Raw genomic sequence first — 72,089 nt, forward strand, 5'->3', positions numbered from 1 at the left:
TTTCTACGTCAGTTTCACACCACACTTCATAAACAAACCACCACCATTTTATAACTTGCTGACTATCGCTATAAATGATCAACCAAACTACAACTGTGCGTTCTATTTTTTCTGTTATAACAAGAAAGATAATGATAATGAGAAAATAACGACGTGATTATGTTTCTGTTTCGGTTCCGGATAAGATGAATGATACATGTATATGAGGTAACGAAATGATGATGATGTTGTATGGTGACTTCGATGATGATGATTATGAAGGTGAAAAACGAGATGTTTCCTGGAACAATTACCATTCGTTTACACTTGCTATTACTCGATTAAATTCTTGAAGAAGTTGACAGCAGATAACTACATGTTAAAAAACATTAAATGTCTGGATATATACAAGAATGTATGAGTGCTTCAATGGTTTGTTAGGCCTTGCTTAAACAATAGGTCCTGAGTTCGATTCAAGCTTACAGTAGTTTATTTTTTTATCTAACAACAAATCAAACTATTATTGGGCCATGGAATTCTAACGGACTCGTGAGCCGTTTGAAACCGTTTGTACAGTTGGGCCGACAAAGTATTAGGCCTATGATGAAGGGAAACCAAATGAAACGAGTTATATATCTGATGAATTCATAGAAATACAGAAAAGTAGAAGTGGAGGAAGGGTATAGAGTGTTAGCATGTGAGCGAGAGGTCTTGGGTTCAAGCCCGGCTGGTGGCGTATATTAATTTTAAAGCCTATTCTAGTGAGGTAGTAATTTTAATATTTTATTATTATTATTATTATTATTAATATTTCTAATACAAGTATTATGTGTCATTCCATAATTATTATTATTATTATTATTATTATTATTATTATTATTATTATTATTATTATTATTATTATTATTATTATTATTATTATTATTATCCTGATTTTTATCATAATTAATATTATTTTTATATAACAAATAGATATTATATACTTATATTAATATTATATAAAATTTAATATTTGACATATAAAATATTACATATAACAAAATATTGATTTTTGGTATAATACCAATTACAAATATATTTATATATCTATATGTATAAATATTAATTAGTTTACAAAAATAAATATAACATTTAACAGAAGACATAATATATAAATAAAGTATATATATATTAATGGGAATTTAGTTATATAACTACAATTCTTAATATATAGATATTATATAATTAATAGAAGGAATTATGTGAATATATGTTTTAATATATATATAATTGATATAGGTTCGTGAATCTGGGACCAACTCTACACTTATTCTATGACGTCATATGTATTTTTACTACAAAATATAGTATGGTGAGTTCATTTGATTCCCTTTTACTCTTTACATTTTTGGGACTGAGAATACATGCGCTACTTTTACAACTGCTTTATTAAATGATTTTGATATACATTTTGAACTGCGAATACATGAAATGCTTTTATAAATGTTTTACGAAATAGACACAAGTATGTGAAACTACATTCTATGGTTGAATTATCGAAATCGAATATGCCCTTTTTTATTTAATCTGGTAATCTAAGAATTAGGGAACAGACACCCTAATTGACGCGAATCCTAAAGATAGATCTATCGGGCCCAACAAGCCCCATCCAAAGTACCGGATGCTTTAGTACTTCGAAATTTATATCATGTCCGAAGGAGGATCCCGGAATGATGGGGATATTCTTATATGCATATTGTTAATGTCGATTACCAGGTGTTCAATCCATATGAATGATATTTTTGTCTCTATGCATGGGACGTATGTTTATGAGAAATGGAAATATGAAATCTTGTGGTCTATTAAAATTATGAAATGATTATTTATGATAAACTAATGAACTCACCAACCTTTTGGTTGACACTTGAAAGCATGTTTATTCTCAGGTACGAAAGAAATCTTCCGCTGTGCATTTTCTCATTGTAAAGACATTATTTGGAGTCGATCATCGCAATGGAACCAGATGTTGGTGACTTCGTCCAGACGGATTGGGACGGGGTATGACATGTGGTATCAGAGCGTTGGTCTTAGCGAACCAGGTCAACATTAGTGTGTCTAACAGGTAGTTGTTAGGATGCATTAGTGAAGTCTGGACTTCGACCTAGTAGTTGTTGGGTTACATTAATGAGTCTGGACTTGAACCTGGTCCGCATGTCAAAAGTTTTGCTTATCATTCTTGTCAAAAATTTTCTGCTTACCATCTTTAGTCTAGACACATCTTACTGCATTGATTGAATGAACAGTGTATAGATAAAATTCATATCTTAGCGTATCTGCTAATTCATATCTTAGCGTTTCTGCTAATCCATATCTTAGCGTATCTGTTACCATAAACTATGTCTGATATATTTCGTAAATTCCTCCGTAATCTACGAAATCTTTTGTTCTATATACATAGATATTCTATGTAATTAGAATATCATCCGATATCCGAAAATCATTTCATATAGAAAACTCCTTTATTCAATCGTACGTAATGGAACTCACCATTAGTTCAAGTCCCTCGGATTCCAATATGGAGTCCCACTCCAGCTCCAAAAGCAGCGTCACCAGAATGAATCAATCAACCAGCCATCCCCAATTCATCTAATGGGTTCGTAGTCGACTTAATCAATGGAGACGCGAAGACGGCAATCCTTTCCACCAACCAAATTGCCATCTGGGCGAAGAACCTGAAGCACTTATCGGCGAACCAATTAGAAACACATTTTCACTCTCATTTCCTGAATATCTCACCACGAACATATCATATCTCATATTCTAAACTTTATTCATTCGCTTGTTCCAACCGCCAATCATCCCGGCCTAATAGAAAAAGTCAACGAACTTCGCGCTCGAGTAATCAATTTGAAAAATATGGTGCAAAACTTACCAGCTACAGCAACATCCGCATCCCAAGCCTCAATTTCACAATCTGTTCCACGAACATCAACATAATAACGCACCATGGATACCAAGGAGTACCAACAGCAATTAACAATGAAGTATTGACCCATAACTTCATTAATATTCTGCGAAGAATATGTGGATCCTAATAGCTTTAGAGATTACTTATTCTAGCTCAAATCGAAAATAAAATGAGTCTAATATTATATTGACTCATTAAATCCATGATTACATCTGAAGAAAATATATATGTATATATATATTTTCATAAAGATTGTAATTAAAAATTCTTTCGTACAAACTGTTAATGATGAAAATATTTTAACGGGTAGGTAATACCCGAGGAATATTTAAGATTTCACATTAATAATTTACACTGTACATTCTTTGAATCTGATTCAACGGTCATTTACTATCCTACTTACATCCACCGATATACGAATCCATTCACCACATAACAATCGATCTCATCCACAATCGATTACATATTCTGATTTTAATAGATCAGAATTCAAGTCAAGAAATAACCGATACCAGCATATTTAAATTCCTACATCTTTCAAAGTTATACTTTGACTTCAAAACTGTGCTAGAACATCACTTCTATTCACAAAACTCAGAAAAGATATTCATGTCGATTACAATCTGCGTTCAAACCTTTCATGATTCTTGGCAACATCTCAATCGAAAGGATGAACCAACCGCACTTCATCTACGGAAGAAAAGATTGATGCATATAGTTATGCACCTAAAAACGCTCGGAACCTTAGTAAACGTTTAACACGTATATGTGTTAACTCCTTTGGCGTTGTTATTACAAAAAAATAACTTTGCAATTCCTTTCCAAATTAGCTAATTTTGTCACAGCTCCAGCAAATCAACATCGACCTTTCGTTCGAATAAACTCTATTATAACCTTGATATATAAGTTTGCCTTTCATCAACGTTACCGGAGAACCGTTTATATTCCACCACATTAGCATTAAACTTACCAGCAACTTCACTACTCATTGACTTAAGTCTCTCCGAAGAATCATTATATTTGCTCATTAAAAACCCTGTCATATACTTCCAGCATCTTATAACGAGAGTTGTCATATCAACTACCGAGAATTAGCAATCAGTATTTTGAATCTCGCAGCATTTCTACATCAACAGTTATATGTACACATATAACATTTATCTCTTAAAATTATGATATTACACTCTGAAATTTTGAAAAGCACCCAGTCTACAAATCAATACCACAAATTCTGAAAAAGCTGAATACAGCGGCAAAAAAAAAAAAAAAAAAACTGTACACGACCTTAACCGTCGAAAGTTTGATGATAAAGAATGGATTATTGGAAACATTCAATAGAAAATTTAGTACCGAAAAGCGGATTATGCGAAACTATAAAGGAAGCCGTGGACAAATCACAAAGAATAAGTTTGACTTCAAAGAATCCAAATAATTCAATGCCTGCTAAAATCTTTAACGAATATCTTGCTCCTTACTCTAAACCCTTGCAGATAATAGTTTCTATCATCCTCTGATCTTAGATATTCCGAGATATTATCGTATCTTTCATTATAAATATCCTCGATATTTCTGAATATATTGTCATAACTAATCTTATCTGAAATCATTTACCTCTTTGAGCTATCAGTGTTACATCATATGAGAAACTATTAGTTTCTATATTCTGTAAACTTTCGAGTTTAAAATACGAATGTTTTGAAGTAGTGTTGGGAACTGATGCATGAGTTAGTATAATATAATAACACTTGATCAACGTAATTATATTACAATAAATCATGCTGAGTTTCTAAATGGAACATGATGATTCACAGATTATAACGTCATCATGTGTCATGTTACATAACTCTTTCATTCTGATTAACTTCTGAATATATCAAGAAAAGATATTCTTGATAGTTCTATTCTCAGTGATTCTGGTAATTTGACAAATCAAATCGTGCTATTAAGTTCTTTCTCGTTTAGAACATTAAGTTCATTCGAAACTCCATACTTACGAATTCTGGACCATTACTCGCTTTACTAGAGGTCGGGAGGATAATAAAAAGGCAAAGAGCTCTAAAATATAAGAGAAAAAAATAAAGCCCAATGACGACACGGAGGTTACAAACTGTGGATATTAATACAAATAGCAATATAAAGACACGGTAGAATTAAGAATAGTATCACTCCAAGGTAATAGTAGAAGTAAATAAGTTTTTCTGGTGGGAGATTGAAAAGAAGGGTGACAGAAATGATAATTAGAAAAATATCAAGAATTAGAACATGATTAAGCATTTTCACAATCTTTTGGATGTATGAAAATAGAAAGAAAGTATAGTAAAGGTGAAAATAATGGAACGGAAGTATGTTAATTTATAGTGGGAATATCAGACAGAGCAATCAAGGCAGATCACTGCATTTAATTTAAGAGATCCTAATTTCCTTATTCACCGAAGAAACAAATCTTATAGATTTCGAAGATTTTCTTTTAAATCCTTTGAATTCCGGAATTCAACAAAGACAACGTCAAAAGTTAAGACGCACCTTATTTTCTGAATTCAACCATGATTAGTCAAAAGTTATGATGAAACTTGTCTTTCTCATTTCACTATTTGGTGATAGCTTCATTCGTACTCTTCGAGTAATCGAATTATCTTATTCATATTACTATATAGTAATAAAACTCTATTTATCGACTCATATTCGTCATGAAAACATTTTTATTGTTAGTCATGACGACCTCACTCAAATTTCGGGACGAAATTTCTTTAACGGGTAGGTACTGTGATGACCCGGAAATTTCTGACCAAATTTAAACTTAATCTTTAAATGGTTTCAACATGATAAGCAAAGTCTATTAATTTGAATCTTAAAAAAAAATTTGAACTGTTTCATATATTCAATTGACCTTCGACCAGTCTCGACGATTCACGAACCATTATTTATTAATAAATGTGTATACATATAAAAATAAAAATAAATATATGTATAGAGTATATTAAATATAATTATTTAATGATTGTAATACTCGTTGGACGTTTCAATTATTATTTAGAGAAGTTTAATTCAAACTTATATGATTTTAAAATAAACGGTGATCCGAAAATGAGTTCTATAAATTATAGACTTATTAAAAATGTATTTAGGAGCTGTTTATTAAATTTTAGAACTTTTTATATTTCACCCATAAACGAGAGGGACAGTTGATGTAATGTTTATTTAACAAATTAAGGATCGAATTTTATACCATAATGATTAAAATAAATAAATATAGATAATCTAAAAGTTTGGAATTTTTTCTGAGACCTTTTTATCCGCCACTATCTACCAACGGGTATGAAATAATATTCCTATTAAAACCGTCGGTAGAAAATCACGGATGCTACTGTGTCTTCCTGCACGATTATTAGGTTTAGATTATTATATTAATATTAATATTATTAATTTAATATTACTAAAATATATTTATATATATGTGTGTATGATACATAAAAGATTAATCATCACCCACCATCTCAGCCTATTTCTTTTGGAAGTATTCCCTCTTTTCTATTAAGAGTCACAAGAATTCATTGTCTCCCACTCACTGCTAATGATCGAATTGATATTACTGTTCTTGATTGATCAATGATTCCCACTATCTTATTTCTCTGCTTTTGTTTTTGACTTAATCACATATCAATCTAATATATATATGTATGTATATGTATGTATATAATATAATGATACTATCTTTCACCATCATTTTCTATAAATCCAAATATCACTACTATATCGTGCATACGTCCCTATCATCTTTTAATATTACTACTATAGTACTATATCATGATGATATGTATATTATTGCAACCACAACCGGTTCTCTGCAATGCATCTTGTATCATATTTTTTTTCAACCACAACCCACTTGTGATTGTCTTTTTATTTAAATCACCATCCACCAACACAAAAACCATATATCAAAACATCTATCTATTTTATTACGTTTCCAACTACAACCGAGAACCACCTTGACCTCCGCCGGCTACCCCATCCCATGCCACCACTTTACCAACCGTGCACCACCATGACCACCATGACCACCATCGAACACCACTTACTACCTCACTCTCTCTTCTCTCTCTCCTCCTTCTTTCTTATTCGTCGATCGAGCACCATCATGAACCATTCCCCCACCACTCTACAACGATCCCCATTAACAACTATCAACCACCTTCGTCATCTCCAATGATCATCGAAACAACCCATCTTGTTTACTACTCGACCGATTATTTTTCTTCACCTCTGTGCTCGTCGAACCTAAGATGTTACTATAATTTTTATTCATTTCGGTCAGACCACACAACGTTTACCGTGCCTCCTTCTTCTATTTATGAAAGTTACGACTGCTAGTTTCGCCGGTCACATGATGTTCTTTTATTCGACCATACTCCGAAAACATATCATGTTCACGTCTGCAGCTTCTAGTCGATTACTAGATACTTCTATTTTGATTAAACACAAACCAACCTGAACACCCAACGCCTTCGATAATTATTATTACTACTATATATAGTTTCTGTTTCTACGTCAGTTTCACACCACACTTCATAAACAAACCACCACCATTTTATAACTTGCTGACTATCGCTATAAATGATCAACCAAACTACAACTGTGCGTTCTATTTTTTCTGTTATAACAAGAAAGATAATGATAATGAGAAAATAACGACGTGATTATGTTTCTGTTTCGGTTCCGGATAAGATGAATGATACATGTATATGAGGTAACGAAATGATGATGATGTTGTATGGTGACTTCGATGATGATGATTATGAAGGTGAAAAACGAGATGTTTCCTGGAACAATTACCATTCGTTTACACTTGCTATTACTCGATTAAATTCTTGAAGAAGTTGACAGCAGATAACTACATGTTAAAAAACATTAAATGTCTGGATATATACAAGAATGTATGAGTGCTTCAATGGTTTGTTAGGCCTTGCTTAAACAATAGGTCCTGAGTTCGATTCAAGCTTACAGTAGTTTATTTTTTTATCTAACAACAAATCAAACTATTATTGGGCCATGGAATTCTAACGGACTCGCGAGCCATTTGAAACCGTTTGTACAGTTGGGCCGACAAAGTATTGGGCCTATGATGAAGGGAAACCAAATGAAACGAGTTATATATCTGATGAATTCATAGAAATACAGAAAAGTAGAAGTGGAGGAAGGGTATAGAGTGTTAGCATGTGAGCGAGAGGTCTTGGGTTCAAGCCCGGCTGGTGGCGTATATTAATTTTAAAGCCTATTCTAGTGAGGTAGTAATTTTAATATTTTATTATTATTATTATTATTATTATTATTATTTCTAATACAAGTATTATGTGTCATTCCATAATTATTATTATTATTATTATTATTATTATTATTATTATTATTATTATTATTATTATTATTATTATTATTATTATTATTATTATTATTATTATTATTATCCTGGTTTTTATCATAATTAATATTATTTTTATATAACAAATAGATATTATATACTTATATTAATATTATATAAAATTTAATATTTGACATATAAAATATTACATATAACAAAATATTGATTTTTGGTATAATACCAATTACAAATATATTTATATATCTATATGTATAAATATTAATTAGTTTACAAAAATAAATATAACATTTAACAGAAGACATAATATATAAATAAAGTATATATATATTAATGGGAATTTAGTTATATAACTACAATTCTTAATATATAGATATTATATAATTAATAGAAGGAATTATGTGAATATATGTTTTAATATATATATAATTGATATAGGTTCGTGAATCTGGGACCAACTCTACACTTATTCTATGACGTCATATGTATTTTTACTACAAAATATAGTATGGTGAGTTCATTTGATTCCCTTTTACTCTTTACATTTTTGGGACTGAGAATACATGCGCTACTTTTACAACTGCTTTATTAAATGATTTTGATATACATTTTGAACTGCGAATACATGAAATGCTTTTATAAATGTTTTACGAAATAGACACAAGTATGTGAAACTACATTCTATGGTTGAATTATCGAAATCGAATATGCCCTTTTTTATTTAATCTGGTAATCTAAGAATTAGGGAACAGACACCCTAATTGACGCGAATCCTAAAGATAGATCTATCGGGCCCAACAAGCCCCATCCAAAGTACCGGATGCTTTAGTACTTCGAAATTTATATCATGTTCGAAGGAGGATCCCGGAATGATGGGGATATTCTTATATGCATATTGTTAATGCCGATTACCAGGTGTTCAATCCATATGAATGATATTTTTGTCTCTATGCATGGGACGTATGTTTATGAGAAATGGAAATATGAAATCTTGTGGTCTATTAAAATTATAAAATGATTATTTATGATAAACTAATGAACTCACCAACCTTTTGGTTGACACTTGAAAGCATGTTTATTCTCAGGTACGAAAGAAATCTTCCGCTGTGCATTTGCTCATTGTAAAGACATTATTTGGAGTCGATCATCGCAATGGAACCAGATGTTGGTGACTTCATCCAGACGGATTGGGACGGGGTATGACATTTGACTTGGTCGTTTGCAAGATAAAGTATGGATTAGTGACCTTGCGTGTTTTATGTTAAGATGTCAGTCATTACTTATGCATATGTATGTGTCATCATCAAAACATATTCTTTGGTTAATCATACTTAAGTTTATCGTTTAGTGCATTAACCAACATTCAACCAACAAACTGAATTAAGTCATCGTACTCTTCAAGCAATTTCTTCTTCATCTTAATGCAACGTTTTCTTTCCTTCGGGTTCGTTATGTTTGCGATGTCCAAATCTGCCAAAGATTTTGTAGCTTCAAGTGCGGATTTCATACGTTCCAAGCGAGTTATTTTCCTCTTTGTACATTTTTTTTGTACAACTTCGTTCTTGTACGTGTTAATTTATTCAACTAACTCCTCAAATCGTGAAGTTTTTGTTCCACGAGAGCTTGCCCCCACATCGGAATATGCGGAACTCCTGGCCGCTTTCCTTGATCGATTCCTTCCCACGGGCATTGGAATCAGATAATCACCTAAAAGCGCATCAGCTCAATCATCCGTGATATTAATCGTACAGACCGCGTCTTCATCATCCTCATCGCCTAGACCTCTACCAATAACAGCAGATACACCAACAGGAGTAGGCACACATATTATGCTCATTCATACAATACGATTTTAAATCACCATCGTAAATGTCTAGATCGTTTCGTCCACTGCGTCTTAGATTGCATTTTGCTTCTGTAGTATCCATGAAAAGCCTTACATCCCTTGTCGACATAATGTCATTTAGCCGATAACTCATCTTCACCTCGAAACCATCCATAATTGTTGTCGTTGAACTTTTCTGCTACGGTAGCCCACAAAGAACTTCGTTTTTGAGAGTTTGCATATTGGATCCTCGGATGAATCTATTTAGCATTGTGACAACCAAACTTCATCTTGAGGTATCCACACTTTTTTGTTGTACGGGTTCGCGTGCTTTTTTTGCATTTTTGTTGGTGACTTCTTTTTTCTCCTCACATCCTCCCGACTTTTTGTTCGGTTTCTTGTTGGGTTTGTTGTTGCAATTCTTTTTGAATTTTTTGTTGGCTCATGTTGAACGTGTTTTGAGCGTGTTAAAAAGGTCGTTGTGGTGTTAACCCTAATGATTCTTGAATTTCTTTTAGCTGTTGTAGACGTTGGATCTGTTCTTGAATTTCTTGTTGACTCATACCGAACCTGCACTTTGCGTATAACCGATAAAACCAAGTGAATGTCACAATTAGGTTGAAGATGACGATTCGGGATTTGTCGGTTCGCCACCTAAAATGTTACTTTAAAACGGCCATTCGTTCGGGTTTGAGTTTGTCATTGTCGAGTGTTGGTTACAAAATAATTAAAGAATGTAAAATGGAAGAAAAGATGAATGAGATTGTATAAATAATGTGTTTCAGTGAATTGTATTTTATAGATGAAATTGTATAAATTTATTATTATTAATTATTACGTATTTATTAATTTATACTCGTAGAGAGTTGAGAGTGTTCGAATTTTTTGTTTGACTCAAACGGTCGAGTATACAAGCAATGGGAGTAAGCCACGTTGCCTAAAACCCCAACATGAAAAACCTTATCCCGTGCCTGAAGCCAGCATGCCAAACATAGCTAGAGGCGTGCTGTCGGCGTGCTGGTTCAATTATTCAAGTGAGCACGCTCGATAAAGAAGGTCTAAGGTGTGTTTTGTTGCATTCTTTTGTTTTTAGAAATTTTATGTCTTTGAAATCAAATAGAACTTTTATCATACGTCTCTACTTTCAAAATTACATATTTAATATCACATATTAAACTCACTTAAAAAGCATATGTAATATCATATATGTCCATTTTAAACAAATAAATCAATCACATATAATCATTCATTAAAATAACAATCTACTAAATTTATTTTTTCATAATCTTATTTAATTACAAATAGTTTGAAGACGGTACTAGGAAAGAAGTTCAACATTACAACCAAAATTTTCTTCATTCCACTTATGAGATAATTACTACGCTGAATGTTGTTATATGTTCAAAATAATATAACCAATCATCAAAATGTGCACGTGTCAACGTACTGTGACTTCCTATTGAAAGTATAGGGTGTTCTCATATGGTCAATATAATCAACCGGATTAATGATGAGATGTACTAAAAATTGGTACGTGATATTTCCACCAACTCTTTTACTCCATTCATTTTATGATAAAACACTTTTATTTATTTTATAATAAAACACTCTCATTATCATATGTACAATCTTTAATATAAATTATACAATATTTTACCAAACACCACATAAACATATGTATAACTTTAAATCATATTTTACAATCTTCATATAATAATTGTATTTTAATTTAAAATATTTCAAGAGACATCTGTTATTACTAATATTTATTATTAAAAAAATAAATATTCAATTCGTAAGCAAACTTTATTATTATTATTATTATTATTATTATTATTATTATTATTATTATTAAAACATAGATTTTTTTTACGGGATTAACTGTGTTACATATGTCTTAAAAGTACATATCTCAATAAAAGGTTGTAATGTTGCCTTTTATGACAAGAAACATAGTAATTGTGATGAAAATTGAAAGTGTATAGTGGATTATATAATAAACTCGTAATATTATGTTCAAACTTGAATTATTTAATAAAATCGTAATTTCACATGTCATTTAACCAAAAGGTATGAATATGAGGTAAAAGAAAAGAGACGAAGTGGTGAGGAGCGGAATAGACAAATCATAAATTTATTACACAATAGTATAGCTTTTAAGGGTCCCTTTGAAACTTTTCAAACATTTTACCACTAAGTCACCCCTTGCGATTTACATTTATATAATTTTAATTATATTAAATCAACATTTAGACGTTATTTAAATAAAAGCTTCTTCAAGTAACTTTTATTAAATGAGATTTAACTTGCATACAATTTTCACTTTATGTTAATTGTTACCCAACATTGCTAGAATTTATAAAAGCTATCATACATGCTATATATTAGATCAAACCCATATCAAACACCTTGAAATTAGTATTCACCATCTTCAACAACCACAACTGATCAATTCAACAATCACATACATTCACTTACAATGAAAACAGTATCATGTCCTTGTAACATATATCCACAATCTCTACTAATCCGCAACAAAACCGTTACGAAAACAAGAACAACAACTACTTTATCCGCAACGGCCATGTACAAATCATCCACAACGAAACCTTTGCTTGAATTCTCTTCTGATTCGTTGCAATACGAACAAGGTAAGGTAGGAGCAGTACCCGATGGCATTGTATCAAAATCTTCAGTTAGTGCAATGGAGTACTTAGTTAGAATATTAACGTCCAAGGTGTATGACGTGGCGGTTGAGTCGCCGTTGCAACGTGCAACCAAGATGTCGGAGAGGCTTGGGGTTGATATATGGTTGAAGAGGGAGGATACACAACCGGTGAGTACTTAAAATGTTTAAAAGTATGATTTAGATATAAAACATTCATTTGCATATTAAAAACCAAACGTAAATTGTAATGTTAATTAATATTGAGTTAGATAGAAAAATCACAAATATATTTAACACAAAAAGCTAGTCACAAATATATTTAACACACAATTATTCACCATCTCTTCCAATTTTAAATACGTCTAAACATTACCACAAAAATTTTCAATCATAACAACCAAATTTTTTTTTTCCCAACAATTTACTTAATAATCCTATTTCAAATATACTAATTATTTCTTTAGCCAAAAGATATACTAATTATTATTCATGGGTGAATTCATCTTCTGCACCTCAATCGAGAAATCATTTCTCATGAGAGTTTTTCACAATTCGGCAATTCGCACAATCACAATTCAACCAGTACCCGCAACGATAATACCTACAACAACAATAATTCGGCTAATAACCACCAACCATAAGATTCTCAATTACCTTATCAATGCAAACTTGCCTCCCGGCCAAAGAGTGAGCATTCAGGAGGAAGTGAATGCAACTATTTGAGTAAGGTGAGCAAAAACATGAATGAAAGAATGACGAAAACTAAACAATTATTTGAATTTTATTCTATGGTACTCAAATGATCTACTTAAGGTACATCATACTTAACCATTCGAAGATAGCTTAGTAGTTGGGTTTCTACAACTATACAAGTCAGGTTCAACCCTCACTAACATCATATCAGGTGGACCCTTGAGAAAAGGGTCGGAAACATTTAACAAATAATCAGGTTGGTCCATTTACATTTGAATGAAAATACTCTCCTTCCCTTGGTAAACTAAACAAGAAAAGCATTGTCCATGTATCCGTTTGTATGCACATCTAACGTACATCTTGATCATGATTCAGTCAAAGTAAAAGTAAATTTATAATAATCAAGAAAGATGGACTCAAAGTATATTAATTCGGATTGTAGGTTTTCTCATTCAAACTTCGCGGAGCTTATAACATGATGGCAAAGCTACCAACTCAACAACTCGCAAAAGGTGTCATATGCTCTTCAGCTGGGAATCACGGTCAAGGGGTTGCGTTAGCAGCAAATAAATTAGGATGCGAAGCAGTGATCGTTATGCCAGTTACCACCCCTTTGATCAAGGTTTAAAGTCTTTTTCTAGATGTCAACGCATTTCTTTTCTACGCTCGCTTCTTTTGGTTGTTAATTACATAATGGTCACTCTTTTTCGTTAGATGGAATCAGTTATGAGATTGGGTGCAACTGTCATTTTAGAGGGGAACTCGAATGATGAAGCACGAGCGTACGCCAAAAGAAGAGGTACAATTGAGAGTCGCACGTACATTCCTTCTTCTGATGACCCAGATGTAATCTCCGGTCAAGGAACAATTGGGATGGAGATTTTGCGCCAATTACACAGTCCAATTCATGCCATATTTGTGCCAGTGGGTGGAGGTGGTTTGATAGCTGGTATTGCTGCATATGTTAAGAGAGTTTCACCAGAAGTGAGTGTCTACTTTGCAATATTTTGCAATATTGGTTGTAACTTATTTTAAGTATTACCTACTATACTAACTGTACACCATGTTTAACGACTATAATGTCCCTGTGAACAGTAATTTTCACATGTTTATACACATAAGTTTTTTAGTAATTTCACATTCTGAAAAAAAATCATTTTGGTTTGCTTTTTGCCCCAATGAAGTGGGCCCACACAAATACTAGCCGTTTTCAAATAACCTAAATTTACCAACGAAGCATTGCTTCAACGGTACCCGGCCCTTGTGATCCCATCGGTCCCACATATGTAAGTGTTGGAACAATGACTTCACGCAGGCTCGAATCTGGGCGCTGGCATATTGTGGTGATTTATGGGTGAATGTGTTTCGCCAGGCTCCAGTGGGCTACGGGGGACCGCTGGATGGGTTGACAAAGTCAACACAGGGCTTGCATATCCCTACCGAAACATATGTTATTTGGAACAAAATAACCTAAATTTAATTAAAAGAGATTACAATTGTGTATATTGATGGACTTGGCAAAACTTCATGACTATATATAACCTAATACTAATAGGGAATACAACAATACTTTAACCAAAAGTCATTTGGTCTTTTTGATATATTTGTTAGAAACTGGAATTTTTACATATATCCTTCGTTTCTTTACTATTTTCCATTGGTTGTGTGTTGAAAATTATTGAAGCCATGTTTTCCAACAATATTATCTCTAGTAAATTTCCTTAAATAATGTACATACACAGGTAAAGATCATTGGAGTCGAACCTACGAATGCAAATGCGATGGCTTTATCCTTGCATCATGGTCAAAGAGTTATGCTAGATCAAGTGGGATCCTTTGTAGATTGTGTTGCCGTTAAGGAAGTTGGTGTCGAGCCTTTTCGCGTGTGCAGGGAATTAATAGATGGAGTTGTTCTTGTTGATCGCGACACTATTTGCACCTCCATAAAAGTAAGCCTATTCCCTAACTATACAACTTTTTAAAAAATGTGCTTATGTGAATTTGAACAATGTATTTTTGTTATCTTATACTCGTAATTAATAGTTATATAATCTGTTAAAATATAATTATAATTATAATTAATATAATAATAATAATGTTAATATTAATAATAATTATATTGTTGATAATAAATAATAAAAAGAATTTTAATATAATAATAATAATAATAATAATAATAATAATAATAATAATAATAATAATAATAATAATAATAATAATAATAATAATATTAATAATAAATAATATTGTTGGAATAAGATCTGATGAGTCAAAATGTTTTGCAGGAAGTTAGAGTCTGGAAGTTAGAGTCTGGAGATGTAAGTTGCAGAATCTGTTTGTGTGAACGGTTTAATTACTTGGTAAAGAAGCTATGGGAATTCTGGAGATCTGGATAAATATTTAGAAGATCACGTTTTGATTTGATATTATCTCTAGAAGATAAACACTGATTTGTTTAGAATATTAATAAGTTTTAGTTTATCTTTTCCTATCTTTTAGTCAAGTAGTTTTGGAAACCAAATCTTGGAGATTTGGTTTAACCTTGTATAAATAGGGGTACGATGTTCATTGTATTTTGTATCTCTCAAGCACGATTACTTTGTCTTTCATATTATATATCATTCGTGTTCTCTCAATTTTGTTCATATAATTTGTATCTATTGTTTATTGAGAGTTTAGTGTTCATAATCAAGTTATTGTGAACTAATAACTGGTATCAGAGCGGGTTTGGTGTAAATCCAATTCGGTAATCTTAAAACGATCCATATATTGTTCAAAGATGTCCTCCAGTACCATCCCAACTCCAGTTATGGCTGGTAAAGGAGTGCCAATTTTCGATGGCACAGACTTTGCAACCTGGAAACTAAAAGTTCTATGGTTTCTTGGTTCGATTCATGAAGATGCTGAACAAGTCCTTACAGTAGGACCTATTATACCTGGTACAATGGTTGAAGCTGTTCCTGCTACAAGTACTGCTTCTGCTCAACCTGCTTATCTTCGTGAAAAACCAAGAGATAAGTGGACAGAAGCAGAAGCCATAAAGTTCAAGCTTGATAGCAAGATAAGAAGTATTATAGGTAATGGTGTTACTGTTCCAATTCTCAGGAAGATCAGTCATGCTAAAACTGCAAAAGCTATGTGGGATCTCTTGCTTAATGACTATGAAGGTGTCACAGTTGTTAAGACTCAGAAGAAAAAGAATCTGATAAGGTGTTATGAAAATTTTGCTGCTCAGCCTAAAGAATCATTGAGTGATCTTCATTCAAGATTCCAGGTTCTGATTAATGATCTTGAAAGTGTTGGTGTAGAGAAAACACAACAAGTGTTGTGTCAAAAGTTCATTGAACTGTTACCTTCAAACTTTGAATCTGTGATTACATCAATGGTAATCAGTGAAAAGATAGACACTTATGAACTAAGTGAGTTGTTTGGCATATTGTCAAACTTTGAAGAATCACAGTTGAAGAACAAGATCAATGCTAAGAGAGTTGTTAAAGATCCAGAAGCTGCATTGATAGCTACTACTAAGAAGAACAAGCAATTGTTCTCTAGTTACTCTAGTAGGGTTGATTCTGAATGTGATGAGACCTCTGATGATAGTGATTCTGATGTAGATGAGGAGATTCAGGATCTGGAAAGTCAAGTGGCTCTTTTGACTCAAAGGATTGAGCAGAAGAAGTTTGGTTTTAATAAGGGTAAAGGCAAGAGTTCTTTTGATCCAAAGAAAGCTAAATGTTTCAAGTGTGGCAAGGTAGGTCATATAGCTGCTGATTGCTGGTCCAAGAGTGAAGGAGGTTCAAGTTTCAACAAACCTGTTGACAAAGCAAGAAAGTATAAACTCAAGTACAAGAAGATGAAAGGTGAAGCAGAAAAGTTGAAGAATAAAGAACAGGAGAAAGCATTGTACACAGAAGCATGGGAAGATGAAGATTCATCATCTGATGATGAAGAGGATAAGTGTCTGATGGCTATAATTGAAAAGGATAGTGAGTCTAGCAAGTTTGAGGAAGATTTGAAAGCTATTGAGAAGATGGATAAAGACTCTACTTGTAACAAAGGTTCTGCCTATAAGGTACAAAACTTTGTAAACTATCTTAATAATGAAAAAGTGAGAATGTTTCAGTATTTGTTGCTTGATTTCAATTGGTGCTTAGAAGATAGTGACAGGTTAAGAACACAGATCATTGAGCTTAAGAACACCATCAAAGATAAAGATGCTGAAATTAAAGTATTAAAAGAATGTGAGGTAGAACTTGACACATACAAAATGGCATATTCAGAAGAAACTAAACGGTTAAATACTGAATTAGGAAGATCAATTAAAAAGGCAAACCATTATGAAAATATTTGCAAATCTTGGTGTGTTTCTTCCAAAAAGAATTCTGATGCTATTGCTAAGCAAGTACCAAATGATGTCAAAGCTATACTTGGTGAAAACTACACATTAGATAATAATGTGGAAGTTGATCCTATTATATTTAAGCCTGACATTTTACCAAATACTTTTATAAAATTTGATGGTGAGAGAAAAATTTTAACTAATGCTTTTGTAAGATCAACTGAGTTTGTAAAATCATTAGAACCTGTTAAACCTTCAGAGACTATAATTTTAGACTGTAGAAATCCATCAGAGTCTGAACTATTGAAACCTTCAGACTCTAACAGTTTAGTCTCTAAAAGTGAAAGTGTATGTTCTGACCTAGAATCTGACACCCAAGAATCAAGTAGCATAAGTGATACTGAATCATCTTCTGATAGTGTCACTTGTCCAGATCCTAAATGGTCAACTAAAAGAAAGTCAAAGTCAAAACAGGCTAAGACTATTAAAAAACTGAAAAGGAGAATTTCAAAGCTTAGTGAAAGATTAAAGGGTCAAGAAAAATTCTCAAAATCATCTTGTTTTCCTGAAAATTTCAAAAAGGTATGGAAACCTAAAGTTTGTGAAAATAAAGGTGTTTTGAAAACAGTGATGGATAAGTTGATCTGGATTGGTAACAAAGCTTTTGTATGGAGAGTTAAATACACTCCATCTGAACCCACTGCAAAGTGGGTTCCCCCTAAGATTTAATCATTTTTCTTTTGCTTGTGCCTTGTGTAGCAGGGTAATAAGTGGTATTTAGACAGTGGTTGCTCAAGACACATGACTGGATGCAAAGAGCATCTTGTAGGGTTTGTAGAAGAAAAGGGTCCTTCTGTGAGATATGGTGATAATTCTGTTGCAAAAACTATTGGTTATGGTACTGTTATTGCTGGAAGTGTGTCATTCAAGAAAGTTGCTTTAGTTGAAGGGTTAAAGCATAATCTGCTAAGTGTGAGTCAAATTGCTGATGAAGATTGTGAGATCAGAATAAGAAAGAAAGCTGGAATTATTTATGATCCTAAAGGAAGACCAACTCTTGTTGCCTGGAGATTTCAAAATGTGTATATGCTGGATTTGGATTCTGTTGATTCTGAAATTGAAACATGCTTGTATTCTCAGTCTGTTCCAGAACTTAATTGGCTTTGGCATAAAAGGCTATCTCATCTGAATTTTAAAAATATTAATGAGCTTTCCAAAAAGAAGCTTGTTAGAGGTTTGCCTCAGCAACCTTTCAAGAAAGATAAACCTTGTTCTGCTTGCATTATGGGTAAACAAACCAAAACAAAGTTTCCCTCAAAATCCCTAGCTACTATTAGTGATCCACTTCATATGCTTCATATGGATCTTTTTGGTCCAATGAACACTAGTAGTCTAGGTGGGAAAAGATACACTTTGGTTGTTGTTGATGAGTATTCAAGGTTTACCTGGGTTATCTTTTTAGCTGCAAAGAGTGATGCTCCTGAAGAAATCATTAATTTAATCAAGAAAGAGCAGGTTCAAAAAGGTGTTCTTGTTAAACAATTGAGAAGTGACCATGGCACTGAGTTCAAGAATGTTACTTTAATTGAATTTTGTGAAGAATCTGGAATTGGTCAAAATTTCTCAGCTGTTAGAACTCCACAACAGAATGGAGTTGCTGAGAGAAGAAATAGAACACTTATTGAGGCAGCCAGAACCATGTTATGTCAATCAAATGTTGCACTCAGATTCTGGGCAGAAGCTGTCAATACAGCTTGTTATACTCAAAACAGGTCATTAATTGTGAAGAGACATGGCAAAACTCCCTATGAATTGTATCATAAAAAGGTGCCTACTATTCATTACTTTCATGTATTTGGATGTAAGTGCTATATTTTGAATCAAAGGGATCAGCTTGAAAAGATGAGGCCAAAATCTGATGAAGGTGTGTTTATTGGTTATTCTTCTGTGTCTAAAGCATATAGAGTGTATAATAAGAGGAGGATGAAGATTGAAGAATCCATTAATGTTTCCTTTGATGAAAGTCCCATTGAAATGGATCAATCCTCTAGTTCTGAGCATTCTGCACTTGGTGAATTGTCAAATTTAATTTCTGGTAACAATACTCAGACTCTAGATTCAGAGTCTGAGACAGATGAATTTAATTTGTCTGGACTGAAACATTCTGCAGATAATGCTCTCACTGAAGAAGTTCAACAAGAAGATGAGCCAATTGTTATTCATGAAGATGATCAACCTTCCAATACTACTGTGAATCCTGTTGTTCCTATTAGAAAATCTTCTAGAAATATTGTTATTCCAAAGCATCTTGAAGATTATGTTGTAGATCCTACTGGTTTACCTAAAACTGGTTCTTCATCTCAGACACCTGTGTCTGATTTTGCAATTGCTAATTATTGTTTCTTCTCAAATTTTCTTTCACTCATTGAACCCAAAGAAGTAGATGAAGCATTGTCAGATAATGATTGGGCTGAAGCTATGACTGAAGAATTGACAGAGTTTGAAAGAAATGATGTGTGGGAATTGGTTCCAAAACCTGAAGGTAAAACTGCAATTGGCACTAAGTGGGTTTATAGAAACAAGGTTGATAAAGATGGTATTGTGGTTAGAAACAAAGCAAGGTTGGTGGCTCAAGGGTATAGACAAGAAGAAGGTATAGATTATGATGAGACATTTGCTCCTGTTGCTAGAATTGAAGCAATCAGATTGTTTCTAGCTTATGCCTCAGATAAAGACTTTGTGGTGTTTCAAATGGATGTGAAGAGTGCTTTTCTGAATGGTATTTTGCAAGAAGAGGTGTATGTGAAACAACCTCCTGGTTTCAAAAATAAGAAGTTTCCAAAGCATGTTTACAGGTTGAAGAAAGCTTTGTATGGTCTGAAACAAGCTCCCAGAGCCTGGTATGATACTCTGTCAACATTTCTTCTAGAAAAGAAATTTTCTAGAGGAGCTATTGACAAGACTCTATTCATCAAAAAGGAGAAAGGTGATGTGTTACTGGTTCAAATTTATGTTGATGACATTATTTTTGGGTCTACTAATCCAACTTTGAGAAAATGGTTTTCAGATATAATGTCAAAAGAATATAGGATGAGTAATTTGTGTACTCTAAACTATTTTCTTGGGCTTCAAATTAAGCAAAGTCAAGAGGGTATTTTTATTAACCAAAGTAATTATGTTTCTGATATGCTTACTAAATTTGGTTTTAAAAATTGTTCCACTTTAAGAACCCCAATGAGTATTTCTGAAAAGCTTGATAAAGATGAATCTGGAAAACCAACTTGTCAATCAACCTATAGAGGTATGATTGGATCTTTGTTATACTTAACTGCTAGTAGACCTGATATAATGTTTGCTACATGTATGTGTGCACGTTATCAGTCAGATCCTAAAGAGTCTCATTATAAGGCTGTGAAAAGAATTTTTAGATACCTGAAAGGTACTCCTAACCTGGGTCTTTGGTATGCTAAAGACTCAGGGTTTGATCTAATTGGTTATACAGATGCAGACTATGCAGGTTGTAAGTTAGACAGAAAAAGCACATCTGGGGGTTGTCAATTGTTAGGTGGCAAATTGGTGAGCTGGTCAAGTAAAAAGCAGAATTCAGTTGCTACTTCAACAGCAGAAGCTGAATATGTAGCTGCAGGGAGTTTTTGTGCTCAATTGCTTTGGATGCAACATCAGTTATTGGATTTTGGATTATCATTAACCAAAACTCCAATCATGTGTGATAATGAAAGTGCTATTGCTATTACTGAAAATCCAGTGTTTCATTCCAGGACCGAGCACATAGAGATCAGACATCATTTTATAAGAGATTGTGTTGAGAAAGGCAAAGTGGTTTTAAAACATATTGGCACAAAAGATCAACTGGCAGATATTTTTACAAAGGCACTTCCTGAAGAGAGGCATTTCTATCTTCTAGAAAAACTTGGTATGATAAATCCATCAACAGAAATGTTGACATGTGAAGACACTCTCTAATCTTGTTGTTGTAGAAAAAAAAAAAAAAAAAAAAAAAAAAAAAAAAAAAAAAAAAAAAAAGAGTCTGATTTTCAGAGTCTGGATGACGTCATATTTATCCAGAGTCTGAGGTTATTTATTTCTTTTATTTTTTTATTATGTATTTTAGTATATTTTTATTTTTGTTTTTAAAAGGAAAAAGGGTTATTTTAAAAGGGGTAAACGATAAATAAGTTGGAGGGTTAAAAGTAACTTTTTGAAATCTTGTTAGATATAAATATCCCTCCATCTGTCACAATCGATTTCAATCTTTGAAACCCTAAATCCCCTTTTCGATCTTCAAGTTCAAAATTCCCTCAATTTTACTGCAATTCTCCTTCGATCGATTATAATGGCACGCACAAAGTACATTCCTTATGTTCTGGTACCCACTCCAAACATGATCCGAGCTGTAGAGATCAAAGCAAACAAAGATGTTATGGTTTCAGCAAACAATCGAGTTGCTTGTGATAGTATTCCAGAGAATTTTGCGAATGAAGGTTATGAAGAGGTGATCGAGTTCATGCATAATCATCCACTAAGGGATGCATTCTTCAAAACGACCATAATGTTTCCTGAGTTGTTAGCCGAATTTTGGTACACCTGTGTTGGTGATAGAGAAGCATGGACGCTTACAGGGACTTACAGAAACGGTAACAACACACTTGTCCTTACTGAAGATCATCTAAGGTTAGCTTTAAACTTTCCAATGAGAAACGATTATGTTAGAACGACTTCTAAATCAGCTGCTAGATTAAGCTTTAATATGGTAGGTCAACAAGTGACTGATTCAACTGTTAAAACAAGTATGTTTTCACCTCGATGGATGTTTGTTTTGTCGAATGTTGTAAGGAGTTTGAGTTTCAAAAGTGGTAGCTTGACTGAAATCAATGATTTTGAGGCTTACTTGTTTCATGCTATTGTTACTGGGAGGAATATCGATTTTGCAAGGTTGTATTTCAATGAGATGTTGTTGTTAGCTGAAAGAACACCCAGAGATCATAATGTTCCATTCATAAGGGTTTTAAGTTTGATGATAGAACAGGCTATTACTCCTAATTTGTATGATGGGTTGAGGGTGTTCAGGGTTTATGAGTTTACAGCTGTTCCTGAGTGTAGCACAAGGATGTTTCACAGTCACATCCACAACAATGAAATTGGACTCACTCCAGCTATGCTTCAGTGGATCAACAATGGTCAACCAGCTCAACCTGGTCAACCAGATCAACCTTTAGATCATGAGCAATCAGGGTCTGAAGGGGAATCACATGCAGGGTCTGATCAACCAGGGTCTGCAGGTGATCAAAACATTGATCAACCAATTATAGAATCTGATCATTCTGATTCTGCACCCCCAGTTACTCCACCACATAATGATCAACAAGCAGAGCAGGCAGAAGGCATGAATGAGGAACTCCAACTTGATTCAAACCCACCTTCTCCCACTGCTCAAGAGGTACACTCTCCATTAAACAACCTTATGAGCTTACCAACTCATATTGAGAATATTCACATGTCTGAAAACCTAGTTGTTTCAGCACCCATAGATGCACATCAAACATCTATTAGGCAAGGTGCTGCAAGTGCAACTCCATCACCTCTGCTAGAGGTTGGTGAGGGGAGTACTTTAACCCAGCCTAAACCATCTAGGATAGTGAGCTTGGATAACCTCATTACAGTTACTGAATTAACCCCCTCAGATAACTTAAATCAAGTCCCAATCCTGGACTTATCAAACCAAACTCAAGACCAATCTATGGCTAAACCTACCTCAGACATCAGTCTGCCACTCCACTCTCCAAATGTCCAATCCTTACACATTCTTGCACAGGCTGCCAATGCTTCATTCAGATCACAGGATGAAGTACAAGTCTCAATAACTTCTTTGTCCAAGGATCACTCTACTTCACAACAGGTAAGTGTTGAGGACATACAACCTTTATTAATCCCAACTGGTTCTACATTGCAGGCTGAGGCACCAGTCACAGAGGTTGGCTTTTCTCAAGCTTTGACTTCTATGGCTCAGGAGTTTGATGACAAGCTTCAGGGTGTGCAGTCACAAATTAATAAACTTCATTCTAACTTTAATAATAATTTGGTTTCAAATAATGAGGTGTTGGAGGTTAGGAGGTTGGTTGGGATTGTACAGGGTTCTGGTGATATTGCAGGTTTTGGTGATCGATTGAGCAGTTTGGAGGCTAAGATGCAGGGTGTTGAAGAAATTAAAGAGTGTTTTGCTGGTTTTGCCTCAGATATCAAGTCTATTAAGGATGATCAAGCTGAAATTTGGAGATTCTTATCTGCTCTCTCTCAAGATGATGTCAAAAAGGGGGAGAAACGAAAGAGGCTAGCTGCAGGTGGTGATGGTGAGTCTTCCAAAAGGGCTCATATTGAGGGGGAGTTACAGGTTGAGGGGGAGAATAATGATAATGAAAGAACTGAAACTGAAGCTGAGGTTATCGAAACTGAAGTTGTTGATGCTGAAGTTGTTCCAATGGTTGAAGATGAGATTGTTGTTAGAGATGATGGTGATCAAGTTAGAGATGATGGTGATCACGCAGTTTCTCAAGAAAATGTTGAAAATGTTCAAGTTGTGGTTGCAAATGTAAGTCAAATGGGTACAGGTGATGGTGTTGACACAGGTGAGGATGTACAAATGAATGTTGAAGAGTGTGGTGCTAGTGTTGATCAATCTGGTGTTCAAACCGATGTTGGTGAAAGTGGTACTCAAATCATAGTTGGTGGTCAAGAAAGTGTTCTTGATATTGCTGCTGCTCAAGAGAGGCTGAGGTCTTTGATGAATAAAAGGTTTAGGTTTAAAAGGTATGAAGGAGATGTTGTCAGTGTTGAGATTGTGAAGATTGAAACTGAGGTGAATTTGTTATTAACCATGACCCATTTGTCTGATAGAAGAATAAAGGTGAAAGTGAGTCATATTTTGAGACTTGGTTTTTGTGAATGGAGAGGGTTGGCTATTTGTATTCAAAGATGTGAGGGAGATAAGGAAATTGTTGATGAAGTGTTTAAGAAAGTTTGTAATTTAGTTCATCTTGTGTTTGAAGAAGGTTTTATTAGCTCGAAGGATTATGAAGTTTTCTGTAGTATGTTCAATTTGGAGATGAAAGAGAGAAGATTTAGAGGACATGTTGGTAGATACTCTGTTCCAGAACATTTGCAGTTCATTGATGAATGTTATGTTGAATATCTAGATGCTCTGATGATTAAAACGACTAGAAACCAAAGGATGCTGATTAGAGTAGAGCAGTTTGAAGGTGCTGACATTAACTTGTTGCTTGGACTGTTAACTAGGTGTACGAATGAACAGAATCATCCTTTTCGGGTTAAATTGTTGAAACATTTGGAAGGTAAGTTGTTTATGTTGAAGAGCATTAAGTCAATGAAGAGCAAATGTAGGTTGATCGAAAAAGAGCTTGCAAAACTGAAGAAGTAGAAAGGGTAGTTTTTGACATCATCAGATAGGGGGAGATTGTTGGAATAAGATCTGATGAGTCAAAATGTTTTGCAGGAAGTTAGAGTCTGGAAGTTAGAGTCTGGAGATGCAAGTTGCAGAATCTGTTTGTGTGAACGGTTTAATTACTTGGTAAAGAAGCTATGGGAATTCTGGAGATCTGGATAAATATTTAGAAGATCACGTTTTGATTTGATATTATCTCTAGAAGATAAACACTGATTTGTTTAGAATATTAATAAGTTTTAGTTTATCTTTTCCTATCTTTTAGTCAAGTAGTTTTGGAAACCAAATCTTGGAGATTTGGTTTAACCTTGTATAAATAGGGGTACGATGTTCATTGTATTTTGTATCTCTCAAGCACGATTACTTTGTCTTTCATATTATATATCATTCGTGTTCTCTCAATTTTGTTCATATAATTTGTATCTATTGTTTATTGAGAGTTTAGTGTTCATAATCAAGTTATTGTGAACTAATAAATATTGCAATAAGTTTTATTTTTTTATATATTATTAATAATAATAATATTTTAATAACTATATATTTTTGTTTGTTTATTAGGATATGTTTGAAGAAAAAAGGAGTATTCTTGAACCAGCAGGTGCACTGGCCCTTGCGGGTGCAGAAGCATATTGCAAGTTTTATAACCTTAAAGATGCAAACGTTGTAGCCATAACAAGTGGTGCCAACATGAACTTTGAAGAGTTGAAATCCCTATCTGAGATTGCAAAAACTACGTTACAGCCGAACATGTCTGAAGGCGTTTTTAACCTTCCCAAATTTGTAGGTATCCCCCATTGAAGGTCGATAATTAATTGATATACGAAGGATGAGTATATAATCGACGTGTGACAACAAAAGATTCAACAAGATCATTTTATTATTATAAGATCTTAAAACATATTGTTGTATAGAGATATTGGCTTGTATAAACCATACAGTAATATTTTAAAAAAAGGATGAAAAGGATAATTTTAAATATTAAATACTTATGATTAAACCAATCATAAATTCTTTTTTGAGTATATATATATATATATATATATATATATATATATATATATATATATATATATATATATATATATATATATATTGTAACACCCCGTTTTCCTCATACTTGGACTAAAGGTACGTGTTTTGCTTTGTAAACGTGTGATATTAACCGCAAACGTTTGTGTATAGTTTAAATGCTTGAAAATGTTGAAGATGGTGTGATCAGGCCTCCTGTCGCATTTGGGGTCCCTGTATCGCGTTTCAGCACGTCGCGATACGCGACAGATCAAGCTGAAACGCGACAGGTTAAAATCCTTCAAACTGTCCACTTTGTCGCGTCCTGGTGTGAGTTGTCGCGTTCTGGGTGTCGCGTAACGCGACAAATTGTCGCTAAACGCGATAGATGTCGTTGTTTGACAATTTTAGCCATTTTAAAGGGCAGCTTTTGGGGGCACTTTAGTCTTTTCATTGTGACCGGTTTTGGGAGCCTAAAAGCTGGTTCAAGCTTATCCAAACCTCATTTATCATTTCTTCATCTACCTAAATTCAATTTTAGAGAGAGAGAGTTGAGTTTCTAGTGAGAGAGAGCTCACTTGGAGAAGAAGGAGACCAAATCTCACCCAAGTCCAAGTTTTAAAGTTGTTCCCTACGTCACTAGCTACGTTGTGGTTGTATTGGTAAGTCTTAACTCTATGTTTTGAGTTTTAATGGGTTTATGGCTAGGGTTTTGTTTGCTTGAGGCTTGTATGACCCATTTGGGGGTTAAATGGGTGAATTTGGGTTATATTGAAGAAAGGAAACCCAAATAGCTTTAATCTAGGGTTTGGCCTCATGAATTGAGTTTGAATGAGTATGGTTGTTTTGATTTCTATGAAAGAATGTATATTAATGTGAAAGTAGGAAGTATAGTTCATAATTTGCTTAATCAGATTCAAAGAATGTAAGATATTAATTGTGAATACATATATATCTCTCGGGTATTACCTACCCGTTAAAAAAAAATTTCACAATTAATATTTTGTACAAAAGAATTTTATTACAGTCTTTATGAAAATATATATGTATATATTCTCTTCAGATGTAACATAGATTTTAATGAGTTAATACTAAATTAAACTAATTCGATTTACGGTTGGAAATAGAATTGAATAATCCCTTGAAGGCTTTAGAGATTACATAAGTATTTCTTCAATAATATTGAAATTATGAATCAATACTTCGTTATTTGTTGAGGCGTGATGTTGGTTTTCGTTAAATTCTTGTGAACTTCGCAAAGTACGAATGATGTTATCTGAAAAGTTTCGGGTACATCGATGATGAAAGTGTAAAATCAAATATATACTTGATTTATTATGAATTGAAATTTGTTATATTGTCCATAATAATATCAACTTTGAAGCAAAATATATGCAACATCGAAAACACTAATACATTTCTTTTATTAATTAAACTAGTGAAATAATTTAAATGAAACAGTTTAATAATATGTTTTAGGTATTTAGTGAATGTAAATGTTAAAGTCATTTAGTTTATTGCCCCGTGGAACCACAGATTCCAACTAAGAAACTTGTCGTTGATTTTACAAACATAAAGTTAGCTCAAATTTGAATATTTATATTTATATTTTTAATAATAATAAATGTCTTTTAAATTTTTTTAGAAAAATAAAATTACAATTTAGGAGATATTAATATTTCCTTTTATAAAAGATTTTGTATTATTTTTTAATTAAATTAATATATAATTATGACATCATCATTATGAAAAGCAAGGAGTAATTTAGCTTAATGATAATGTGTGTAATTTGAAAGTTGGTTAATTATGAAGGGTGTGAAATGAAACAGCGTTTCTTCCTCCACATGAAATCAAATTAAACAAACTATACATCAAAATTCAATTCATGAGATCTCAATTTCGCCGGAGCAATTAACATTCCGGTAACTGATCTACACATTTTCAGCACCGTTGTTATTCCGATCATATCATATCATTTACTCTATCTGTACTTAATTTGTGCATTGTAGGCTTTCCAAATATATGCACGTGATTCAAATCGCTATTGATCTTCGAGACTCTGCAAAATGGTGATTAATTAAGCTAATTATATTGTTTAGTTTAGTAATTTTATAGTCAGATTTGAGATTAAATTAATAGTTTTGTGAATTGTATCTGATCTGGCGAGTTGTTAGTAAAATTAGGGTTTGTGGTGGTTATAATTGGTTGTTAATTTTATCTGCTTTGTCATTGTAGGTTGTTCTAGCAGTATCTATTACCAGTAAATCTGGCAAAGGTAAATTGATTTTGTGTGTTAAGTTTAGATCTTTGAATAGAATTGGATGTAATCTTATCTGTATGTATGTTTCACTATTAGTTTATTTGAAGGAAACGTGTCGAACTTCTTATGGTATTGCGGATACTAGTGACGACATTTTAGAATGAAAAATATTAAACTAATAACATTATTACCGATCTGCCTGAAATATGGAGCTATCTATGGGGTTTTCTCCCGGATCCATTCAAGAACTCGAACTGCAAATTGGGTGTATACACGACTAATTAAATAACTTTTAAATCAATCATCTATTAGTTGGGCATATTAGGGGCATCTAATTAACCGAGACATAGGCTTCAGACTATTTTTTTTTTTTTTTTAACTTTATTTGTACAACAGCAACCAATTGTTTAACTAGCAACCAAATATTTAAGTACTGGTTGTGGTTGTGCTTCACGTTCAATGGTGAAGTTTCTATCAAATCATATGTAACTGCACTTTTCAAACCGACTCATTATTAATTTTACATACCTATATTTGTCATTATAAGTAGAAGGTATCTTAGATTTCAAAATCCAAGAAGATCATAGGCTCATAGCAGATAATACTTCATACACATCAATTAATTAAATTTTTTTTTTGTTTGCTAATTAGTTAGCCAACAACTGTTTTTTTCATTATAATTTGTTTTTTTTTTTTTTTTTTGTTATGGTGTATGTTTTTAATGCGACATTGCACTCCACACCAACATAGCTTTCAGATTCAACATCGGAATTATGAACAAATACAATAACAACAAACAAACAACACAAGCACACATAAAACTACCACAGTTGTATACCTTCAAGCTCCAAGAATACACGCACCATCTAAGTGCAATTGCGCGGAAGAAACAAATATGCATGTCAGAACGTCAGGCAGAGTGCAAGCGTGACCAGCTGTTGCTGCAAATATCAACACAAAATAACATTTAGCAATCAATTACAATAAATATAAGCTAGAAATCATGAGAAATTCAAAACACATGAAACAAATAACCTAGTGACAATAAAGTTAGCCTAGTCATTGAAAACCATGTAGTAGAAGTCAATACAACCACAACTGCAATCAACACCTTCAACACCATTGCAATATCGAACAACCACGAAAATCGTAAAAAATATTAACTAAGACAAAATCTAGACCAGAGGACTTACAACCAGAGGCGAAAATGGTATGGGGCAGGGGGGCGGGCGCCCCCAGTGGATTTTTTTTTCAGTGTAAAAATTTTGGATTTTTCGACTTTGCCCCCGGTGGAGTTTTTTTTTGCCCCCAAACCTACATGTTTTGCCCCAAAACCTTCAAATTTTGCCCCAAATTCTCCAACTTTTGCCCCAAAATCTTCAAATGTTGTCCAAAAAAATTGCTACGGTTTAATTTTTTTTTTTTGCCCCCGGTGAAAAAAATCCTAGTTTCGCCTCTGCTTACAACATGGGAATTCCATAAAAAAGGAAGATGAAGATAAACGTATATGAATGTTTCAGAAGATTGAGAAACCCTAGTCTGCACTAGCATGGAGAAGTATACATGATTGCATTGCTTTTCAACTTTATCTCAAAGACATTAAAAGAAAACATATAATCTGAAAGTTTTATAATTTGAAACCTGCATCAAAAATCTGCATTTACAATTTCACTCTAACGGGTCAATGTGATCGCCTGTGAATCATACTTGCATTTGATTGAATTTATCTCGATACATTAACAACTTTAAATCCATCTGTTCTACAGCATAAATAGCTTTTTTACATTCACATCAGTTTTCCACTAAACAGCAGCTCTATATGCATACAAACCATATATATAAGTATATAATACTTAATATATAATTCAACTAATAAATTTGATTATATGCAGCAGTATATATATATATATATATATATATATATATATATATATATATATATATATATATATATATATATATATATATTATAATATATATATATTATAATATGAAACCTGCATTTACAATTTCAACTGCTACACTAAAATAAAATGTGTACAAGAATTATAGTAAAACTTTCTAAATTGAGTTCTATTATAATAGACGAATTTTAGTGCAGACTGAAATTTTGTCAGTTTTATAAACACTAATTAGTAAGACCAAAAGATACTATAGGTAGTGATATATACAATATATACATATACAAATGCGAGAATCGAGAATAAGGATAAAAAAACATAAACCCTAATTTTAGATAATAATAATTAGGGTTTATATGCTTGTTGAGCAAAGCTATGCCTAATATTGCTGTAATGATGAAGATATCATTAAATTTTGGTGTCGATGTTGTTACTATTAATGATAGATAAGCCTTCACTCATAATCATTTGTATCAAAAACCCGCAATTGAATTGAAAGAGTGCATATTACGTACCTTAATACTGCCATAGCTTAATATTTCGTGAACTGTGATTTTCTGATTCCTAATTGAATCGATCGTTGTTGAAGTCTGATTCATAATTGAATCACGAACCCTAATGCTTCGTCATTTCTATTATCTCGATTTTCTGGTATGAGATACGTAAACTTATTCTCTGCTCTCAATTGAATCACGAACCTTAAATCGTAATTTCTGATTCCTAGTTGAAATCTGACCCCGTATTTCGTTAACCCTAAATTTAACTTTTCCTTGATGAATATATCATGGTTTCCGAGTTTTTGTTCATAGTGAACGGAACAGAACCAACTGACCCCGTATTTTTTAACTTGGAAGTGGGTATTCTTGTCAATAAACAATTGGGAAGAGATGAGAGAGACAATTGATGAGTGATCAAACTCATCAATGGTTGTGATTGAAAGTTGAGATTGAATCTAGTGGTTAATTTTTTGCAACTCAGTTTTTATATGAATAATTAGCTAAAAGAGACTTTGTTATTATATATAAAGATAGATAGATAGATAATACTTCACTTAAATAAACATAAACAAAAAAAATATTACGGAGTACTATATAAAATAAAACCATTTGATAACATAAGCTGCATTTGCTCCAGTAAAAAATAAAAGAAAATGCAGATCATATCGATTTCTTTGAATATAAAGGTTCCTCGATTACCAAAAAAAATAAAAAATAAAAACATCATTTGATATATTGTCCATAATAATAATAATAGTAATAGTAATAGTAATAGTGATAATAATAATAATAACTTTGAAGCAAGAAAACACTAATACATTTCTTTTATTAATTAAACTAGTTAAAGACCCGCGAATTCGCGGGTTAAGTTAAAAATAAAAAGTTGATGAAAACTTAATCGATGGACCATTACTTGTTATGTAAATTCTGAGCTTTTTTAAGGGGTTAGAAATTAGGGTTTAGAAATTAGGGGGTTAAAAATTAGGGTTTAGCTATTAGGGTTAGAAATTAGGGTTTTGGATTTAGAAATTAGGGTTTAGGGTTTAGAAATTGGGGTTTAGATTAAATATTTTAACACGAACGGTTTAGAGTTTAGAGTTTAGGGTTTAGGGTTTTGGGTTTTAGGTTTAAGGACTAAACCCAAAACACTAAACCCTAAACCCTAAACTCTAAATCGGGCTAAATTTTGAAAAAAACACTTCACACAAGATGAAAACAAAACGATGCAAATAAACTCGGAATCATTACATTCAATGCATTGAATGTTTTCATTTTTTTCTTCGAGGGTTTTACCATCAAAATAATAATATTCGTCACAAAGTGTCTTTTTAAATGTTCATATTTTTACCTAATTTTGATGTCTGAAAAAAAAATTGAAAACAACCAAAATTAAAAAAGAAAAAAATTACTTCCCCCCACTTCCCCCTAAAAAAGTGCTTCTCTCTTAATTATGACCTTATTGGGGCAGGATTAATGGGGAAGTAACCAATCGGGGGGAACCGGGGGGAAGCAATTTTTTTTTGTTTGGAATTTTTTTAGGCATCAAGATCACACGAAAATATGAACATTTAAAAAAGACACTTCGTGATGAATGTTATTATTTAGGCGGGAAAACGATCGACAAAATAACATTCAAGATAATATTGATCGTGAAGAATGTTAACGTTTTTTTTCGTGTTTTGTGAAGTACTTTTTGTCAAAATTTACTCCAATTTAGAGTTTGGGGTTTAGGATTTAGCGTTTTGGGTTTAGTCCCTAAACACTAAACCTTAAACTCTAAACCATTAGTGTTAAAAACTCAATCTAAATCCTAAATTTAAACCCTAAATCTAAACCCTAAACCCTATATATATATATATATATATATATATATATATATATATATATATATATATATATATATATATATATATATATATATATATATATATATATATATATATATATATATACCCTAAACCCCAAACCCTACACCCCAAACTCTAAACTCTAAACCGTTCGTGTTAAAAACTCAATCTAAATCCTAAATCTAAACCCTAAATTTCTAAACCCTAATATCTAAACCCTATAAAACCTAATATCTAAACCCTAAAATCTAAACCCTAATATCTAAAACCTTAACATACGCTCGAAAAACACGATAATTGTTATATATTACTTCTTCGAGCATTTTCCCGCCAAAATAAAAACATTTATCACAAAGTGTCTTTATTAAATGTTCATATTTCCATCCAATCTATAATGTTCATTGGTTCTCTCTGCATTTAAAAGTGCAGTTTTTTTTTTTTGATTTACTAAGTCGATCGAGTGCTCGAATGTCATCCTGCAACTTTGATACCTGAAAAACTAAAAAAAAAAATCAGTATCCATTTGGCTTAAGTGATACAATAGTTACCGTAATTAAAATTGGTTATGATTAAATTAAATAGCCATTTTGTCGTATGTTTAAGGTTTCATATAGTATAACTATACGGAGAACTCAGCTTCCAGCCATAATCCTACATATTTAATAACAGTAAAATTTTAGCAAGCATTTATAACACTGAAAATACACACACTAATATTCGAACACACTTCAAACAAAAGATGCAAAATTTACCTTGAACATAAACAAATGGTTCAGGTGTATATTCATGCTCCGTACAATGACCCGTTCATATCTACAATTGGCTCATCGAAGATATAATAAAGTTGCATATATATAAATTCAACATATATCAGACATTTTCAAAATCATCATAAGGTCATAAACATAGTATAATATCATAGCGAGTTGGAACATCATAACTCAATTATGTTTAATAATTGTCCTTATGCTTATATACAATCATATGTTATAAATTCCGGCTATATAAACATCAGGATACAGATAGGTTGTAACAGGGCAATTACAATTGATGTACAGAACTTATACTGTAATAGTAAAAAAATCATAAAATGAGATACCTTTAGAGATGAAAAACCAATTAGGGCAATAGCAAGACTCCGGAGAGGATTTGATGAATACGAATTAACACCATCAAGATGAATACGAATGATGAATCTGGATTGATGGTCCGAAAATCGTTTTTTAGGATGAATCGCCTCACGCGATTTAGTTAGCAGAAGCCCTAAAATTGAAATCTGTCTGGGATTTAACAATCGGTTTTAAAAAAAACACAGTGAAAAACATATGTATCTTTAGGTAATTTTATGACGAATTCAGAATTAAAGGTGTTTGTACGAAGAGTCGTTGTTAGTTTTGTTCGCCGGACGAACATAAAAGCGGATCTGTGATGGAGAGGTGAATTAATCGACGACCGAACCTAATAGGGATTGGAGGAGATACGTTTCATTTATTTGGTAATTAAAAAAAAAAAGAAAAAGAAAATCAGATAGTGTGTACACGTGGCAGGCTGTAAATTGGGAGAAGGTGGGTCTGACACATTGGATGGGACTTCACGCTTTATGTGAGGAAAGGAAAGGATTTATTTGACTTTTATTTTAGATAAAAAAAAGTTTCCTATCATTTAGCTAAAGAATTTTGAATCAGAAGTTGATTTGATGATTTGTCTCCACGATTCAATTGATAAAATTGCTCTATAATTGACGTGCAACATCTTTTTAAAATAATAATATCTGAACCATTTTTATTAAAAATATTGTTACTTTGAACATAGCAAATAAATCTGTAAGGTCAATAATTTACATAATAGTGAAACCTGCAACACTACATATCTTATTTTAAGTCTTCATTGGTATTGAGATATATGAATGATAACGTATAAAGGTAATTCTGAAAAATGCATCTGTTAGATATTGTTTTAAACAATGAAATGACAAACCAAATAAATTACCATTCATAAATCATATTCAAAGAATAATAAATGATACGATTCAAAGAATAATAAATGATATTATAAGTCTGAAATAAAGCATATAGATCCCACAATGAATTGTGTTAATATATAGGATTGCAAGGATCGTAATAGCTAAATCTTTACCGGAATGCAGTGGTTGGTTTTGGAGATAGTTTAGCGTGTGATCCAGGTAATCGATACACATGTTCGTTAATCCTCGATTGTAGTTATTCATCAAAACTGATATCAGGAAATGCAAACAAAAAAAGATTCATTTCTGATTTAGCAAATTAGAACCACATAACAACGAATTTAAGGTCATTCACTTTCAATAAGAAATAAGTTCATTAACATTTGATGACCAAAACGACCCACCCAATCTGAAACTTTTCAAATTTCTTATTTCGGATAGAAAAATTACCATTAGCGTTGTAACTAATAATCGTGAACAAATAGTCGTTTCCAAAAGTCACTAACATTGCTGCAGGGTGCGTTAAGAAATGAAGGATAATAATGGACTATTAGGTGCATATACGTTGCTACTATTATGGATAAAGCATTACCTTTATTGGCTTTTTGAACCCAGCAGATGCTGATAAGCGCAGGACTGATGTGAACATCCTGGATTGTCAAGAAATTTAAATAATCACTAAGTGGTAATTGAAATAATAGTAATTTTGTGACTGTAATAATATGGACATAAATATTTTTACCTATGAGGCTATGAGTTGATTCTTATTCTATGCAAAACCTCTTCGTATACTACGTTTTTCATTTTGCATGTGTCATTTCCCTTGTCGTCTAATAAAACTACTTTTATAGCGCATTAATGTTAAGTTGATTTCGAAACCTTAAATTCCAGTGATAATCAAACTGCGGTTGTGAAGTATTGAGATAAACATCAATTGAGATAATTACGGAAGTGATTGAATCTGAAATTGAAATTTAAATGTGTTGCAATTCTGAAGTGTTCAACGATTTGATTAATGGGGATTGAGATAAGAATAGATTGAGATAAGAATAGATTGAGATAAGAACAGATTGATTGCAATTTAGGGGATTTCATGCGGATATTATGCTATTTAAAATTTTTGGTCAAAGCATTCCCAATTATTGTTGAAAAATTTATTGATCAAATTAATTTGATCCATTTAAGGAATAATTTCAGCTAATCCTAGATGGGATTAGGGTCGATGGATGTAATATGGTTTTAAATAAATGAGTGATGAGGATTGATGATGATGACGATGTTCATATACGTATATCAGTTCCTTTTTTTTTTTTTTTTTTTTTTTTTTCTGTTTTGATCCGAGATTAAGTACCAAAGAATATAAAAGGATACAAAGTACAGAGTACGTATGTTTGTATATGATATATTCATTGGACATATTACAGACGGGGATGATTCTCACACACACTTTTTTGATCCTCACACACCTATTTTAACCTTTTATTCTTCTAATAATACTCAATTAGTGTGTGAAGATCAAAAAAGTGTGTGTGAGAATCATCCCCATTACAGAATAAACACCTTTGGTTAAAATATTAAATATTTAATAATGATTTTATTTATTTATCTTTAAAAACTCATCAAGGTTCAATGAATATGAAGTGTTAAATTATTTTACAGAATTAATTAAAATGATACTCCGTATAAAATACATGAATCAATATATATGTGGATCGTTATAGTATGGAGATTAATTTGGTAAGTGACCTATTTTTTTGGATAGAATTATTAATTAAAGATAATTAATCGTAAGAATATTATTGTAATATTGTTAAATTATAAGGGTAGATTAGTCTTTCAATTAAGATTCTTAAATGTGATTAGTAATAAAATTTCGATTTTTGAATCAGCGGTTGGATGAATGTTGTTACTTTTAATCTAATGGTTAGGATTTGTTTTTAAGAATCAAAATGAAAGATTATTTTACTATTTGACTCGTCTTTTAATAAGTATGGAGATGGAGATGGAGATGGAGATGGAGATGGAGATTAATAAGTGTGTAATTTGAAAGTTAGTTAATTCTGAAGGGTTGAAATGAAACAGTGTTTCTTCCTCCACATGAAATCAAATTAAACACAAATAGTGAAACCAAAGCAAACAAACTATACATCAAAATTCAATTCACAAGATCTCAATTTCGCCGGAGCAATTAACATTCCGGTAACTGATCTACACATTTTCAGCACCGTTGTTATTCCGATCATATCATATCATTTACTCGATCTGTACTTATTTTTTGCATTGTAGGCTTTTCAAATATATGCACGTGATTCAAATCGCTATTGATCTTCGAGACTCTGCAAAATGGTGATTAATTAAGCTAATTATATTGTTTAGTTTAGTAATTTTATAGTCAGATTTGAGATTAATTTAACAGTTTTGTGAATTGTATCTGATCTGACTATTTGTTAGTAAAATTAGGGTTTGTGGTGGTTATAATTGGTTGTTAATTTTATCTGCTTTGTCATTGTAGGTTGTTCTAGCAGTATCTATTACCAGTAAATCTGGCAAAGGTAAATTGATTTTGTGTTTTAAATTTTGATCTTTGAATAGAATTGGATGTAATCTTATCTGTATGTATATCTGAAATAATGTAGAATGTATGTTTCACTATTAGTTTATTTGAAGGAAACGTGTCGAACTTCTTATGGTATTGCGGATACAAGTGACGACATTTTAGAAAGAAAAAAAATTAAACTAATAAGATTATTACCGATCTGCCTGAAATATGGAACTCCAGATTGACCTAGGTGGTTTTCTCCCGGATCCATTCAGGATTTAAACCCGGTCCGCCTGCCCCTCCATTTGGTTTAAGGATCGGTTTCCTACAATGCGATTCGGGTTTCCTCCCGAAAGCGCGTGCGTGCGTGGCATATGATCGTGTCGTGAGGGTGGTTAAGTCCCCTATGGGTGATGCCGACAACCTGCCTTTCAGAAGAAAAAAAAATAGTAATTATAATTTAGGATGATTTGTTACGCTGTTGACATTTTGGTGCTTGTGGGTGGTGGCTTAGTCTTAGGTCTGTGTAAGCACTTTAGTGTTTGTTATTTGTATTATCCAGGATTATAGCTTTGGTCTATAAAGATGTCCATAACCAATATGAGTTGGTTCCAGTTTGTTTCTTTGTGCATTTGCTTTTTAAACATCAAAGCTGTATGTAATATTTGGTGTTTCTGATGTCCTTTTTGGCGGATGCTGTACACTAATAGGTATATAATTGTTTTGCAGCACTTGTTTCAAGGCAGTTTGTTGATATGTCTCGAATTAGAATTGAGGGGCTTCTTGCAGCTTTTCCTAAGTTGATTGGGACTGGGAAACAGCATACGTATCTTGAGACCGAGAATGTGCGCTATGTATACCAGCCAATTGAGAACTTGTATCTGCTACTTGTAACGAACAAGCAAAGCAATATTCTTGAGGATCTTGATACACTTAGGTCTTTTTCTAAAGTCGTATCCTTTTTATTGCATAACTATATTTGACGTAACATGCATTGAGATTTATCAACATTAGCATAAAACGGAGTTAAAAGATGGATTTTTATGTAAGTGTAGGGTTTACTATTAAGTATGATATTTTTAATGTTGGAAAACATTACTTCCACTAAACCAATGTGCAATATTTACACTAGAGTTGAAACTGGCCTAATTTGGAGATTAACGCTTTCGCTTCTTGTCTGACTTATCCATCACATCGAAGAGTCATACATGGTGGTTTTGGACCTTGTATGGTTTTAGGGTATCTAGAGGTATGTGTTGTAGAATTCGGAATTACTCGGCGAGTACTTGGTCAAAGTCAAACTTGGTCAACATGTACTCCCTAAAAAGTCCCGACCGAGTACTCCCCGTGTAGCGATAACTATGCATAGGTCCCTGATTACTCACCGTCTCTAGATGAAGAAGGCATCTGCAACTACGCTTTTAATCTGATTTTTGCTTTTGATGAATTCATTTCGCTTGGGTACAAGGAAAATGTAACCGTTGCACAAGTGAAACAATACTGTGAGATGGAGAGTCATGAAGAGAGATTGCACAAACTGGCATTACAGAGCAAAATAAACGAAACCAAGGATGTTATGAGGCGTAAAGCCAACGAGGTCGATAAAAGCAAGGTAGGTTGTTTAGGGTTTACATCATCTTTGACTTCCTTTTTCTGCGTTAACAATTTTTTTTGTGATTTCTGCATATTGAAAGAGGTAAATTGGACAAAGGTGGGTTTTCATCTCTACAATCAACGGGTTCAATTGGACGGATGGATAGTGGGTTTGGTAATGATATGGGAATTTCGAGTGGTAACACTTTTGGAAGTGGTTCTGGATTTGGATTAAGCTCTGACGTAGACTCCTTCTCAAGCAAATCTAAAGGTTGGTGATTGCTTTTATTTATTCTCTCTTTGTGTGTCTAGTTTTCTTTTGGCTTTTACTTTCTTTTTGTAATGGCATCATATCCAAGTGTGCTAAAATCTTTACTTGGGAAGTACTCAGTTAGGACTTTTTAGAGAGTACTTGGTAACTCTGGGAATATTGGGATGTTGACCAAGTTTGATTTTGACCGAGTTTTGGCTAATTTTGACTGTTTTTTCCGAGTAATCCTGAGTTTTGGCTGAGTGTTGACCGATTTTTCGAGTAATCTCGAGTATTGGCCGAGTTTGACCTATTACTTGCCAAGTACTCCCCGAGCTGCAAAAATCGACTATTCACCGAGTAATTCCAAGTTCTGCAACACTGAATCAAAATAGGGCTTATGCAACCAGTTTGTAGGATTCCTTTTGGCGTAGAACGTTATATGGGTATGGGTTTGATAGCGCAGGAGATCGGGTTCCCGTTTTTTATGGCCATAAAGACCCTTCCCTTAAGCCATATGCATCTAAACAGTATCAAACCGTACTCTTCATGATGAAAAAAACAGTATCTAACCCATACCTTAAAATCGAACACCTTTAACATTTGTAAGATGAATTCAATCAGGTCAACCTGCGGTTGTTAGTGCTCCAAGTAAGGGGATGGGTATGAAACTCGGTAAATCACAAAAGGTGAACCAGTTTCTTGAATCACTAAAAGCCGAAGGTGAAGATATTGTCGAAGATGTCAGACCGAGTGCTAACTCAACCAGATCATTTGCTCCACCACCTACTGACCCGATCACTTTGACTACTGAAGAAAAGCTTAATGTGACCCTAAAGAGAGATGGCGGTTTGAGTAACTTTGATGTACAGGGAACCTTGTCTCTCCAAGTACTTAACCAGGATGATGGGTTTATCCAAGTTCAGGTATGCATTGCTACTATTGTCAATGAAATTTGACCCATTAGTATGCCTGGCAATTGGATGGGGTTGGGTTGGGTAGCAATGGCTTTGGGTCAAACTCAGTTTGGTTCCGAACGGGTCAGCCTTTTTCAAACGATGGGCGGGTCAATTCCATATCGGGTCGGACCGAGCATACTAATGTATAAGTTTGCTATGGTTGTAAAAGCCCCCCGATGGTCTGGATTTCGATGTAGTCCTACTTGTCACCGACTTGGCCGATTTATGCGGTCAAAGTTATCAAAAGTCCATTTTAGTAGGTCATAGTCGAATTTATTAGTTCAAAGTCGTATTTATTCGGTCAAAATTGGTGAAGGTTGGTCAAATACAGTCAAAGTCAAAGATGGTCAATGTATGACTAGACCCCGACTAATGACTGTTAAAACCTTGACATTATATTCATGGTCTGTTATTATCAATAAAAACTTCACCCATTAGTAATGTTCATGTGCTAAGCATGTGATGCTTCTGGTGAAGCTAAACATCAAAACATGTTACCGTGAGGTTTTATTATTAATTATTAATATTATTATTATTATTATTGTTAAATTATTGTTTAATGATAATCATTAATGGTATGTTGTTCGTGGTGAATATATACTTCTACCAATTTATACAGATTGAGAGTGGTGATAATCCAGAAATTAAATTCAAAACACATCCCAACATCAACAAAGAGTTATTCTCCAGTGAAAACATTCTTGGATCCAAAGATCCTAACCGTCCATTTCCAGCCAACCAATCTGGTGACGGTCTTGGTCTTCTAAAATGGAGGTTGCAAAGTAAAGATGAGTCAGATGTTCCTCTGACAAGTAAGCTTCATTTTTTTTTTAGTTTTATTTCTGTTAAAATTAGATCAAAGGCCCAAATAGAGTATTTTTTATTTTTATTTATTTTTATTTTTTAAATTTTTTTAGGAAAACAAGTAAGCGTCATCCTTCATGTATGTGTGATGGATTCTATCTTTATTCTAATGCTATTTTGATCACATTGTTTGTTAGTTAACTGCTGGCCATCTGTTTCTGGAAATGAGACTGACGTTTGCATCGAGTATGAAGCTTCATCAACGTTTGATTTACAAAATGTTGTGATTTTGGTACCTCTTCCAGCTCTTTGAGACGCACCAAGTGTTAAGAGTGTTGATGGAGAATGGAGGTTAAATTTTAACTTAATTTTGATATATGTTTGCTTGCTTGTCTTTCTTTTGCCTATATAAAAATTATACTGTTAGGATTATAGTTAATAATTTGGATCCTTAAAATATTTCTCTTTGCTCTAGCTACAGCTTTAAAGGTGTCATCTTTCAGGTTACAAAAGTATCATTCATTATATTTATGGTTGTAAAATTCCCCCTTGTGCCTAGGCGGGTTTTCTAAGTAATCAGACAGTTCTCGAATAATCTCTGACTTGGCCAATTTATTCAGTCAAAGTTGTCAAAAGTCCAACTTAGGTAGTCAAAGTCGGATTTATTAGTTCAAAGTCTGCATTATTCGGTTAAAATCGGTAAGGATGCTGATTACTGTCAAAGTTGGCCGATTAGTCCCTACAAGGTCCCAACCGACTAGCGACATCAAATCTAGGAAAGAAAAGTCTTTGTGATGCTATGAAATGGACATTATGGGTTCAACTAGTGGTGGCCTTTTCAACCCATTTACTTTTGAATGGGGCGTTTGGGTAATGATATATGCCAGACTAGTAGAATAATTATAGGAAAAAAAAAAAAACTAACACATTCATTATTTTTAGAAAACCATACAAAAGCCTGTTTGTGCATCAACCCGACTGTCCTATAAGTTTACAACTATTGACATCCACTCATTACCCGACCTGCCCAGATTGCCACTTAAAGTTTTACAACAACAACGACAATATTTATAAAACAAAAACTTTTACTGTAATGCATTTAATTATGTAAGCTATATGAAGTTGGTTTTAGATTGTCAATTTTGTGGGTCAACGGAGTTCATATTTCTTTCAATTGCAGGTATGACTCGAGAAATTCAATGTTGGAATGGTCTATACTTCTCATTGATGACTCAAACCGCAGGTTAGTAAATAATAAAAATATATATTTCTTTCCTTTAAATAAATAAACTGTGAGAAACTGATTGATAAGCTTAAATATTTATGTTGTGGGTCAATGGAGTTTGTTGTTCCTTCAGCTGATACCTCAGCTTTCTTCCCCATTTCTGTGCGTTTCTCTGCAACAACTACTTTCAATAACATGAAGGTATACAAGGCAACTTTTCCTATTAATATCATCATTTTTTATTATTTTCCCCATAGCATTTACTTGTGTGTGTGTTTTTTTTTTTATTCTTCACCTTCTTTTGAATCAAGCACTTTCATAGTTGTAAAAGTCTTCCGTCCAGTTGGGATTTTGAAGTAATACGAGTGTAAGGGTCGTCCCCGATTTGGTTGATTTATCCAGTCAAAGTTGTCAAAACTCCCTCCCTTGAAGTTGGTTTTATTCGGTCAAAATATGTCGTAGTCGAACTATCAAAGTCAAAATTGGTCAACGTCTGACTAGTTTCCAAGTTAGCCGATAGTCTCTACAAGGTCCCGACCAACTAGTCCCCGACTAGCAACATTTACAATCTTGAACAAATACGGATAAGTAGTATTTTTTACATGTTTTTGATTTTTAACAAAGTCAATATCGTTACAGGTAGTGAATATCATCCCACTAAAAGATGGAGCTGTTCCAAAGTTTGCCCAAAGAACACAGTTGCTCACTGATAGCTACCAAGTTGTTTAATGAAAGGGAATTTTATTTTGACTTTCATCATTCTTATGGTTTTTTTTATAGCAATTTGAGTGTTCGTATTTGGAATAGATGGATTCTTGTTATGAAATGATGTTGGTTCTTACATTAACTTATCATTTTTACAAATTAGTGTTAAAAATCATCATACAAGGTGTCTAGTGGAGTACTGGAGTACATTAAAAGTAGGGTTGGACTTGCTTTTGTACAAAGTAAATTCGTATTTGGAATTATGGTTGTAAAAGTCCCCCGACTAGTTTCTGACTTGGCCGATTTATTCGGTCAAAGTTGTCAAAAGTCCAACTTAGGTGGTCAAAGTCGGAATTATTTCAACCAACAAGCGAATTTTATCACCTTAACTATAAACACAAAACAAATCCATGAAAGAATTGTGATGCTATGAATTGGACATTATGGGTTCAGCTAGGAGTGTGGCCTTTTTAACCCATTTACTTGTGAATGGGTCGTTTTGGGATATGTTATATGTCAGACTAGTAGAATAATTGTAGAAAAAAAACTAACACATTCATTAGTTTTTAGAAAACCATACAAAAGTGTTTTCCCTTTTCAAACTACTATGTATAGGAAATATTTTTTATTCAGATATACACGGCTATCAACTCTTCACAAATTATGTGATTCATATGGTTACAGGTAGTGAGTATCACTCCACTAAAAATGGATGCTCCAAAGTTTGCCCAAATAACACAATTGCTCCCTGATAGCTACCAAGTTGTTTAGTTAAATCTGCTACCATTTCAAGACACCGGATATATATCACAGTTATGCATTATATGTATTGTCGCGTTTCTGTTGCTGTTATTTTAATGTGTTCTATTAGCTTTCTGGCCACATAGAAGGAATTAAATTTAATTTTCGTTATGTTTATCGTTTTTTTGTAGCAATTCGATTGTTCGTATTTGGAATAAATAGATTCCTGTTATGAAATGATGTTGGTTGTCTTACATTAACATTTTATATTTTCGAATTAAGGTATGTTTGGTAAAATTAGCCGGAAGTTGGAGGCTTTTAGCTGAAAGCTGGAAGCTGAAACTTTTTAGATATATTTAGGTGTTTGAAAAAATAGCTAGAGCTGTTTAAAAAAAATGGTAAAATGACAAAAATAGACATCAGGAAAAATAACACTTAATAACAAAATACATTCAAACACTTCATCCATATTCATAAACACCTATACTTGCAGCAACTTTAAGGAATTACATAATAAATAACCAAAATTACAAAATATGATTTTATATATATTATACACACATAAAAAAATACAACGTTTTAGATATATACGTAAAAAAAAACATGGTCAACAAAAAGCATGTTTACAAACATAAACTATAAATAGACCGACTTACGATAGAAGGCATTGAGAAACAAAAAATATACCCACGTTCTTTAGATATTGTTGTGAGGGTTATTTGGCCGTGGGATCGGTCGGTGTGGAGACGCTAGAGGAACGGTTTTACCTTTTTTTTTTTTTTTCTTTTTTTTGTGAGGATTATTTTGGAATTTAAATAGCAAAAACTAATTATTTATTTCAAACGCTAATCAAATTAGCGTTTACCCTAGGAGCTTTTTGACTCTCCAAAAAGCTAAAAGCTCTAATTACCAAACAAAGCTTTTTATTTTATATGAGCTTTTCACAAAAGTTAAAAGCTCCTAAAGGCTTCAAAAAGCTAGCAAACAAACATAGCCTGGTGGCGTTTGTTTTTGAGTCTGCAGATCTTATAATGTCTTATGTATGCACCCGCAGACGTTTTTACTGCAGACAGTTTGTTTTTCTGAATACATAAAATAAAATAATGTCTTATTATTATGTCTGCAACCACGCAGACTTAGAATTGTGCTTCTAATTGCTGCAGACAAAATTAAGTCATTTTACAGACATAAAAATAAAAAGTCGTCACTATTCAGCATACAGACTTTCATGTCACATCTTCTTTACATACATGGTCCGCAGATCTAAAAAAAAAACATCTTAAAAAGCAAACAACACCTTAAAAATCATCATACAAGGTGTCCTGTGGAGTATTGGAGTATAGGGATGTCAATGGATCGGATATGGATCGGGTGAGGCTGTATCCATATCCATATCCATTTATTTTTTTTTACTTTTCATCCATCCATATCCATATCCGTCGGATGAAGCGGGTTAATGGATAATTATCCATATCCGTTTAAATTTATTTTATTTTTAACAATTATAAGCGGTGGTTCACTATATGTGACAACCCGAAAATTTCCAACCAAATTTAAACTTTAATCTTTATATGTTTTCGACACGATAAGCAATATTTGTTAAGTTAAATTTCAAGAATTTTAAACTATGTTCATACATTCATTCAACCTCGACCAAGTTCCAACGATTCACGAACCATTAAACGAATATGATTATATATGTATATGTGTATATATATTATAACTTGAAACGTAAACAAAATATTAGATTAAATACTTTATATGATTGTATCTGTTTCAAAATGTTTATCAATGGACTTAGAAGATAAGATCAAATGATTGAATTATCAGATATATTGAATTATGATTACAAGTCTCTGTAGAAAGGCCCACGTTGATTTGAGAAATCTTTTCATTTTAACAATATTCGGAAAATGGTAAAGTGATTTATAAATATGAACAAATTGTCAATCATTGAGAACTAGACAAAGGATAGTGGAAGATTGAATCTCATAAAGACTCGATTGATCTATTTAGTTTCAAACGTACAAAAACGTTTTCAGTTTAAAAAGAACTTTATTATTAAAACGTATATAACTTTTATAAATATCTAGAACCACTTTTGACAACTCATTACTTAACTAGTATGATAAAGATAACGATATTTATATTTTATTTTATTAAATATATATAACGATTTAAATTAATATTATATATATTTATACGCGTATTATACGTACATAGTTTTATACTTTTACTATACTTAAACTTCTTTACTTTATTTTTACTTTACTTTAACTTTAATAATTCATACTTTAATAATTCACTTTAATAATTCATACTTTAATAATTCACTTTAATAATTCATACTTTAATAATTCACTTTAATAATTCATACTTTAATAATTCATTTTAATAATTCATACTTTAATAATTCACTTTAATAATTCAAAAATCTATTATAAATAGAATTCAATAGGTTTCATTATTTCATAGAAACTTGAAAATAGTTTTCTCTAAACTCTCTCAATCGATTTACATATATATATTTACTCCGTATTATCTCAAGATATTATTAGTATACATAAAATATTACGACGGAGTGCTGTCCGAGTGATTTCGAAGTTGTTTTTTCGAGTGGGATAGGATTAAGAAAATTATGGGTTATAGCTATGGAGGTGATTGAGTATGGTTCATGGGTATGCTCGTGAGGTCAATATAGTGTTTATCATCTCCGTTGCGTTTACGTACCTTTCCTGCAATATTGAATCTCAATATTGATATGTGAGTACTCATAATTTAATTTTTACATACTAATAGTGTATCCCTGACTAGTGCTCGAGTATATAGGATTATGCATGCTTGTACTTTTGATATTGCCATTAGATAGGTTATGTTGATTCCTGAATTAGTTACATATACGATTGAGATAAGGTATAAGATATGCATGTCGTTGGAAAGCTAGCGAAAAATAGTTTAATTTTGCTTTAAGAATCACTTGAATCCAAGTAACGGTTAGAAAGTTATGAAATAAACAAATTGCATAATTAATTTCGTAATTAAAATTGCTGATGATAATTAGTGAACTAATTTTCTGGGTTATAAAAAGTGGTTATTTGGATTCTACTCGTCGAGTAGATGAATTTTCATATAAAGCACGTCTCGTTTCGTTGAACGGTTGTCAAGTTATGGACAAAAGAAGTTTTGCAAATTTTGATGAAATGTCGAAACGGGAACTGAAATTCTCGCTGATCTACGTTGTTTCATATATATAAAAAAAATACCACTGAATTCTTTGCTGTAAGGTCTAACAAATGACTCTGGCCGTTTGTCAATTCGAGTCTCGAAGATTTTTCTAAAAATCATCAAAGTTGACGGTTTGGTCACATTTTAAAATTCTAAAAAGAGCTGAAACTTTTTTATTTAAAAATGTCAGTTTTGTATCAGTTGTCATGGTCGGCCTGATATGTGTTTACTCTTGACAAAAATCATGTTATATCTTTGTGGTAACGAGAATTTGCAGGCTTTGACCGTTTGTCAATACGAGTTTTGAGGAATTTTCTAAAAATCTCCAAAGTAGGCTACTCGGTCACTTTTGTAAATTTATTAAAGCTGAAAAATTAACTTTGAAACGCCGAAAACGCGTTGGCAACTACGAGTTGTCTAGGTTTAGTTTACTTCTGTAATATTTATGCTTAATCTTTTTGGTAATGTGTAACTTTTATCTTTGGCCGTTTATCAATCGGAGTTCCGATAATTTTTCTAAAAATAGCTGAAGTGGCCCGTTTAGTCATGTTTGATCGAAAATCATTTTTGTATAAGTTATTATATATTTGCATGCGACCTCATTTTTACTTTGACCTTTGACTTTTGACTTTAACCTTTGACTTTTGACTTTGAACTTTGACTTTTTCTGTTAACTTTTCAGTTAACTTTTTGTGTTGATTTTCTCTAAAAAAAAAAAAAAAAAAAAAAAAAAAAAAAAAAACCTAAAATACTATTTTATGATTATGAAACCATTTGTGTTACGTTGTTTCACATGTCACCTTTTACTAGAATCTTAATTGAGCATGAGTAATATAACATGTTACTATACTGTAGAGTCAGACTCGAGCTATAGGATAGGATTACACTATGACCTGACCTAAATTGCTATACAAATATTGATCAACATATAAATATATATAATTAATATAGGTTCGTGAATCCGAGGCCAACCTTGCACTTGTTCAATGACGTTATATGTATTTTTACTACGAAATACAGTATGGTGAGTTTCATTTGCCTTTTTACCCTTTATATTTTTGGGACTGAAAATACATGCGCTTTTATAAATGTTTGACGAAATAGACACAAGTAATTGAAACTACATTCTATGGTTGAATTATCGAAATCGAATATGCCCCTTTTTATTAAAGTCTGGTAATCTAAGAATTAGGGAACAGACACCCTAATTGACGCGAATCCTAAAGATAGATCTATTGGGCCTAACAAACCCCATCCAAAGTACCGGATGCTTTAGTACTTCGAAATTTATATCATGTCCGAAGGAGGATCCCGGAATGATAGGGGATATTCTTATATGCATATTGTTAATGTCGGTTACCAGGTGTTCACCATATGAATGATTATTTTTGTCTCTATGCATGGGACGTATATTTATGAGAACTGGAAATGAAATTCTTGTGGTCTATTAAAATGATGGAAATAAATGATTATGATAAACTAATGAACTCACCAACCTTTTGGTTGACACTTTAAAGCATGTTTATTCTCAGGTGTTAAAGAAATCTTCCGCTGTGCATTTGCTCATTTTAAAGATATTACTTGGAGTCTTTCATAGCATATTTCGAAGAACGTTGCATTCGAGTCATTGAGTTCATCAAAGATTATTATTAAATCAATTTATAGTTGGATAGTGGATATTATGAAATGGTATGCATGCCTGTCAATTTTCGATGTAAAGAAAGATTGTCTTTTAAAAACGAATGCAATGTTTGTAAAATGTATCATATAGAGGTCAAATACCTCGCAATGTAATCAACTATTGTGAATCGTTTATAATGCATATGAACGGGTCCTTTCAGTTGGTATCAGAGCGGTGGTCTTAGCGAACCAGGTCTGCATTAGTGTGTCTAACAGATAAGTCGATAGGATGCATTAGTGAGTCTGGACTTCGACCGTGTCTGCATGTCAATAGTTTTGCTTATCATTTTGTGTCAAAAATTAACTACTTATCATCCTCAGGAAATTACCTGCTTATCATTTTTAGTCTAAGACACGCCTTACTGCATTGATTGCATGAATAGTGTATAGACAAAAATTCATATCTTAGCGTATCTGCTAAATCATATCTTATCGTATCTATTACTGTAAACGTTGCCTGATATATCTCGTAAATTCCTCCGTAATTTACGAAATCTTTTGTTCTATATATATGGATATTCTATGTAATTAGAATACCATCCGATAACCGAAAATCATTTCATATCGGAAAAAAAAATCCTTATTCAATCGTACGAAATGGAATTCATCATTAATTCAAGTTCCTCGGATTTCGAAATGGAATCCCACTCCAGCTCCGAAAGCAGTGTGACCGGAATAGATCAACCAATCAGTCATCACCTATTCTGGATGAATTGGGGATGGGTTCGTAGCCTCCTCAATCATTGGAGACAAGAAGAAGGTGATCCCTTCCATCCACCACATTGCCCTCTTGACGAAGAACATGAAGCACTTACCGGCGAACCTGTCCGAAACACCATTTTCTCGCTCATTTCCAGAGTATCTCGTCACGATTATATATTACATCAAATTTTAGATTTTATTTATCCGCTCGTCCGAACCGACAATCACCCCGGTGTAATAGAAGAAGTCAACGAGCTTCGCGCTCGGGTAGTGGCTTTGGAGAATATAGGGCAGAGATTACAAACACCAGCAGCAGCATCAGCAGTAACACCATCATCAACGCCAATAGTACCATTACCACCCTAACCACAATCACGTCGTAAACCTCAACTTTACACTCTGTCCCACGAGCACCAATGTCATACGCCCTGTAGATACCAAGGAATACCAACAACAATAACCGACGAACTATTAATTCATAACTTCATTGGAGAAACATTCCGCGCAGATTATGTAATCTATAAAGTCTTAGAGATTATCTAATCTAGCCCCAACCATAAATCAGTTAAGCGAACCAAAATGATAGAAGGAAGAGTAGAAACCCGGACAAAAATGGTGTGTGATTAACAAGCTAAACTTGTTTTACCAACAACATCAACAGTACCGTCAGCGTCACCAGCATCATCAGTACAGTCAACATCAGAATCAACAACACCTATAACATCACAAACTCCGTCAGCTCAAGAATCACTATGGACATCATTACGAATCAATAACCCGTATATTGTATCAACGAGTTATGAAGAATTATCTCATTCCCTTTGAAGAAATTATATGTATATTTTATATATTTTGAAATAAAAATAAATCTTTCCGTGCTAAGCTATTGTGTGTGAATCTTAACTACTCGGTTAATTCATATTACAAATATGCAATAATGTACGTCCTTCGGCCGCAACTTAACCAGCGTTAACTACAATCTCTGTCGCAATTCAACAAATTACAATTCATAATAAATCAAGTATATATTTGATTTTACACTTTCATCATCGATGTACCCGAAACTTTTCAGATAACATCATTCGTACTTTGCGAAATTCACAAGAATTCCACGAACCGAACATCATACATCAACAAATAACGAAGTATTGATTCATAATTTCAATGTCATTAAAGAAATACTGCGTAAAAGTTATGTACTTTTTAAGGCCTTTAGGGATTATTCAATTCTAGTTTCAACCGTAAATCAAATGAGTTTAATTTAACATTAACTCGTTAAATCTATGTTACATCTGAAGAAAATATACATATATATATTTTCATAAAGACTGTAATAAAATTCTTTTGTACAAAATATTAATTGTGAAATTTTTTAACGGGTAGGTAATACCCGAGAGATAATAAATTCACAATTAATATATTACATTCTTCGAATCTGATTCAGCAAATCATCCATTATACTCCCTACTTTCACAACAATATACATTCTTTTATAGAAATCAAAACAACCATACTCATTCAAAATTTAATTACATATTCTGATTTTGAAATCTCAAAATTCAACTTGAGATATGACCAAAATCATCACTCTTAGATCCTTACATCTTTCACAAGCTATATTTTGACTTCAAAACTGTGTTAGAACATCAAATGTATGTTAACGATTACAATCTGTGTTCAAACCCTTCGAAAATTTCTGAAGACACTTCGAATGATGAGCAATCGAGATGATGATCCAACCACATGTTACCCACAGTTGTGTACCCGAAAAACTCTTGAAACCAAAGTAAAAGTTTAAACAACGTATTCGCGTCAGATTCTTTAGCATTTATTAGCAAAAATAACTTTGCGACTCCTATTCAAAGTAGCCAGTTTTGTCACAGCTCCAGCAAGTCAACTTCGACTTTTCAGTCAGACTAACCTTATTATAACCTTGAGATATACACCATCGTTACCAGGGAACCTTTTACATTCCACCACATTATTAACAGATGTATCAACAACTTCATTACCCTTTGACTTTAGCCTCTCCAAAAAGTCATTATAATTATTCATTGAAACCCCATCATTTACTCATTCGCATCTTGTAATGAGAATTTCCATACGAATCATTGGGAATTAGCAATCAGTATTTTGAAATCTCGCAGCATTTCTACGCCAACAGTTATATGTGTATATATAACGTCTATCTTCTGGACTTAATTTGAATGTGAAGATTCTGAAAAACACTTCGAACTACGAATTGGTTCTCCGAAAATGGAAAAATACTGATGAAGCAGCAAAAAAACTATAAACGACCTTAACAGTAAAAGTTTGATGATAATGAATAGGTGTGCTGGCAAAGCGCAGAAAAAGAGAAGTCTTGGAACTGGAAAACGGATTGAGCAAAGTAGGAAGGAGGCTGTGGACAAATTACAAAGACTGAACCTGACTTCAAAGGATCCAAATAATTCAGTATCTGCTGAAGTCATTAACGAATACCTTGCTCCTGACTCTAAACCCCTGCGGACAGTATTCTTTATCATCCTCTGATATTAGAAATTCTAAAATATCATCATATCTTTCATTATAAATATCCTCCATATTTCTGAAGATATTTTCTTAATTTTTCTTATTTGAAATCATTTACCTCTTCGCGCTATCTGTATTACATCATAAAAGAAACTATTTTAGTTTCTAAATTCTGAAACATTCAAATTTAAGATAGGAATATTTTGAAGTAGTGTTGGGAACTGAAGCATGAATTAGTATAATATAATGACACTTGATCAATGTGATTATATTACAGTAAGTCATGCTGAGTTTCTAAATGGAACGTGATGATTCACAGATCATAACATCATCATGTGCCATGTTATACGACTCTTGTATTCTATTTAACCTCTAAAATATCAAGAAAATATTTCTTGATGATTCGGCCTTTTCCAAGGTATTTTAGTAATTTGACAAGTCAAGATCGTGCCATCACAATTTCCTTCCTAGAACATTAACAATGTTCATTTCGAAATTCATATCTGTGAATTCTGGACCATTACAAGCGGTGCTTAATCGCAAGAAGAAGAAACGAAAGGACAAAACTCCGAAATAGAAATTGGGGTATAAATTGCAGCAAATAAAAGAGAGCATTAACTGTGAATGATAATGATTATAGAAGACAGAAGCAGAGACTTTGAAATATAAGGGAACATATAAAGCCCAACGACAAACCAAAAATTATAAACCATATATATCGATGCATATAGCAATATAAAGACACGGGAGAACTAGGAACACTATAAACCCAAGAGTATATTAGAAGTAAATAGATTCTTCCAGCCGTAGATGAAAAAAAGAAGAATGACCGATATGAAAGTTAGAAGTATATCGAGAATCAGAACTGGATGGAGCATATTGATGAATACTTTAAAATATGAGTAGAGGGAGAAAGAATAGAAGGTGATGAAACATGACTAGGAACTTAGAAATCAACAGATTTAACTCACACAATGCCAGAATAAGTGAATCAAACCCTCTAGTGAATAGGTTAAGTTTTTTTTGATTAATTTAGTCAAACCACAACTAAATCAAGTGTGATTAGATCAACACCTAGAGCTATTATTCACCGCCTGAGTGATTTGGACTGAGAGAGAATCGAAGGAGCTCACTAGATCTGAGTGTGTGTAACAAATGAGAGGCTTAACCTAGAATGAAGAACATAATACTTTATATACCCCTGCTATTGACACACCCATACGATTCATTCATCACACGTACGAGTTGGCTTCATCAACCATACGGGTGATCACTCACTCGTGTCTTATCATTTAGGTTGTAATTGTGACTTAGCTCAGCATCAACCATGCGTATGAGCCTGTCAGCCGTACTAGTGAGGCTTCACTCGTACGTCTGACTAAGTCTAACATAGTCAAACATCTAAATCTCGTTCCTGCAGTTCCTGTAACCACATACAAACACGGATAGGATAATAACGAGCAATCATGGTGGCCTGTAAACTGTTGTACCTGCAATGGACGTGGGTAGATGTCTAGGGACTTGCATAAAATGCATCAACAGATGGTGTGAGTTGTAAGGAAACAAAGGAGGTGAATTTATAAGAAAATCTCCGACAGAACACTTAAAATGGACGATCACATTTAAAGCGGATCCTAATTCCCTTGATTACCGGAGAGTCAAATCTTATTAAGAAGATTTTCTTCAAATCCCTTAAAATCTGGGAATCAATCATATCTACGTCAAATGATAAGATGAATCTACACTTACTCATTTCACTCTTCTATGTTAGCTTCATTCGTACTCTTCATATAAATGGATTGTTTATCCAAATTATTCGCTGATGATAAAACTCTAATTTTCAGCCCGTATGCATCATGAAAACATACTTATTATCATTCACAACCTTTCCACTCAAATTTCGGGACGAAATTTCTTTAACGGGTAGGTACTGTGACAACCCGGAAATTTCCAACCAAATTTAAACTTTAATCTTTATTGTTTTCGACACGATAAGCAATATTTGTTAAGTTAAATTTCAAGAATTTTAAACTATGTTCATACATTCATTCAACCTCGACCAAGTTCCAACGATTCACGAACCATTAAACGAATATGATTATATATGTATATGTGTATATATATTATAACTTGAAACGTAAACAAAATATTAGATTAAATACTTTATATGATTGTATCTGTTTCAAAATGTTTATCAATGGAATTAGAAGATAAGATCAAATGATTGAATTATCAGATATATTGAATTATGATTACAAGTCTCTGTAGAAAGGCCCACGTTGATTTGAGAAATCTTTTCATTTTAACAATATTCGGAAAATGGTAAAGTGATTTATAAATATGAACAAATTGTCAATCATTGAGAACTAGACAAAGGATAGTGGAAGATTGAATCTCATAAAGACTCGATTGATCTATTTAGTTTCAAACGTACAAAAACGTTTTCAGTTTAAAAAGAACTTTATTATTAAAACGTATATAACTTTTATAAATATCTAGAACCACTTTTGACAACTCATTACTTAACTAGTATGATAAAGATAACGATATTTATATTTTATTTTATTAAATATATATAACGATTTAAATTAATATTATATATATTTATACCCGTATTATACGTACATAGTTTTATACTTTTACTATACTTAAACTTCTTTACTTTATTTTTACTTTACTTTAACTTTAATAATTCACTTTAATAATTCATACTTTAATAATTCACTTTAATAATTCATACTTTAATAATTCACTTTAATAATTCATACTTTAATAATTCACTTTAATAATTCATACTTTAATAATTCACTTTAATAATTCAAAAATCTATTATAAATAGAATTCAATAGGTTTCATTATTTCATAGAAACTTGAAAATAGTTTTCTCTAAACTCTCTCAATCGATTTACATATATATATTTACTCCGTATTATCTCAAGATATTATTAGTATACATAAAATATTACGACGGAGTGCTGTCCGAGTGATTTCGAAGTTGTTTTTTTGAGTGGGATAGGATTAAGGAAATTATGGGTTATAGCTATGGAGGTGATTGAGTATGGTTCATGGGTATGCTCATGAGGTCAATATAGTGTTTATCATCTCCGTTGCGTTTACGTACCTTTCCTGCAATATTGAATCTCAATATTGATATGTGAGTACTCATAATTTAATTTTTACATACTAATAGTGTATCCCTGACTAGTGCTCGAGTATATAGGATTATGCATGCTTGTACTTTTGATATTGCCATTAGATAGGTTATGTTGATTCCTGAATTAGTTACATATACGATTGAGATAAGGTATAAGATATGCATGTCATTGGAAAGCTAGCGAAAAATAGTTTAATTTTGGTTTAAGAATCACTTGAATCCAAGTAACGGTTAGAAAGTTATGAAATAAACAAATTGCATAATTAATTTCGTAATTAAAATTGCTGATGATAATTAGTGAACTAATTTTCTGGGTTATAAAAAGTGGTTATTTGGATTCTACTCGTCGAGTAGATGAATTTTCATATAAAGCACGTCTCGTTTCGTTGAACGGTTGTCAAGTTATGGACAAAAGAAGTTTTGCAAATTTTGATGAAATGTCGAAACGGGAACTGAAATTCTCGCTGATCTACGTTGTTTCATATATATAAATCTATTGGGCCTAACAAACCCTAATTGACGCGAATCCTAAAGATAGATCTATTGGGCCTAACAAACCCCATCCAAAGTACCGGATGCTTTAGTACTTCGAAATTTATATCATGTCCGAAGGAGGATCCCGGAATGATAGGGGATATTCTTATATGCATATTGTTAATGTCGGTTACCAGGTGTTCACCATATTGATAAGGCTAAAAAGGAACATATATTTTATAGTATTATTCCCCAAGAAAGACAAGATTTTAGTTGCAATTGTTCCATTTTCAAGTAATATTCGTTTATATTAAATAAGTGCGAAGACAAAAGGCGAAAACGAAGAATTGAAGACACAAAGGTCCAAAAAGTTAAAAAGTACAAGATACAATTAAAAAGGTTCAAATTATTGATGAGGAACGTCTAAAAATGACAAGAGTACAAGTTACAAAACGCAAAGTACACGATATAAAATTGTACGAAAGGACGTTCGAAAATCCGAAACCGGGACATGAGTCAACTCTCAACGCTCGACGCAACGGACTAAAAATTACGAGCCAACTATGCACAAGAATAAAATATAATATTTAAATAATTCATAATAAGAATAATATTAAATAATAAAAAGTTGTTAATTGAGCATAGTTCAGGGGTCGTAAGTGAAAATTCAAATTGATATTTTGCCTATAAAAGGCATTGTTATTCGATGAAATGAAACACCCCTTTTCAATCTCAAAAATCTATCTCTCTCTCAATTATGTAAACGTATATATATATTTATTATAATTTAATTTTAATTTTAATTTCAATAATAATAATTTAGTTATGTAACAAATAATTTACGGGTTTTAAGTCAGAACTCTGTCCGTGTAACGCTACCAAATTAATCACCACTGTAAGCTATGTTCTTTCTTTTTAATTTAATGTCTCGTAACTAAGTTATTATTATGCTTATTTGAGCCGAAGTAATCGTGATGTTGGGCTAAAATATTAAGACGGGGTTATTGAATTTTGTACCATAATTAAGGTTTGGACAAAAGACCGACACTTGTGGAAATTGGACTATTGACTATTAATAGATGGGGGGTATTGTCTAATTGAGTGACAACTCATTGGAGTCTGTCGAACCTATCTTCAAATTAATTATCCTAATGATTAATAATGATTATGGTTGTCCTATTTAGTGACGTTCATATGGAATCTATTATAATCATTTAATTAATTATTCGGGTTGGGTAATTGATTATTCAAACTGATCAAGTGGGTAAATTAATATTCATATCTAATCAAAACAGGGGTGGATTACATACAGTGATAACTGGTGTAATTGTTGACAGAAGTGATAACTGCGTCACAGTTTAAATCCTTAATTAGTTGGAATATTTGACTTCGGGTATAAGGGTAATTTGACGAGGACACTCGCACTTTATATTTATGACCGATGGACTATTATGGACAAAAACCACATAGGTTTCAAATAATCCAGGACAAAGGACAATTAACCCGGGATAATTAATTAAAATCAAAAAGTCTAACATCATGATTATGGAAGTTTAAATAAGCATAATCCTTTTATTTCATATTCTATAGCAATTTTATTTATTGTTATTTTATTTATCGTCATTTATATATTTTACGCACTTTAATTATTGTCATTTATCTTTACGCTTAAAAATATAAAATCGACAAACCGGTCATTAAACGGTAAAAAACCCCCTTTTATAATAATATTACTACTTATATATATATATATATATATATATATATATATATATATATATATATATATATATATATATATATATATATATATATATATATATATATATATATATATATATATATATATATATATATATTTATATAAATATAGTTTTATAAAAATATAGTACGTAATCACTAGCTCCCTGTGGAACGAACCGGACTTACTAAAAACTACACTACTCTACGATTAGGTACACTGCCTATAGTGTTGTAGCAAGGTTTAGGTATATCCCATCCGTAAATTAATAAAACTTGTGTCATATTTTGTAGTATTTTGTATTAAAAATAATACTATTTCGTACACCCCGCTGCACACATCAAGTTTTTGGCGCCGCTGCCGGGGACCGCTAAAACGCTATATTTTTAATTTATATTTGTGAAAATATAAGTTTGTAAAAAAAAAAAAAGTAATTTCGACCGTGTGTCAAAGTGTGTTACAAATTTCGAACTTGATAAACTAGAAAAATCCTACACATGTGCGATAGTCCCAAAATATATCCATACATAACCATAATTAATTAAAAAAAAAAAAACGTAAAAAAAAAACGTAAAAAAAAAAAAAAAAAAACGAGTTTTGAACCTGCATCAGCTTTTGAACTTGCATTCAATTTTGAATCTGCACTCCCATTTTGAGCCTGCATATATAAAAAAAAAAAAGTTATTAAAAAAAAAATATTTTTTTAAGATTTTGTCTATAAAAAAAAATGTTTTTTTATTTTTTTATTTTTAGTTTTATTACCTTTAGATTTTTAGACTATAGTCGCAACTTTTAGTATTAAGTTTAGTTTTGCCATAGTTATTTTCTTATTTTTATTTTTCGATGCCTTTTACCTATGTATCAATTACAATTCCAATTAGTAATCTCTATTTGTAGTTTTAATTTTAAGATAGTGATAGTTATAAGGTTGGATTAATCGCGTGTTTTTAAAGTCTTATAAGCCACTCTTCGCCTTTTTCGTTTTTCGACACTTTTCGACGCGCAATCTAGTTCTTCCTTATTTCTCGTCATTCTAGTTATAGGACATAGAATTTTATCTACATCTAATCTAATATTTCTTAAACGGAAAGAGAAATTATTTAAGCGGTTAAGTTAATAGACGTTGACATTTTTCTGGTTCGTAGTAATAGTTGGATTTGTACGTGGACCGGGTTGTTGGAGCCAAACAGTCCTCAATTATATTGAGATCAAACGAATCCTGCCCCTCTGCTGCATCTTTTGGCTATTCGAAACGTGGGCAAAAATCAGAAAAGTCTATTAATTGGATAGCTTATTTAAGTTTTTCTTATTATTTTTATAACTAATAGAATATTCTGTGAATGCACCGAGCAAGACGTTCACCGCCTGTCATACGATCACCGCCTGTAACTCGATCAAGGCATTTAGCAAATATCGCCGCCGTTGATTTTTCTTTAGAATCGTCATCTAGTCGACCAAATACTCAAATTTCCGATAATCCAGTTTTTGAAACCAACCTCACAATTGAGAATCCGGAGATTGCTGAGGAAGAAACCATTAAATCAGAAACCTCTAGTGATTCGGATACAACACTTCCAATCATGGAAAATCTAGAACCTCTAAGTATGGAAGACCGAATGAGAGCCAAACGCACCGGCCAAGGTCATGCAATTACTCAACCAAACATTAATGCACCAGATTATGAAATCAAAGGACAAATTCTACATATGGTGACTAACCAATGCCAATTCAGTGGTGCGCCGAATGAAGATCCAAACGAACATCTTCGTACGTTTAGTAGGATCTGTACACTATTCAAAATTCGAGAAGTGGAGGATGAACAGATCTATCTCATGTTGTTTCCCTGGACTTTAAAGGGAGAAGCCAAAGATTGGTTAGAATCGTTACCTGAAGGGGCGATTGACACATGGGATGTTTTAGTTGAAAAATTTCTTAAACAATTCTTTCCGGCATCCAAAGCTGATAGTGCTCCAAATGAACATATATTTAGTAGCAATATCGTTCCAATATGTAAAGTTTTTAAATGTAATTTCCTTATTTTTAGTTGTAATAGTTAAATAAATAAGTGCGAAGACGAAAGACGCAAATCGCTCGAAAATGAAGATTTAAAGACAAAAACGAAGATTTGAAAGACCAAAACGTCCAAAAAGCTCAAAAGTACAAGATACAGTCAAAAAGGTTCAAATTATTGATGAAGAACGTCTAAAAATGACAAGAGTACAAGTTACAAAACGCAAAGTACAAGATATTAAATTATACGAAAGGACGTTCGAAAATCCGGAACTAGGACATGAACCAACTCTCAACGCTCGACGCAACGGTGTAAAAATTACGAGTCAACTATGCACAAGAATAAAATATAATATTTAAATAAATCATAATAAGAATAATATTAAATAATAAAAAGTTGTTAATTGAGCATAGTTCAGGGGTCGTAAATGAAAATTCAATTTACAATTTAGCTTATAAAAGGAACGATTGTGTAACGATGAGAAGGAGGAAAATTCTTTCCGATCTTTTTTTTTTTCTTCTATCAATTATCAATATCAAATATCAATATCTATATTCTATATCTCTATCATAATGTTAATGTAATAAGATATAACAATAATCTTAATTTTAAATTTAAATTATGATAATAATAAGATTTATGATAGAGATCTTTTGAGTATGTAAGTCGAAATTCTGTCCGTGTAACGCTACGCTATTTTTAATCATTGTAAGTTATGTTCAACCTTTTTACATTAATGTCTCGTAGCTAAGTCGTTATTATGCTTATTTAAAATGAAGTAATCATGATGTTGGGCTAATTACTAAAATTGGGTAATTGGGCTTTGTACCATAATTGGGGTTTGAACAAAAGAACGACACTTGTGGAAATTGAACTATGGGCTATTAATAGATGGGGGGTATTGTCTAATTGAGTGACAACTCATTGGAGTCTGTCGAACCTATCTTCAAATTAATTAACCTAATAATTAATAATGATTATGGTTGTCCTATTTAGTGATGTTCATATGGAATCTGTTATAATCATTTAATTAATCAATTGGGTTGGGTAATTGATTATTCATTCTGATCAAGTGGATGAATTAATATTCATAAACTAATTAAAACAGGGGTGGATTACATACAGTGATAACTGGTGTAATTGTTGACAGAAGTGATAACTGCGTCACAGTTTAAATCTTTAATCAGTTGGAATATTTGACTTCGGGTATAAGGGTAATTTGACGAGGATACTCGCACTTTATATTTATGACCGATGGACTATTATGGACAAAAACCAGATAGACGTATCAAATAAACCAGGACAAAGGACAATTAACCCATGGTAATAAATTAAAATCAACACGTCAAACATCATGATTACGGAAGTTTAAATAAGCATAATTCTTTTATTATATTTCTCATCGTATCTTTATTTACTGTCATTTTATTACTCGCAATTTTATTTTATGTCATTTTATTTATCGCAATTTATTTTACGCACTTTAATTTTTGTCATTTATTTTTACGCTTAAAATCGACAAACCGGTCATTAAACGGTAAAACCCCTATTTTATAATAATACTACTACTTATTTATATATATATTTTTACAAATAAACTTAATAATATAGCGTTAACTTCACCAGCTCCCTGTGGAACGAACCGGACTTACTAAAAACTACACTACTCTACGATTAGGTACACTGCCTATAGTGTTGTAGCAAGGTTTAGGTATATCCCATCCGTAAATTAATAAAACTTGTGTCATATTTTGTAGTATTTCCTAGTAAAAAAATAATACTATTTCGTACCCTCACGCTACATCATCAAGTTTTTGGCGCCGCTGCCGGGGAGCGCTAAAACGCTATATTTTTAATTATAATAATATTGAAATAAAATATAATAATATAATAATATTGAAATAGAATATAATAATATAATAATATTGAAATAGAATATAATAATATAAAAATATTTAAGAATAAAAGTTTACGTAAAATTTAAAAAAAAAAAGTCGTATTTATTAAATACTTCAGGGGTATATTATGTAACTTATAATTAATAATTGCTATCATGTCGCTTTCATGTGAATAGTAAATTAATTAATTTATTTTCATTTACTATTCATGAATAGTAAATGAATTAAAAAAAAAAAAAAAAAAAAAGTTTTAAGAAAAAAATTATAATTATAAAAAAAATTATTAATTTGTAAAAAAAAATCGTTTTTTTTTAAAAAAAAAAAAAAAAAAAAAAAAAAAAAAAAAAATCGTTTTTTTTTTAAAAAAAAAAAAAAAAAAAAAAAAAAAAAAAAAAATTTGTGTAAAAAAAAAAAAAAAAAAAAAAAAAAATCGTTTTTTTTAAAAGAAAAAAAAAATCGTTTTAAAAAAAAAAATTTGTAAAAAAAAAAAAATCGTTTTTTTTTTTAAAAAATTTAAAAAAAAAAAAAAAACGAAAAAAAAAAAAAAAAAAAAAAAAAAAAAAAAAAAACGTAAAAAAAAAAAAAAAAAAAAAAACAAAAACAAAAACGTAAAAAAAAAAAAAAAAAAAAAACGTAAAAAAAAAAAAATTATTAAAAAAAAAAAAAAAAAAAAAAAAAAAATTATTAAAAAAAATATATATATTTTTAAAATTTTGTCTATAAAAAAAAAATGTTTTTTTAGTTTTATTACCTTTAGATTTTTAGACTATAGTCGCAACTTTTAGTGTTAAGTTTAGTTTTGCCATAGTTATTTTTACTTCTAGAATTTTTAGGCTTTGCCGTAAAATCCCTTAAGTGCTTATTCCTTAGACTAAGTTTTAGGTGCTTTAGAATTTTACGACGCCGTATTTCGCACTACTTTCTTATTTTTATTTTTCGACGCCTATTTTTCGACCTTTTATTTTTCGACATTTTTCGACGCGCAATCTATTTCTTTCTTATTTCTCGCCATTCTAGTTTTTAGGACTTAGAATTTTTTTTCTACTTCTTCTCTAAATTTCTTAAAATTACGAAAATTTATTTTAAGTGGTTAAATTAATAGACATCAAAATTTTCTGGTTCGTAGTAATAGTTGGATTTGTACGTGGACCGGGTTATTGGAGCCAAACAGTCCTCAATTATATTGAGACCAAACGAATCCTGCCCCTCTGCTGCATCTTTTGGCTATTCGAAACGTGGGCAAAATCAGAAAAGTCTATTGGTTGGATAACTTATTATAATTTTTCTTTCCTTTTTAAAAACTAATAGGATATTCAGTGAATGCACCGAGCAAGACGTTCGCCGCCGGTCATACGTTCACCACCTGTAACTCGATCAAGACATCGTTTAACGAATATCGCCGCCGTTGATTTTTCTTTAGAATCGTCATCAAGTCGACCAAATCCTCAAACTCAAATTTCCGATAATCCAGTTTTTGAAACAAACCTCACAATTGAGAATCCGGAGAATATTCAGGAACGGTTTGTAGATCCCGAACCATTAAACTTTCCTCCGGAACCACCAATCATTCAAACAGAGATTGTTGAGGAAGAAACCATTAAATCAGAAACCTCTAGTGATTCAGATACAACAAATCCAATCATGGAAAATCTAGAACCTCTAAGTATGGAAGAACGAATGAGAGCTAAGCGCACTGGCCAAGGTCACGCCATTATTAAACCAGAAGTTAATGCTCCAGATTATGAAATTAAAGGACAAATTCTACACATGGTAACTAATCAGTGCCAATATAGTGGTACGCCGAATGAAGACCCAAACGAACACCTTCGTACGTTTAAAAGAATTTGTACACTATTCAAAATCCGAGAAGTGGAGGATGAACAGATCTATCTCATGTTGTTTCCCTGGACTTTAAAGGGAGAAGCCAAAGATTGGTTAGAATCGTTACCTGAAGGGGCGATTGACACATGGGATGTTTTAGTTGAAAAATTTCTTAAACGATTCTTTCCGGCATCCAAAGCCGTGAGACTTCAAGGAGAAATTGTTACGTTCACGCAAAAGCCAAATGAAACATTATATGAGGCGTGGACAAGATTCGGAAGGATGTTGAGAGGATGTCCTCAACACGGATTAGATACTTTTCAAATAGTACAAATCTTCTATAAAGGCGTAGACATCGCCACACGAAAAGACATCGACATAACCGCTGGTGGATCCATTATGAAGAAAACCGCAACTGAAGCTTACAAAATTATTGATAACACAGCCTCCCACTCGCATGAGTGGCACCAAGAAAAAGATATCTTTCGATCATCTAAAGCGGCTAGAGCCGATTCTAGCCATGACTTTGATTCCGTTTCCGCAAAAATAGATGCTTTCGAAAGACGAATGGAAAAGATGAATAAAGATATTCACGCAATACGAATCAGTTGTGAGCAATGCGGTGGACCACACTTATTGAAAGATTGTCACATTGAACCAACGATGGAACAACGAGAGAATGTTTCCTATATGAACCAAAGGCCGGGAAATAATTATCAAAATAATTATCAACCGCCAAGGCTAAACTTAAATCGAAATCAAAACATTCTTTACAATCCAAAAGGACCCGACAATAACTCGTATAACCAACAAGGTCCGAATAACCAACCAACTCAAAACAACACTTTCAATCAACAAAGACCTAGCTTATATAAACCACCACAACAACCCGAAGAGAAAAAGCCAAATCTAGAAGAAATGATGGCAAAGCTGATTGAATCTCAAACACAATTCATTACAACTCAAACCCAAACGAACGAGAGGTTTGATCAGTCATTAAGAACTCAACAAGCTTCCATTTTGAATCTAGAAAAACACGTAGGTACTCTTGCTAGCATGATGAGTGAGAGGGAACAAGGAAAGCTACCGAGTGATACTGAAGTAAATCCTCGGAATGAGAATGTTAACATGGTTTCAACGAATTCTGAAAAACCAGCTCCAGAAGATGGGAAGGTTTTAGATGTGAGTAACAATGAAAAAGTTACACCACCACCACCACCCGAGTATGTAAAGCCAGTGGTGGCACCATACAAACCACCCATCCCGTTTCCAAGAAAAGGAGTTGAGTATGAGCAAGTAATAGGTAATAAAGTTTGTGATACCTCTGGAAAGAAGAAGAAGAAGAATAAGAAAGTGCAAGAAACAAAAGCCGTAAATATAAACCCGGTGAAGACAGTTCAACCAAAACCTCCACCTAGGGTAGGTGATCCGGGTGAATTTATTGTTCCTTGTCTACTTAGTGATTGTGTCATGTATGATGCACTAGCAGATTTAGGTGCAAGTGTAAGTGTTATGCCTCTTTCCTTATATAAGAGATTAGGTGTAGGTAAGTTAAGTCCAACGGATATGAGTGTTCGACTCTTTGATCAAACCATTAAGCACCCAGTTGGAATTGCTGACAACCTACCCGTTCAAGTAGGCAATTTAACCTTTCTAGTCGAATTTATTGTCATTGACATAGAAGAGGACCCAAACGTTCCTCTAATTTTAGGTCGACCATTCTTTGCGTCCACCGGGGCGTTATTTGATGTAGGAAATGGAAGAATGACACTTAAAAGTGGTAACAAATCAATCACCTTTATGATTCGAAAGTCTAAATCTCCACCAACTAAAACCGTTGAACCAGTAAAAACGATTGGTAATAACCATGTTGTTTTACCAACTCCAACGGTAGTGCTTAGCAATAATAAAACGCCTAAGTGTGGGGAAAATGAAGTAAAACCTAATGATGACTTGATAATAAAGAACCCCGTTGTTGATACGAAATTAAATGACCCCGTTATTAACAGTTCAATGAAGAAACTTTTTAAACGGGCTATCGATGCTAGAAGTAAGGGGAACTTTAAGTTATGTAACCGGTTAGTATCCAATCTGTCGCCTAAAGAAAAGGCGAAACTAGTTGACTTTTGGGATATTACGGAAGAAGCAGGGCACTGGCTTAAAGAAAAAGTCACAGATAGGCAAGTTGATTATGGACCAAAAGAAATTGACGATGAAGTTAATCACAATTTCGACACCACAGCTACCTAAGTGTGGGGAGATTCAAATGTTCTAAGAAAATGTTATCTAGAGTTATTTGTTCTGTTCTCGTGTAGTTCCGAGAATGGAATTCGATTGGTCTTTTCCGCTAGCAGACACTAAAGAACTAGTTTTCTCCCCCCATTCTGATTTTTTTTTATTTTGTAGGTTTTATATGAAATTAATATGCTTTTTAAATTTAAGTTTTGTGTGAATTTAAAAACAAAATTTACTTTATTTCATTAAGTAAAAAAATGATTTCTAAAATTCGTCGTGAGTTGAAGATTAGGTAGTTGAACCGAAATTGCTTTACCCGAGGGCGGGACGAAAAATTTTGTTATCATTATTTTTAATTTTATTGATCTAAAGTATGCCAAAAAGATATTAGACTTTATAAATTTTTGAACGTGGGGTAATATACCCAACTTCAAAAATATGTATATATATGTTTGTATTTTATATTATGTACAAAACAGGGTAGAACAACGCACTTTCAAAGACTAACATTAAGTTCAGCAATAGCTACTGATTTTGACGACAAGAAGCAAAATATCAAATGTGATGTAAAATAATATGCTTACAAACTGGGTATTTTTAATCACTTTTCTACACTAATCACCCTCATGAATTTATAATTATAGTCTGATTTCATGCAAATGAGGGCATTGCATGATCTTAAGTGTGGGGAAGGGTTATAAATTCTCTCAGGTTTATACTTGGTTTATTTGCCAAATTTTGTGAAAATTTGAAAAATTTTCAATTAAATGAAGTCAAAATCATGTTTATACATATTTATGAACGGTGAAAACTAGGTGATAATACCGAAATTATCGTTACCTCGGAAAGGACATAAATTGAGAAACACCCTAAAACGCTTGAATTCATTTAAAATGAAATAAAAGAAAATAAAAAGGCAAAGAAAGAAACTAAGTGTGGGAAGAATGTACCAAGTTATTCAATTTAAAACAAATATCACATATTTTTGTACAAGATTATTGCAGGTACTTTTGCTTTGGACGATACTAATCAGTTTTACCCGGTTTACTGTAATACATTTGAAAGAAAGATGGATCTACACGATGAATCAATTCCATCATTTGAAGGAAGTAAAGTCTTCCGAAAAAGACACGCGCTTCTTGATTTAAGTCATGAAGTTGTCGTCCAAACCAGCTGTAGGTTGACGAAAAATCTAGAAAAGTCATCTCTAAAATCAGCAGGAAATCCACGGACCTCAGCATCAAACAGGGTTGCCAAGTGGTCAGATTTATCCTAACCATGAGAAGGATTTATCTCGTATAATGGGGGGGCACCGTGCAAATTAGCTTGATAAGACTAATGAATCAGATCCCCAGAAAGGATAATCTCCTTAAAGATTAAAAATCAGCTTTTAAGACTGATATTACTCAATCCTAGAGATTGACCTTAAAGATTGAGAATTCAAACTCATGGAATTCAATGATATCTAAACTCGAGCTTGAACGAGAAAATATTTTGATCAAAAATACAAACCGATTTGTTTTCTGAAAACCCATTTTCAATGCGTTCATTACCATTGAACGTAAAATCCTGAGAATTCATCAGAATTCATTAGGTCACCTGAACCAAATCGGGTGTCAACCGTAAGAACGGTGGTTGCATAGCATGGTCGGAGACAGGACCTTGTGCCAGACCGAAAAATTATAGGATGATCTTTACTATCGCTCCTACCAAGGATAGTTCTAGCATCCGACACATTAATAAGACCATAATCATCTGCATGTCACGGGACATTGCCTTAACAGTTTCTTGTTCATCGCTTTCCTTTACAACCGGACGGTAGTTTGCCGAAAGGTAATATACGGGACAAGTAAACTGGACGTGTTGCTTTCCTAATACAAGGTTAGCAAGTGGGTAACACAAAACCACAAGTTTTGAGCTAAAAGTTTCAAATCTGAAACCCACACAACCCACAAAAATATTTTGCAAACACCGGTGAAGGGTTATTCCGGAAAACTTATCTAGGGTAAAAGCTAGATTAAATTTTCAAAAAGATCAAATGTTTTCATAAAGATCCAATTTCCTTAAGGATCTACATTTTAATAGTCATGTGGGACTGTAAACCACCTTTCAAATGTGCACTTTGCTTTGGAAACCGAAAGTAAATCGGCTATTTGATTGCAAGTGTCGTTGACCTAAACCCGAGGCAACTGTGGATGACACACCCACCTTTAACCATCATTACTGTCATTGTTTATACCGCTATATCAAAATCACTGATGTACAAAATGTGATGAATAAAAAAGTGATTCATGTATGTTTTTATTTCAAGTTCTGTATTGCTTGAGGACAAGCAACGCTCAAGTGTGGGGATATTTGATAGTGCTCCAAATGAACATATATTTAGTAGCAATATCGTTCCAATATGTAAAGTTTTTAAATGTAATTTCCTTATTTTTAGTTGTAATAGTTAAATAAATAAGTGCGAAGACGAAAGACGCAAATCGCTCGAAAATGAAGATTTAAAGACAAAAACGAAGATTTGAAAGACCAAAACGTCCAAAAAGCTCAAAAGTACAAGATACAGTCAAAAAGGTTCAAATTATTGATGAAGAACGTCTAAAAATGACAAGAGTACAAGTTACAAAACGCAAAGTACAAGATATTAAATTATACGAAAGGACGTTCGAAAATCCGGAACTAGGACATGAACCAACTCTCAACGCTCGACGCAACGGTGTAAAAATTACGAGTCAACTATGCACAAGAATAAAATATAATATTTAAATAAATCATAATAAGAATAATATTAAATAATAAAAAGTTGTTAATTGAGCATAGTTCAGGGGTCGTAAATGAAAATTCAATTTACAATTTAGCTTATAAAAGGAACGATTGTGTAACGATGAGAAGGAGGAAAATTCTTTCCGATCTTTTTTTTTTTCTTCTATCAATTATCAATATCAAATATCAATATCTATATTCTATATCTCTATCATAATGTTAATGTAATAAGATATAACAATAATCTTAATTTTAAATTTAAATTATGATAATAATAAGATTTATGATAGAGATCTTTTGAGTATGTAAGTCGAAATTCTGTCCGTGTAACGCTACGCTATTTTTAATCATTGTAAGTTATGTTCAACCTTTTTACATTAATGTCTCGTAGCTAAGTCGTTATTATGCTTATTTAAAATGAAGTAATCATGATGTTGGGCTAATTACTAAAATTGGGTAATTGGGCTTTGTACCATAATTGGGGTTTGAACAAAAGAACGACACTTGTGGAAATTGAACTATGGGCTATTAATAGATGGGGGGTATTGTCTAATTGAGTGACAACTCATTGGAGTCTGTCGAACCTATCTTCAAATTAATTAACCTAATAATTAATAATGATTATGGTTGTCCTATTTAGTGATGTTCATATGGAATCTGTTATAATCATTTAATTAATCAATTGGGTTGGGTAATTGATTATTCATTCTGATCAAGTGGATGAATTAATATTCATAAACTAATTAAAACAGGGGTGGATTACATACAGTGATAACTGGTGTAATTGTTGACAGAAGTGATAACTGCGTCACAGTTTAAATCTTTAATCAGTTGGAATATTTGACTTCGGGTATAAGGGTAATTTGACGAGGATACTCGCACTTTATATTTATGACCGATGGACTATTATGGACAAAAACCAGATAGACGTATCAAATAAACCAGGACAAAGGACAATTAACCCATGGTAATAAATTAAAATCAACACGTCAAACATCATGATTACGGAAGTTTAAATAAGCATAATTCTTTTATTATATTTCTCATCGTATCTTTATTTACTGTCATTTTATTACTCGCAATTTTATTTTATGTCATTTTATTTATCGCAATTTATTTTACGCACTTTAATTTTTGTCATTTATTTTTACGCTTAAAATCGACAAACCGGTCATTAAACGGTAAAACCCCTATTTTATAATAATACTACTACTTATTTATATATATATTTTTACAAATAAACTTAATAATATAGCGTTAACTTCACCAGCTCCCTGTGGAACGAACCGGACTTACTAAAAACTACACTACTCTACGATTAGGTACACTGCCTATAGTGTTGTAGCAAGGTTTAGGTATATCCCATCCGTAAATTAATAAAACTTGTGTCATATTTTGTAGTATTTCCTAGTAAAAAAATAATACTATTTCGTACCCTCACGCTACATCATCAAGTTTTTGGCGCCGCTGCCGGGGAGCGCTAAAACGCTATATTTTTAATTATAATAATATTGAAATAAAATATAATAATATAATAATATTGAAATAGAATATAATAATATAATAATATTGAAATAGAATATAATAATATAAAAATATTTAAGAATAAAAGTTTACGTAAAATTTAAAAAAAAAAGTCGTATTTATTAAATACTTCAGGGGTATATTATGTAACTTATAATTAATAATTGCTATCATGTCGCTTTCATGTGAATAGTAAATTAATTAATTTATTTTCATTTACTATTCATGAATAGTAAATGAATTAAAAAAAAAAAAAAAAAAAAAGTTTTAAGAAAAAAATTATAATTATAAAAAAAATTATTAATTTGTAAAAAAAAATCGTTTTTTTTAAAAAAAAAAAAAAAAAAAAAAAAAAAAAAAAAAAATTTGTGTAAAAAAAAAAAAAAAAAAAAAAAAAAATCGTTTTTTTTAAAAGAAAAAAAAAATCGTTTTAAAAAAAAAAATTTGTAAAAAAAAAAAAATCGTTTTTTTTTTTAAAAAATTTAAAAAAAAAAAAAAACGAAAAAAAAAAAAAAAAAAAAAAAAAAAAAAAAAAAAAACGTAAAAAAAAAAAAAAAAAAAAAACAAAAACAAAAACGTAAAAAAAAAAAAAAAAAAAAACGTAAAAAAAAAAAAATTATTAAAAAAAAAAAAAAAAAAAAAAAAAAAATTATTAAAAAAAATATATATATTTTTAAAATTTTGTCTATAAAAAAAAAATGTTTTTTTAGTTTTATTACCTTTAGATTTTTAGACTATAGTCGCAACTTTTAGTGTTAAGTTTAGTTTTGCCATAGTTATTTTTACTTCTAGAATTTTTAGGCTTTGCCGTAAAATCCCTTAAGTGCTTATTCCTTAGACTAAGTTTTAGGTGCTTTAGAATTTTACGACGCCGTATTTCGCACTACTTTCTTATTTTTATTTTTCGACGCCTATTTTTCGACCTTTTATTTTTCGACATTTTTCGACGCGCAATCTATTTCTTTCTTATTTCTCGCCATTCTAGTTTTTAGGACTTAGAATTTTTTTTCTACTTCTTCTCTAAATTTCTTAAAATTACGAAAATTTATTTTAAGTGGTTAAATTAATAGACATCAAAATTTTCTGGTTCGTAGTAATAGTTGGATTTGTACGTGGACCGGGTTATTGGAGCCAAACAGTCCTCAATTATATTGAGACCAAACGAATCCTGCCCCTCTGCTGCATCTTTTGGCTATTCGAAACGTGGGCAAAATCAGAAAAGTCTATTGGTTGGATAACTTATTATAATTTTTCTTTCCTTTTTAAAAACTAATAGGATATTCAGTGAATGCACCGAGCAAGACGTTCGCCGCCGGTCATACGTTCACCACCTGTAACTCGATCAAGACATCGTTTAACGAATATCGCCGCCGTTGATTTTTCTTTAGAATCGTCATCAAGTCGACCAAATCCTCAAACTCAAATTTCCGATAATCCAGTTTTTGAAACAAACCTCACAATTGAGAATCCGGAGAATATTCAGGAACGGTTTGTAGATCCCGAACCATTAAACTTTCCTCCGGAACCACCAATCATTCAAACAGAGATTGTTGAGGAAGAAACCATTAAATCAGAAACCTCTAGTGATTCAGATACAACAAATCCAATCATGGAAAATCTAGAACCTCTAAGTATGGAAGAACGAATGAGAGCTAAGCGCACTGGCCAAGGTCACGCCATTATTAAACCAGAAGTTAATGCTCCAGATTATGAAATTAAAGGACAAATTCTACACATGGTAACTAATCAGTGCCAATATAGTGGTACGCCGAATGAAGACCCAAACGAACACCTTCGTACGTTTAAAAGAATTTGTACACTATTCAAAATCCGAGAAGTGGAGGATGAACAGATCTATCTCATGTTGTTTCCCTGGACTTTAAAGGGAGAAGCCAAAGATTGGTTAGAATCGTTACCTGAAGGGGCGATTGACACATGGGATGTTTTAGTTGAAAAATTTCTTAAACGATTCTTTCCGGCATCCAAAGCCGTGAGACTTCAAGGAGAAATTGTTACGTTCACGCAAAAGCCAAATGAAACATTATATGAGGCGTGGACAAGATTCGGAAGGATGTTGAGAGGATGTCCTCAACACGGATTAGATACTTTTCAAATAGTACAAATCTTCTATAAAGGCGTAGACATCGCCACACGAAAAGACATCGACATAACCGCTGGTGGATCCATTATGAAGAAAACCGCAACTGAAGCTTACAAAATTATTGATAACACAGCCTCCCACTCGCATGAGTGGCACCAAGAAAAAGATATCTTTCGATCATCTAAAGCGGCTAGAGCCGATTCTAGCCATGACTTTGATTCCGTTTCCGCAAAAATAGATGCTTTCGAAAGACGAATGGAAAAGATGAATAAAGATATTCACGCAATACGAATCAGTTGTGAGCAATGCGGTGGACCACACTTATTGAAAGATTGTCACATTGAACCAACGATGGAACAACGAGAGAATGTTTCCTATATGAACCAAAGGCCGGGAAATAATTATCAAAATAATTATCAACCGCCAAGGCTAAACTTAAATCGAAATCAAAACATTCTTTACAATCCAAAAGGACCCGACAATAACTCGTATAACCAACAAGGTCCGAATAACCAACCAACTCAAAACAACACTTTCAATCAACAAAGACCTAGCTTATATAAACCACCACAACAACCCGAAGAGAAAAAGCCAAATCTAGAAGAAATGATGGCAAAGCTGATTGAATCTCAAACACAATTCATTACAACTCAAA

At 32.4% G+C, this 72,089-nt stretch overlaps 1 protein-coding gene, 1 long non-coding RNA gene and 1 pseudogene across 2 annotated transcripts; all 3 read left to right on the forward strand.

Annotated features, from left to right (window-relative positions):
• Positions 1-12,709: 12,709 nt before the first annotated feature.
• On the forward strand, positions 12,710-26,755 carry LOC139875983 (threonine dehydratase 1 biosynthetic, chloroplastic-like). Its single transcript, XM_071863281.1, has 7 exons — positions 12,710-12,961; positions 13,929-14,108; positions 14,201-14,470; positions 15,229-15,435; positions 25,861-26,086; positions 26,509-26,638; positions 26,722-26,755. The coding sequence occupies exons 1-7, from the start codon at positions 12,710-12,712 to the stop codon at positions 26,753-26,755; spliced, it is 1,299 nt and encodes a 432-aa protein (XP_071719382.1).
• A 1,418-nt stretch (positions 26,756-28,173) lies between these two features.
• LOC139877046 (uncharacterized) lies at positions 28,174-28,655 on the forward strand. Its single transcript, XR_011768438.1, has 3 exons — positions 28,174-28,232; positions 28,320-28,379; positions 28,546-28,655. It is a non-coding gene; the product is annotated as an uncharacterized lncRNA (long non-coding RNA).
• An 8,229-nt stretch (positions 28,656-36,884) lies between these two features.
• LOC139876921 (coatomer subunit delta-like) lies at positions 36,885-42,995 on the forward strand (annotated as a pseudogene).
• Positions 42,996-72,089: the final 29,094 nt, after the last annotated feature.

This window comes from Rutidosis leptorrhynchoides, chromosome 11 (assembly GCF_046630445.1).
Source record: "Rutidosis leptorrhynchoides isolate AG116_Rl617_1_P2 chromosome 11, CSIRO_AGI_Rlap_v1, whole genome shotgun sequence".
NCBI classification, from domain to species: Eukaryota; Viridiplantae; Streptophyta; class Magnoliopsida; order Asterales; family Asteraceae; genus Rutidosis; species Rutidosis leptorrhynchoides.

Coding starts and splice junctions, on each gene's coding strand:
- LOC139875983 (XM_071863281.1), top strand. CDS start 12,710: ATGTACAAATCATCCACAACGAAACCTTTGCTTGAATTCTCTTCTGAT. Junction 12,962..13,928: donor AGAGGGAGGATACACAACCG/GTGAGTACTTAA, acceptor TTCGGATTGTAG/GTTTTCTCATTCAAACTTCG. Junction 26,087..26,508: donor TAACCTTCCCAAATTTGTAG/GTATCCCCCATT, acceptor AAAATGTTGAAG/ATGGTGTGATCAGGCCTCCT.